Source organism: Lissotriton helveticus, chromosome 2_1 (assembly GCF_964261635.1).
Source record: "Lissotriton helveticus chromosome 2_1, aLisHel1.1, whole genome shotgun sequence".
Taxonomy (NCBI): Eukaryota; Metazoa; Chordata; class Amphibia; order Caudata; family Salamandridae; genus Lissotriton; species Lissotriton helveticus.
Genome location: NC_136059.1, coordinates 811,305,667 through 811,377,755, shown reverse-complemented (window position 1 = coordinate 811,377,755; position 72,089 = coordinate 811,305,667).

Genomic DNA, 72,089 nt, shown 5'->3' with positions numbered 1-72,089 from the left:
AACTTAGGAAACACAGGTGATGTAATTGAAAAAGGTGGAGTTTCTTTTCCTCATTTCACAATCACATCACCTGTGTTTCGTTTGCTTAGGTATCTCATAGTGCAGATGGACTCTAGCATATCAAAGAGTACACATAAGTTGAGCAGTGAATACAACAATTTTGACATTTAGAGAAGATTCAGCTTCTTATCTTGTTGGAGATGAAATGAGGCCTGTCTTGCAACATGGTGCATCTTTTGCATCACTGCTGCATCGGTTTCATGTGGCACGGGACTTTACAGCATGACACATCTGCCTAGATGCATCAAGTTGTAAATATGTCACCACATAGCAAATCTTTTGCACCGCCGCTGCGTCACAAAAGTGACGCACAGTGACGCAAAAGAGGCATACACCTATCATAAATCTGTCCCTAATATTTTAAATGATTGATTCAGGACGACGATAAGGTGTGGCCTATCCAGAGGTTTGTTTAAGGTGAGGCCTACTCAGGGTTGCAGATGAAATTTACGCTTGTTGAAGAATACAGAGGAGATAATACATGTGAAAGCCTACCAATGAAGTAAGTCATGTCCACTTCACTCTTGAACAAAGGCCAGACCTCTTCTGTGTCCGTGGACAGGCCTAAACCTCATCTGCACAATGTCATTCGTAAACTTAGGAAACACAGGTGATGTAATTGAAAAATGTGGAGTTTCTTTTCCTCATTTCACAATCACATCACCTGTGTTTCCTTTGCTTAGGTATCTCATAGTGCAGATGGACTCTAGCATATCAAAGAGTACACATAAGTTGAGCAGTGAATACAACAATTTTGACATTTAGAGAAGATTCAGCTTCTTATCTTGTTGGAGATGAAATGAGGCCTGTCTTGCAACATGGTGCATCTTTTGCATCACTGCTGCATCGGTTTCATGTGGCACGGGACTTTACAGCATGACACATCTGCCTAGATGCATCAAGTTGTAAATATGTCACCACATAGCAAATCTTTTGCACCGCCGCTGCGTCACAAAAGTGACGCACAGTGACGCAAAAGAGGCATACACCTATCATAAATCTGTCCCTAACATTTTAAATGATTGATTCAGGATGACGATAAGGTGTGGCCTATCCAGAGGTTTGTTTAAGGTGAGGCCTACTCAGGGTTGCAGATGAAATTTACGCTTGTTGAAGAGTACAGAGGAGATAATACATGTGAAAGCCTACCAATGGAGTAAGTCATGTCCACTTCACTCTTGAACAAAGGCCAGACCTCTTCTGTGTCCGTGGACAGACCTAAACCTCATCTGCACAATGTCATTCGTAAACTTAGGAAACACAGGTGATGTAATTGAAAAATGTGGAGTTTCTTTTCCTCATTTCACAATCACATCACCTGTGTTTTGTTTGCTTAGGTATCTCATAGTGCAGATGGACTCTAGCATATCAAAGAGTACACATAAGTTGAGCAGTGAATAAAACAATTTTGACATTTAGAGAAGATTCAGCTTCTTATCTTGTTGGAGATGAAATGAGGCCTGTCTTGCAACATGGTGCATCTTTTGCATCACTGCTGCATCGGTTTCATGTGGCACGGGACTTTACAGCATGACACATCTGCCTAGATGCATCAAGTTGTAAATATGTCACCACATAGCAAATCTTTTGCACCACCGCTGCGTCACAAAAGTGACGCACAGTGACGCAAAAGAGACATACACCTATCATAAATCTGTCCCTAACATTTTAAATGATTGATTCAAGATTACGATAAAGTGTGGCCTATCCAGAGGTTTGTTTGAGGTGAGGCCTACTCAGGGTTGCAGATGAAATTTACGCTTGTTGAAGAGTACAGAGGAGATAATACATGTGAAAGCCTACCAATGAAGTAAGTCATGTCCACTTCACTCTTGAACAAAGGCCAGACCTCTTCTGTGTCCGTGGACAGACCTAAACCTCATCTGCACAATGTCATTCGTAAACTTAGAAAACACAGGTGATGTAATTGAAAAATGTGGAGTTTCTTTTCCTCATTTCACAATCACATCACCTGTGTTTCCTTTGCTTAGGTATCTCATAGTGCAGATGGACTCTAGCATATCAAAGAGTACACATAAGTTGAGCAGTGTTTACAACAATTTTGACATTTACAGAAGATTCAGCTTCTTATCTTGTTGGAGATGAAATGAGGCCTGTCTTGCAACATGGTGCATCTTTTGCATCACTGCTGCATCGGTTTCATGTGGCACGGGACTTTACAGCATGACACATCTGCCTAGATGCATCAAGTTGTAAATATGTCACCAAATAGCAAATCTTTTGCACCGCCGCTGCGTCACAAAAGTGACGCACAGTGACGCAAAAGAGGCATACACCTATCATAAATCTGTCCCTAACATTTTAAATGATTGATTCAGGATGACGATAAGGTGTGGCCTATCCAGAGGTTTGTTTAAGGTGAGGCCTACTCAGGGTTGCAGATGAAATTTACACGCTTGTTGAAGAGTACAGAGGAGATAATACATGTGAAAGCCTACCAATGGAGTAAGTCATGTCCACTTCACTCTTGAACAAAGGCCAGACCTCTTCTGTGTCCGTGGACAGACCTAAACCTCATCTGCACAATGTCATTCGTAAACTTAGGAAACACAGGTGATGTAATTGAAAAATGTGGAGTTTCTTTTCCTCATTTCACAATCACATCACCTGTGTTTCGTTTGCTTAGGTATCTCATAGTGCAGATGGACTCTAGCATATCAAAGAGTACACATAAGTTGAGCAGTGAATACAACAATTTTGACATTTAGAGAAGATTCAGCTTCTTATCTTGTGGGAGATGAAATGAGGCCTGTCTTGCAACATGGTGCATCTTTTGCATCACTGCTGCATCGGTTTCATGTGGCACGGGACTTTACAGCATGACACATCTGCCTAGATGCATCAAGTTGTAAATATGTCACCACATAGCAAATCTTTTGCACCGCCGCTGCGTCACAAAAGTGACGCACAGTGACGCAAAAGAGGCATACACCTATCATAAATCTGTCCCTAATATTTTAAATGATTGATTCAGGATGACGATAAGGTGTGGCCTATCCAGAGGTTTGTTTAAGGTGAGGCCTACTCAGGGTTGCAGATGAAATTTACGCTTTTTGAAGAGTACAGAGGAGATAATACATGTGAAGGCCTACCAATGAAGTAAGTCATGTCCACTTCACTCTTGAACAAAGGCCAGACCTCTTCTGTGTCCGTGGACAGACCTAAACCTCATCTGCACAATGTCATTCGTAAACTTAGGAAACACAGGTGATGTAATTGAAAAAGGTGGAGTTTCTTTTCCTCATTTCACAATCACATCACCTGTGTTTCGTTTGCTTAGGTATCTCATAGTGCAGATGGACTCTAGCATATCAAAGAGTACACATAAGTTGAGCAGTGAATACAACAATTTTGACATTTAGAGAAGATTCAGCTTCTTATCTTGTTGGAGATGAAATGAGGCCTGTCTTGCAACATGGTGCATCTTTTGCATCACTGCTGCATCGGTTTCATGTGGCACGGGACTTTACAGCATGACACATCTGCCTAGATGCATCAAGTTGTAAATATGTCACCACATAGCAAATCTTTTGCACCGCCGCTGCGTCACAAAAGTGACGCACAGTGACGCAAAAGAGGCATACACCTATCATAAATCTGTCCCTAATATTTTAAATGATTGATTCAGGACGACGATAAGGTGTGGCCTATCCAGAGGTTTGTTTAAGGTGAGGCCTACTCAGGGTTGCAGATGAAATTTACGCTTGTTGAAGAATACAGAGGAGATAATACATGTGAAAGCCTACCAATGAAGTAAGTCATGTCCACTTCACTCTTGAACAAAGGCCAGACCTCTTCTGTGTCCGTGGACAGGCCTAAACCTCATCTGCACAATGTCATTCGTAAACTTAGGAAACACAGGTGATGTAATTGAAAAATGTGGAGTTTCTTTTCCTCATTTCACAATCACATCACCTGTGTTTCCTTTGCTTAGGTATCTCATAGTGCAGATGGACTCTAGCATATCAAAGAGTACACATAAGTTGAGCAGTGAATACAACAATTTTGACATTTAGAGAAGATTCAGCTTCTTATCTTGTTGGAGATGAAATGAGGCCTGTCTTGCAACATGGTGCATCTTTTGCATCACTGCTGCATCGGTTTCATGTGGCACGGGACTTTACAGCATGACACATCTGCCTAGATGCATCAAGTTGTAAATATGTCACCACATAGCAAATCTTTTGCACCGCCGCTGCGTCACAAAAGTGACGCACAGTGACGCAAAAGAGGCATACACCTATCATAAATCTGTCCCTAACATTTTAAATGATTGATTCAGGATGACGATAAGGTGTGGCCTATCCAGAGGTTTGTTTAAGGTGAGGCCTACTCAGGGTTGCAGATGAAATTTACGCTTGTTGAAGAGTACAGAGGAGATAATACATGTGAAAGCCTACCAATGGAGTAAGTCATGTCCACTTCACTCTTGAACAAAGGCCAGACCTCTTCTGTGTCCGTGGACAGACCTAAACCTCATCTGCACAATGTCATTCGTAAACTTAGGAAACACAGGTGATGTAATTGAAAAATGTGGAGTTTCTTTTCCTCATTTCACAATCACATCACCTGTGTTTTGTTTGCTTAGGTATCTCATAGTGCAGATGGACTCTAGCATATCAAAGAGTACACATAAGTTGAGCAGTGAATAAAACAATTTTGACATTTAGAGAAGATTCAGCTTCTTATCTTGTTGGAGATGAAATGAGGCCTGTCTTGCAACATGGTGCATCTTTTGCATCACTGCTGCATCGGTTTCATGTGGCACGGGACTTTACAGCATGACACATCTGCCTAGATGCATCAAGTTGTAAATATGTCACCACATAGCAAATCTTTTGCACCGCCGCTGCGTCACAAAAGTGACGCACAGTGACGCAAAAGAGGCATACACCTATCATAAATCTGTCCCTAACATTTTAAATGATTGATTCAGGATGACGATAAGGTGTGGCCTATCCAGAGGTTTGTTTAAGGTGAGGCCTACTCAGGGTTGCAGATGAAATTTACGCTTGTTGAAGAGTACAGAGGAGATAATACATGTGAAAGCCTACCAATAGAGTAAGTCATGTCCACTTCACTCTTGAACAAAGGCCAGACCTCTTCTGTGTCCGTGGCAGACCTAAACCTCATCTGCACAATGTCATTCGTAAACTTAGGAAACACAGGTGATGTAATTGAAAATGTGGAGTTTTTTTTCCTCATTTCACAATCACATCACCTGTGTTTCGTTTGCTTAGGTATCTCATAGTGCAGATGGACTCTAGCATATCAAAGAGTACACATAAGTTGAGCATTGAATACAACAATTTTGACATTTAGAGAAGATTCAGCTTCTTATCTTGTTGGAGATGAAATGAGGCCTGTCTTGCAACATGGTGCATCTTTTGCATCACTGCTGCATCGGTTTCATGTGGCACGGGACTTTACAGCATGACACATCTGCCTAGATGCATCAAGTTGTAAATATGTCACCACATAGCAAATCTTTTGCACCGCCGCTGCGTCACAAAAGTGACGCACAGTGACGCAAAAGAGGCATACACCTATCATAAATCTGTCCCTAACATTTTAAATGATTGATTCAGGATGACGATAAGGTGTGGCCTATCCAGAGGTTTGTTTAAGGTGAGGCCTACTCAGGGTTGCAGATGAAATTTACGCTTGTTGAAGAATACAGAGGAGATAATACATGTGAAAGCCTACCAATGAAGTAAGTCATGTCCACTTCACTCTTGAACAAAGGCCAGACCTCTTCTGTGTCCGTGGACAGGCCTAAACCTCATCTGCACAATGTCATTCGTAAACTTAGGAAACACAGGTGATGTAATTGAAAAATGTGGAGTTTCTTTTCCTCATTTCACAATCACATCACCTGTGTTTCCTTTGCTTAGGTATCTCATAGTGCAGATGGACTCTAGCATATCAAAGAGTACACATAAGTTGAGCAGTGTATACAACACTTTTCACATTTACAGAAGATTCAGCTTCTTATCTTGTTGGAGATGAAATGAGGCCTGTCTTGCAACATGGTGCATCTTTTGCATCACTGCTGCATCGGTTTCATGTGGCACGGGACTTTACAGCATGACACATCTGCCTAGATGCATCAAGTTGTAAATATGTCGCCACATAGCAAATCTTTTGCACCGCCGCTGCGTCACAAAAGTCACGCACAGTGACGCAAAATAAGCTTACACCTATCATAAATCTGTCCCTAACATTTTAAATGATTGCTCAGGATGACGATAAAGTGTGGCCTATCCAGAGGTTTGTTTGAGGTGAGGCCTACTCAGGGTTGCAGATGAAATTTACACTTTTTGAAGAGTACAGAGGAGATAATACATGTGAAGGCCTACCAATGAAGTAAGTCATGTCCACTTCACTCTTGAACAAAGGCCAGACCTTTTCTGTGTCCGTGGACAGACCTAAACCTCATCTGCACAATGTCATTCATAAACTTAGGAAACACATGTGATGTAATTGAAAAATGTGGAGTTTCTTTTCCTCATTTCACAATCACATCACCTGTGTTTCCTTTGCTTAGGTATCTCATAGTGCAGATGGAGTCTAGCATATCAAAGACTACGCAGAAGGTTACAACTGTATGGAACATGGCTATGTAAGTCAAAAAATCAAAATCTAAATTTGCCAAGCACACATGGGGGCGTATTTACAAGGACCTTGCACCACAGGGAAAGGTCTTAAATTAAAATGGGAAAAATAACATCAGAGAGACTCAAAGGCCTTATAAATATGCCCCAAGCAACCTATGAAGCTCTAGCATTACATATCAAGAAACCTAATTGATTTCAAAAATCGTTTTTAAACACATCATCTAAATAAATTATATACCTACATTCATCAGGAAGTGACTTAAAATGCCCTAAGACACATGAAAGCGTTTTTTTTAAGCCCTTGCTCCATTTTTAGATCACTTTTAACATGGCTATGTAAGTCAAATAATCAAGATCTAAATTTGCCAAGCACAGATGGGGGCGTATTTACAAGGACCTTGCACCACAGGGAAAGGTCTTAAATTAAAATGGGAAAAATAACATCAGAGAGACTCAAAGGCCTTATAAATATGCCCCAAGCACCCTATGAACCTCTAGCATTACATATCAAGAAACCTAATTGATTTCAGAAAAACGTTTTTAAACACAACTTGTAAAGCAATTATATTCATACATTCACGGGGAAGTTACTTAAAATACCCTAAGACACATGAAAGCGTTTTTTTTAAGCCCTTGCTCCATTTTTAGATCACTTTTAACATGGCTATGTAAGTCAAATAATCAAGATCTAAATTTGCCAAGCACAGATGGGGCGTATTTACAAGGACCTTGCACCACAGGGAAAGGTCTTAAATTAAAATGGGAAAAATAACATCAGAGAGACACAAAGGCCTTATAAATATGCCCCAAGCAACCTATGAAGCTCTAGCAGTACATATCAAGAAACCTAATTGTTTTCATAAATCGTTTTTAAACACATCAACTAAATCAATTAGATACCTACATTCAAGGGGAAATGACTTAAAATGGCCTAAGACACATGAAAGCGTTTTTTTAAGGCCCTTGCAACATTTTTGGGTCACTTTTAACATGGCTATATTAGTCAAAGAATTAAAATCTAAATTTGCCAAGCACAGATGGGGGCATATTTACAAGGACCTTGCACCACAGGGAAAGGTCTTAAATTAAAATGGGAAAAATTACATCAAAGGAAGTCAAAAGCCTTGAAAATATGCCCCAAGCAACCTATGAAACTCTAGCAGTACATATCAAGAAACCTAATTGATTTTTAAAAACGTTTTTAAACACATCTTGTAAAGCAATTATATTCATACATTCATGGGGAAGTGAGTTAAAATACCCTAAGACACATGAAAGCATTTTTGTAAGACCCTTGCACTTTTTTTGCATCACTTTTAACATGGCTATGTAACACAAAGAAACAAAATCTATTTGTAAAACACTTGACACAAAGCAACATTTTAAATACACAACTTTCTTCATAATTTTCTCCCTAAACCATACTATTCTCTACCTAAATTAAATGAATCTTTTCTCACCTTAGCAAATACTTTATGAGTTTCAAAACAGTCTCAGAAACACACCAAATTGTCTTTAGCAGAGCAAAAGGTATGCACTCCAGAGTCTGCAGCTATGAAAAGCACAGAAATGCTGTAACTCATCACACATATCTCTCATGTCACCCAATCAAAACTCTTCCCTCACTTTTTTCAAATCAACACCCTTCCCCCCTCTGGCCTTTCTGCCTTTTTTGCATAGCAACCACCTCCTGAAAGACCTCTCATGTTTGCAAGTTCACACAACAATGTTTCAATTGAACTCTGAACTCTCAGTGCACCTGCGTATCCAGTGCAATCTTTCATTAAATGATTTTTTCTTGACCATTCAAATTACACCTTTCAAACAACACATCCATGCACCCTAACTTTCTGTTTTCAGCAATCAAAATCCACCAATCACTGCTACTGCTTCCTTAACACAGAAACTCCACCGTTTTTTTCATTTTAAACTCTTATTTTTTCAACTCCCATTTCATTGCCACACTTCATCTGACTGCAGCAGAACCTCCTCTCACCATGTTCTTTGTCTGGATTGTTGGACATAGTTACATCTACTGGGCTCAAAGGTATGCTGAGAACAAAAATTTACCTAACCTCAATTTACAAGATGTGGAAATTAAGTGGTTTGGCCACAGAGGATTAAAATGTCACCAATTGATACCATTGGTGAAAACCTTTATGCATTTGCCTAAACCTGACCTGTTAATTGTGCACTGTGGAGGAAATGACTTGGGCACTTTGACTGGTGTAGGTCTGGAAATGCTTTTAAAGGACACCTTTGAGCAATTGATGGCACTTTTTCCTCAAACTGCCTTGGTATATTCAAATATATGCCAAAGACAGAAATGGAGGTGGTCGAACCAATTTTGTCCACAAATTGAGAAGTCGAGGAAGCATGTAAACAAATCTGTTTCAGCTTACATGAGAGACCATGGAATGGGCTCCATGTACAACAATAACTTGCGTTACTACATGCAAGATATCTACAGAGGAGATGGAGTTCACTTCTCAGATGAGGGCAACAGAGTTTTCATTTTGAATTTAAGACTGTGCATTGGTACCTACTTATAAGTACCTAAATGTACCATAAACCCAAAAGCTCTTCTCAGAGCTACCCTACATCTGATCACTCACAATTATTATTTTACTCTAACTTTTTTCACAAATTTTCAACAAAGTACGCTCCCGGAGCGCTACCCGGTACGCGAACCGGAAGCTAACCGCGCGAAATTTTAAAATTTTTTTTTTTTTTCCGCACATATGGGCCCCCTCAGCCACCCTCAGAAAACCTAGGGGGTCAAGATACGTCTACCGTGCCCCCTTCTACCCATTCTGAACATTATTTGCCCTCCATCTTGTATCTTAATTCGACCGAAACACAAAATGGTGGACTCCCGTAACGCTGCCGGTTCGCGTACCGGGGCGCTCACCGGGAAGCGCTCCATCAAAAATGGTGGGAAAGTAATTTACAGAAGAAACCCTGGAGACACTTTCACCAAATATAGATTAGCTCATACTACATACCAATCCCTATCATTTTCACAAATTGGGTTGGAATTCCATTTAGCCATTTAGCCTGTAGACCTCTCTAAATACCCTGAGGTAAATTACTTCACAAAACACATCTGAAGTGTTGGAATTGACAACCAATTAAAATGTTACTTTCATTTTCTATTTTTTTTTACCTGACATTTGATTGGTTATGTACCTGAATATATATAAAGGAAGAGAAGGAAACACAGCCATTTTGACTACTACTTCCTGGTGTACATTTCAATAGGATTTTCACTAATAACTTCAACTACTTTTTAAAGGTAAGTTGTTATTTTAAAAACTGAAGTATATTGTGCACTTTAAGTTAATATGGTAAACTTTTTCTGATAGTTATATACTATCCCTCTGTAGTAGTTATAGATTTAGATAGACTTCTCTGTTATAGTTATGGATGGACTTAGGCTTCTCTTGTATAATTATGAATTTACTTACGTTAAATCACATACACTTTTTTATATTCCTACTTCCACTCTGATACTATACACTGCCCAAAGATAAATTCACTGTTAAAAACTGCCTATCTAAAATTAATCCCAACAGTGCCCTATCTCTACTAATATATATTTTTTTTAATGCAAATTTCAGACAAAATGGAAGGCGAACAGAAAGTTTCATTTGAAATTGTCCTTGCAGAGACCAACCAAGAAATCATTGATCCAAATGACATTGAATTTATGGATGAAACCTGTGACCAAGAACTACTGCAATGTGTGCAATCAGTAGATGTCCTCCTTGAAAATGAGGACATTTTACACACTCAAACATTACAAGCTATGTTCAATGAAAATAACGACATTTCAGACAGTGAAATATTAGACATTTTATTAAATTTTGAAACACAATGACAGTAATAAATAATTGCTTAAAAAATAAAGAAATAAAAAAAAATCAACAAAACAAACAATCAATTAACATACAATATTTGAAAAGTCTATCATTCTTTTTTCCTTATAGTACGCTCCCCAGAGCGCTTCCCGGTGCGTGTACCGGGCGCTCTCCACGCAAAAAAAACAAAAAAAAAATTATGTTTTTTTGCCCCGCGGGGCCCTTTTAAAGCCTCCACATCAAACCTAGGGGATCAGGGAGGATCTACTATGCCCCCTTATGGTCATTTCCCCCTTTGTTTTTGCCTCCTCTTGTCTCTCGATCCTACCGAGAGACAAGATGGCGGCCGCTCCGGACTGTTTAGAATGTTGACAGACACCGGAGAGCCAATCAGCTTCGCTACGCGAAGTTCCGTTACGCGTCAGGTACGCGAACCGGAGCGCTGCCCGGAGCGCGCTTACAGATACATATCTTTTTTTGAACGTTAATTTCTCAAAATCCACTGGATCACATATATTGAGACCTAGTAAAGGCACATCGGGCTACCAGTCCCTACAATTTTGCCAAGTTTCGTGCAAATCCATTCAGCCGTTCGGGCTAAAAGTGAGGCCAACCGCCCTATGGAAATTAACATGGGAAAAACACGTTTTGGGACCCCCCTTTTTTCTCAGCCCCCCCTTGACAAACCCCCCCCAAATTTTCAGTGGCTGCTCAGAAACAAAATGTTCAATTTTCCTGAAAATTTCAGCCAATTCCGTCCACAAACGCCAAAGTTATTAGACATAGAATTTTCAAAAATCCCATAGAGAAAAAATCCTAACTATATATACCTACTGGCGACCGCCAGTAGGTAATATATATATATATATATATATATATATATATATATATATATATATATATATATATATATATATATATATATATATATATATATATATATATATATATATATATACACACACATACAAACACATATACTTATATACATACATTAAATTGACAGATGTGGTGCATGTAGTATACAGTGCAGTTGAAATTATAGAGATTATATGAATAGAGGTACTTATAAGAAGACCTGCATAACAGTCAAAATATTTAATTTATGATGGGGAGGTATAGTTTGTGCCTGGCTCTTTGAAGCACTCTGGTACTTCTCATGCGTCAGCTGAAAATACTGTCAATAATTGTGAGGTTCACTATTCTTTGACTCCACCAAGAGTGGAGTGGAAGGAAATAACTATTAGAGAAGAATGGCAAAGGATTTCCAGGGGCCCCTGATTTAATAAATCTTTGAAATTTTCATCAGAGAACACTGAATAATGGAATTTGCATATTAATTATTTCTGTTTCTTTTTACATGCAGACTTTCCATTTTGTATGCTTAAAGGCCTTCTTGTTTGTAACAAATCACTTGGGCCCACATGCATCAAAGTAGATTGCATTCGCAATCGTCATTTTTCTGAGAAAACGGGCGTTTGCGAATGCAATCTACTCGTTTGTGATGCATCATTTTTTCTGTGCATTTTCGGTGTTTTAGAAATCCTATTTCTGTTTGCGAGTCCTTAAATGACTCGCAACGGATGCGAATCGGTTTTGAAATGGAAAAATGGCTATGCATCAAACTTTAGAAGAAGCGAATTCTGTAGAACTCGCATTTAGCATTTCTAAAATTTAGAACAAGTGAGAGTTGGTGTAATTTTGTCGCAGGCTTTGAAATGTTTGTACTGTGGGCGGTATGGAAGTCGTGACAGCAATTAAAAGTGTCAGAGTGCATTCCCAAACTGTGTGAATGATGTAAATTGTCAGGGCATGGGCTGATGTACTGCGACCTATGACCTTTTGAGAATGTCAGATGCAATTTGTGTTTTTCTCCAAATAAGCCTGCATTTGCATAGGTTTTTGTAGTGTGTTTGTGTGGAAAATGAATACATTAAAAGGGTGAGAAATATTGCTGCTTGAAAAATATTTTTCACATTATGTACTGTGTTTGTCACTTTTAAATGTGTTTGTATTGCAACTTTAGATTGTCTTTCAATTTTTATCTCCTATATCTGCATGCACTGTTAAGGGTTGCAAACCAGCTCTTCTTATGGTCTTGCTGATTGGCAGCTCCCCTATATAAGGCAGGGTATGCCTGCATCCACTGTTGCTGTGTTTCAGAGAGCAAACAGGAGCCTTTCACAATGGCAGCACTTTTCTTCCTTGCACGCCGCCACAGATTGAGAATAGGAGCAGGTTTGAGGGGAAGGCAGATAGTTGATAGAATTTTTAGACTTAGGATTACTTTGCTTGGTCAAACTGAAGACCAAATATATGATAGGTACCGGCTTACTGGTGAATTAATAATTGATTTAATTAATGATTTGGATCCCTTGTTGCAAAGGGAGACACGCAGGACAAATGCTATCCCTACTCATGTTCAAGTCCTGTGTTGTCTACACCTGTTAGCGTCTGGTTCTTTTCAGGGGGTGGTAGCTATTGCTGGTGGTGTATCCCAGAGCTCTCTGTCCAGATTTTTCAACTCTTTTTTGGATGCAATGTTAAGTAGAATTGGTCATTACATAAAGTTTCCTTCTTCTCAACAAGATTTACAGAGAACTAAAGTGGATTTTTATGGTATGGCACAATTTCCTCATGTGATTGGATGTGTTGATGGGACTCATGTACCTATTTGTCCTCCATCTGAAAATGAGTACATATACCGTAATAGGAAAAATTTTCATTCTCTGAATATTCAAGTGATATGTAACTCCAAGACCATCATAACTGACATAGTGGCTAGTTACCCAGGGAGTGCCCATGATTCTTACATTTTCAAACATAGTGCAATACATGCCAGACTTCTAGCAGGACAGTTTGGAGATGGTTATTTGCTAGGTAAATGGTTTTCTCCTTTTCAAATTTATATCTTGTCCTTCTGTCACACTTACCAAGTAATACATATCTAAAGTAATTGTTGGTTTGTTTTGGTTATAGGTGATAGTGCCTATGGAGTCAGGTCATACATATTGACTCCATACCTGAACCCAGCAAGTAGAAAGGAGCAACATTACAACCAGTCACATAAGTCAACGCGTAATGTAATTGAGAGAACATTTGGTGTGCTTAAATCAAGATTTCGCATACTACATAAGACTGGTGGTAGTTTGCAGTATAATCCAAAAACATGCTGTAAAATTGTTGCAGTCTGCGCCATGCTGCACAACTTGGCAACTGAGAGAGGCATACCTTTGGAAGAAGAAGACATGTTACCACCAAATGACAATGATCCCCAGCAACCCCCAGCAAGACAACATGGACCAGAGGCTGCAGAAGGACGGATGAGGAGAGCAGAAATTACACAGAATTATTTCTGAAAAGGTAACATGCTTTATTTTCATTTCTTTACAAAGAAAGGAATTATGTACTATGTAACCAAAGACATGTACAGAATATACAAAGTAAATTTTTTTTATTTTTCAGGAAAAAAACACCAGGCCTCTGTCTATTCATGAGGACCTTCATTTCAGTCAATGAGTAAATGTGAAAAAAAATTAATTATGAAAAATGCCTTTAACAAAGAAGTTGCTTGTACACTACTTTTTACGCCCACGCACACCCAAAGCCTTTGCATTTTTATTTCCTTCATCCATCACCGTGTGGCATCCTTCCTTAGCAAATCTAATACTTCTTCTTGACCCACCAAAGGTACCTTCTGGTGGATTAACTTTTTTCCCACCCATAGCACTATCATCCTTTGGTTGAGTAATTACAGGTACATTATCACTGTTACAAGCATGCTCTAAGGAAACCTCTCTCTCCATTCCCCTTCTTATTGCCACAAATGAAGCATTAATTTTATCATGTATTTCTGCATTTTGCTTGCAAATTTTGAATAATGAATTGGAAATTCTTGATAACAGTCTGTTCTGGCCATGTAAGGTTGTCTGTTGTCTAAGGTGCCTATGAACACTTTCCTTATGTTGCAATGTCATTACAGTGCAAATAGATTCCAATGATTTTGCTATACTGTCCATTTTTTCAACAGTAGCCTCTTGGGTGTATTTGAAATCATCAGCCATCTTCTTCATTGTGCTGTGCATGCCTGCTATGTTTTTGCACATAAACTTCATGTTTCCTTTTATAATTCTAATGTCTTTTCCTTGCAGACGCTGTATTTTTAATATTTTATCCTCTACAAGACTTCCAGTGGTGGAACCCTCCTCAAACATGGACACTGTTGAGGTCCTTGGACGCCTTCTAAAAAATTGGCTTTGCCTCCTTCGCCTACTAGGCCTGGCATTGTTGGCTGTTGGTGTGGGGTCTGGTGTTGAGACTGCATTTCTTTGAGTACTTTCATCCTCTGATTCAGTTTGCATTAATTGGCGTACTCTATGCCTTTCATTTAATGTCTCCTGTGCTGTTGATGTACTTGGCATGTTGGCATCCTCATTTATTTGAATATCTAAGTTAGTGAAAGCTCTTAAATCTTGCTCTATCAATTCTTGTAGTAATTCTGTGAAGTAAAAACAGATATTTTGATTGGAAAGTGCTTTGCTGTGATTAATAAAGAAATTAATTGTACCTCATGGATGTTGTGTAAATAAATTTTTGATATTTACTAACATATCTGTTGTTATGTACTTTTGTATGAGATGTAAAACTTTTGCATGTCAAGCAGTGTTTTTAAAAAACTACATTAACCATGATGCATTACTCTGACCAATCTAAATTCCCTGTCAGAAAGGCAAGTAGACTTCTAAATGTAATGAACCAAGCATGTCAATGTTGCAACAGTCTTCCATCTACTGGCTTCACTATGGTACTTAAAAACTAAATCATTCATACACTTACATTATCAAACACATGTTAACTTACCTTCAGAGGGAGTGATGAGGTCTGAAGTGTCTATGTTTATGACACCAACAACTGCCTCAGTCAGAAGTGTCCCTTCCACGAGGTCATCCAAAGGGGTTGTTGGTGTGTCTTTGGGGGGGCCACCTCCAGTTTTGTTTGCTGATTTTATTCTTGCAGCTATCTTCTCCTTAGCGCGACTGCGCAAGTCATACCACCGCTTTTGTAAATTGCAGATTTCCCTGTGAGCCACTCCAACTGCATTCACCTTTGACTGAATGTTGAGCCACATATTCCTTTTTACAGCATCAGGCACTTTGTGAGACAGTTTCCCAAACAACTGTTCATGCCTGTCTGTCACCTCCTCAATCAGAATTTCAAGCTCTTTTTCAGAAAATTTGACTTTCCTTTTCCTGGAGGGCCCCTCTGCCTCTTGATTTTCCATGTCCTTCCTTCTCAAAAACACACACTGCAGCAATAACCAACCTTCCTCACCAAGCTCTGAGATCAACTGCCAGAGCTACATTCAAAGGGAACATCAGGTGTCCCTGATTGCCTCCTGTGGCTCTCAGGTAATCAGACTGCATCAATTCATCAACTGTGCTGTTTTCGCATTTTGCGAAATCGCAAAATGCGATTTCGCGTTATGCGATTTCGCAAAATGCGGAAAAAAGCGCGAATCGCATTTAATTGCGACATTTTGCGAAACGCAAAAAAAACGCGAAAAAGTTGATGCATACCATTTTGCGATTTCTTATTTGCAATTCCTTAAAAAATGCAAATAAGAAATCGCAATCTCCCACTTTGATGCATGTGGGCCTTTGTTCTCAGTGCAATATTGGTTTAAGTGTAGTTACTAATTGTAATTTGTGTTTTTGTTGTAATAAGAGATGAAATGACCAACGCCCACATGCATCAAGCATTTTTGTAGTCGCAAACGGTGCGATGACTTAAAATCGGCCGTTTGCGAATGCAAAAGTGCTTTTTGGGATGCATTAAGCAATTTTAGAATTCGTAACATTGTTGCGAGTTCTAAAATTGCGGGTGCTTTTAAGAAGTCGCAGATGTGCGATTTCTTAAAAGCAATGCATCATTACTTTCACAAGTGCAAAGTCGCAATTAAGGTGCCAAATTTACCGAGTGGTTGAACCACGCGGTAAATTTGGAAAAAGTGTTTAAAATGCTGCAAATGTTTTTTTTTCTACATTCATGTTTAACACACACATGTCCTTAGGACATGTGTGTGTGAAACATGATGCGAAAAATACATTTCAGGGGTGCATGGGGGGTCCTTTGGACCCCCCCCTGCACCCATGAAATTTTCAAAGTGCCACTGGCAATTCCCATTGACTCCTATGGGCCTTTTGGCCCATAGGAATCAATGGGAATTGCGAAAATTAACGTAAGAATTCGGTATTCATTTGGGATTCGGTAAAAATTGCGATTTTTACCGAATCACAAATGAATACCGAAAATAATGATGCATAGCATTTTGCACTTCTTAATTTTCGATTCCTTATTTTTCGCAAATTAGGAAGTGCAAAATGTCACAATGATGCATGTGGGCCCAAATGTGTTTTCGGCTCTCCCTCCCACCTTAACTACAGAAGAAAACTTTTTTTTCCAGTGTGAAAATGTAAAAGCAATGGCATATTCAATGCTTATTTCGTTTGCTCTCTTAGAATATTTCTTGTTGCAGAATCTCATTCCAAACCATAGAATTTCTCCAGCAAGGACTATTCATTTCCAGACAGGCTGTTTAGAGGGTGTTAACAGACGTATTTTATGAGCCATATTACGCCAAGCAGGCCGAGTTGTGCAATTTGTGTTTTTTTAGCTAAATTGTTGCCTTTGTGCTCCACCATGTATGTGTTAAATGTGTGCTGCTAATTAGCACTAAACCTTCCATGATTTTTACAGGTACAAGCTTGTAGCCAACTTCAACTCTGTGCAGTGTAATGCATTAAGTGCTTTTCTTCGGCATACAATTAGTCATTTGTGAGCCTGATGGCCGCTCTTTTAGCAATCCAGCTAGGCCTGGTTTTGATAGACTTGAAAATATGGAGCAGTGTTTGCAAATGTGGAGATAAAGGACCAAATTTATGTCAAACTCATGCAGCACAGCTAGTCACAGGGCAAGGACAGGAATGAGCTGTATTTAAAGAAGACGGCTCATTCCTGCCTTTGTTCCTGTGTCCATGTCTTTTTAGCTTCCTAGCGCCAACACAGGCAAAATAGCAGCATGGTGCTAGGGTGCCTGCGTTGTAAGGAGGATCAGTTTTGTGCAGGAAGGGACACCTTCCTGCACAAAACAATACCCTGAGGAAGTTTCCTCTTTATATGTGAGCTGCAGAACGCAACACACAAAAAAGTGCAAGAAATGAGGGGAAATAAAAATATTTCTTCTCGCTGCACCTCACCTGGGAGAGCGTAGCATTTTGGCGCATTCCCAGGCTTACCACTTTTCGTAAATCTGGGAAGGCGTCAAGATCCATGGAATGCCTCGCTGCTCCAGAGTAACGAACACAGTAATCGGTGCTGCGTTGCATTTCTCTGTGTTTAGGAAGGCACTCAAGGTCGCCTTGCGTGGCTTCAAAAAGTGCATTTTGGGCTTGCATTGCGCAAGCACCACATTGTGTGGACCAAGCGTGACACAACCTCATTCATAAATATGCTTTGGAGTCTTTTCACGTTTGCAGTCAGAATTGGTGCTTTTATTGCACCTCTTTTGGCAGTAATGACATCCTCTACCTGTGTTATAGTGTGTAGCATGGTAATCTAATTTGATGTCCATTGTGATCATCAATTTCAGTCACACGAATTTGGATTTTTCAACGGTGAATTCTGAGTATAGTTCACAACTGTTTTCTATTGCCACAGAGTAAAAATACATCAGCCACGGCCAGTGGTCGGTGTAACTGCAGGACGGTGACGTAGGGAGGGGGAGGGGCAGGGTAGGGGGTTGTAATGTATGGATTACGGACTTTAACAGGTAAGTAAACATATAAATAAATAAAACGAATTTCGTTGTGTGCACTGCATCACCAAATACGATGCAGTGCGCGCAACGAATTTCGTTTTATTAATTTATATGTTTACTTACCTGTTAAAGTCCGTAATCCATACATTACAACCCCCTACCCTGCCCCTCCCCCTCCCTACGTCACCACCCTGCAGTTACACCTACCACCGGCCGTGGCGAAAATACTCCAGGTAAAATATGGCAGCATTGGACTCTGAGAGAGCGGCTGGGTTTTGCTTTCCAGTTCAAAGCTCAAGGAATCGCGTCCGTGGTATATTTTGCAACAACATCTTAGTAGAAAATGCATTTTTCATTGTGCTCCTTTGTGAGTAAAGACTGTATTCTTCAGGGCTTCAGAGACTTTTGTCAATGGCGCCATCCCCGCCCAGGATCACGGATGTTTACACAAGTTAATGGGTGATGCTGAGGGCTGCAATTGACCATAATAACATGGCAGTGCAAGGCCAGAGAGAAAGGCTGCTTCATCGATTGCTGTTGGCTGGAGCAGCTCATTCGATATATCTAGACTTTTTTCAGAAAATGCTGCCGAAAACCAAACTTAAACTAGACACTGAAAGAATGTGAATGGGAAAAAAGTGTCAGCGATTCCTCCATACTACTGCCTGCGTGACTATCGTGACCGTAATACCATCAACTGCAGAATGTGCAGCGAGCATATTCAGGTCGGAAAGGACAGAAAATAGGCCCCAGGCACCAACATTAGGGGCCTATTTATGGAATTGTCACCTTGCTGCGCACCGCTGCACTGCATGACAGGCAAAGAGTAGGAATGTGCCACATTAACCCCTTCACTGCGGCGGCTATTCCGCCGCAGTGCTAAGGGGACAGGGTGGCCGCGCGGCAGGCGCATGCTGGTGATGGAACCGCTCCGTCACCAGCCGCGGTTGCGCTGTGCTCATGACGGAGCGGTTCCGTCACGGCCCGCCCGCTTAATGGAACGCTCAGCGCAGGAGCGGAATCCGCGCCCCCCAGGCGTGCCGAGCGGGCCGTGACAGAACCGCTCCGTCATCAGCACAGTGTGACCGCAGCTGATGACGGAGTGGTTCCGTCACCAGCAGGGGAGGGGTTAAAGGCAATTCAGCACATTCTTGCCTTTTACTCTGTGCTGGTGCCTTTTAGGTAGTTTAGCGCCACTGCAGGAAGCCTTGCACGTGCCTGCGTACAATGCAGGGTTGTTTTTGTGAAGGAAGGGACACCTTTTTACACAAAAACAATCCTAAGAGGCATATCGCTTTTTCTATGCATAGAAAGAAGAAGTTACAAGAAGACATACAGAACTTCTCTTTGTTCTGCCTCTTCTGGTAATGCATATCTTTTTGGCGCATTCCCAGGTTTAGCAATCCTGGTAAATCTGGGAATGAGTCATAAACCATGGCAGTTGCATGCGAACACCCATGCAATGCCCATTAAATGCCTTCCCAGGGCAGAGTAAAACAATGCAGTGGTTTACCCTGTGTTGCCTTACTCCAGATGCATGGAGCCACTCAGGGTCACACAAAGTGGCCTTGCATGGCTTCATAAATCATACTTAAGGTCTGCGTCGCTCTTGCACTACTTTGTGTGGTGCAAGAGCGACGCAAACCACCTTGTAAATAGGCCCCTAAAGGTGGCCCATATTAGCAAATCAGATGGGTAAAAAGTGGCACATTTCCAAATTGCAACAATTTAAAGTTGTAAAGTCACAATGTATAGTTGTTTTGCAAAGTGTGGGAAAGTGCATTGATTTGAGCTTGTGTTAAACAAAAGGGTTCAGGCAGATCAGGTCGATTATCCCTTTCAAGGTTTGCCCGGCGTTAGCCGCTTCTCACCCAACTCACAATTTATCAAATAAAGAGGCAGGCGCTGGAGACTGGAAGGCAGGAAACAGGAGTTTATTCCGACGGACAGAACACGTCAAATCAGACAACAGGGTATCTTCTCGAGGTGTTCTAACCGCATCTCTGAGGCCTGGCCTCTTATACACAGTTGTATGGCTTTATTACATTTGTGACATCCGTGGTATTGCTTTGAAGTACGGAAAAGGCATCTTTGGAATCCCCGGTTCAGGCCCGTTCCCACACATATCTACAGTAGGAGTCCCCACCCCTAATCTCAGCATGATGGCTATCGCGCAGCTGGACATTCCGCTGGGGACAGAAATGCGGGTGATCGGTCGGATCTAGGGTGTGAGGGCATTGATTAATCCCCGCTCCTTTGAAGTGAGGCGAGGTCCTACTGTTGGGGCAATAAACTGCATCTGTTGGGCTAAGTGATGGCCTGAGATCAGGCCGGACAATTGGGCAAGGAGGAAGGGGTTATCAACGGGTCTGTTCTAAGGGTGGGATGAAAGAGCGAGGGGGAAGGGGTTTCAGCACGGGATGTGGCTCTGAGACAGGGTCGTGTTTAGAGGTGCGTTTATGACCCAAGCAGGAGAGACCGGGGGCTGTCAGGGCGCGGGGGGGATACTTGCGAGGCTGGGGAGTGAGGGGGAGAGAGACGCGCAGGCTATTGGCAGTGGGCAGAGAGGTCATGACACACAAAATGGCTGCTGTCTATGTTCGCGATGGGGCCTAAAAAGGGGGCAAGATGGCGTGGCCACTGTTTCATGAATTTCGCTTACTTTCAACAGTGGCGAGGGTGAACATAAATGAACGCCGCTTATGTATATATACATTGTCATTTTCCACAGTCGCCGCTTTTTAACATAAGTCAGTTCATTTCTGTGTTTATCATAACTAACGGGGTGTACATATAGTCGTGTGTGGTCAATGAGATAGCGTTTGTCAGTACTGGCGGATTGCATATAACTATGTGTAGCCGATGCGACATACGAGGTGGAATTTTTGGGTAAGTATCAGGGACCCCCTGTTAAGGATCGACTCCTGGGTCAGGGAAACAATAGTTTTTTGAAAAAGTATACGCCCAGGCAGACTTTAGCTACAAGAAACTGGCTAATTCGCAACACATTTTGTGAACAACATATGATAAATAAACAAAGAATAAAACAACAATTAGTACAATAGACTGTTATGATATCAAAAACATATTTTTTAATCTCAATTTTTTTTAAAAAAGGTTAGTAAATATCACTGTGTGTATTTGATGTATACAATAGAATATTTGATACATTAATTATGAATGACAATTCCATGATACATTATTAAAACCAAAAGAGAAAAAGTGATTAAAAATTAATCTTTTCGTTTAAAAATATTTCTCCAAATATTGATAGACTTGGGCTGTGTCAACGCGTTTCGACAAATCTTTTGTCTTCATCAGGACTTTAGAATGTGCAGCCACTTTTTTTCTAGACAGAATGAAACAGAATTTTAGATAAATGTAAGGCCACAGCTTTACAGGTTAAAATCAGCAACTTTTGTTTTGACTAACCAACGGTGACCAACAAACAACAACAACAGTCCATTGCCTATTTTTGTATTCAGTTAAGAGTATCATGCGTTAACTCTTGAGACTAAGACGTCAATTAGGATTCATTTTCTTAGCCAGACTTGTATTTACACGTGAATGATGATACAGAATCGCAGAAACCACAGAGTGCATTCATTTTGGTAGTGGTAACATTCCTATATACATTTCCAGCAAAACCAGATAAGTGCATATTTTCTTAAAAGAGGGGGAGAAAAAGGTACATTTCCATCTACGAGAGTAACGTAGCACTAGGAAGCTTATTATTATTGGACAAGATTTAGACCTCATTGTGGTTACTTGTCATACTAATCCCTTATCTATCGTTTATATAATAAAGTATCTATTAAAAAAACATTAGTCATCTATTTTTTCCCTCTATTTCTCGTTCTAAAAGAGTGGGGACAGCATAACCGCTATAATCATTTACCGTTTTTGCTACAGCTATTCAGCACAATACCAACTCCCTATTTACTTTAGGTCCATTTTAACCATTCTCCTATTGTCTCTAATAATGTCTTACCTACAAGGAGAAGTTGATAACAACCTTCCACCAGAACCTTTTTGATGACTACGCGAAAGTGATGTTGGGAGTGAGGCACCTTCCTTCTATTAGGTGTGGACGGTATGTGATATCTGTTTTATAAAAAAGAAGAAACACATTGATATTTCAGTTTTTTGCTACAAGTTATTTGTTTGGGGCCAAGCTAATTTCTTCCCCTAACCCCTTCTTTCTACTCGTTGGAGATTTTACCTGAGAAAGCAGTATTCACTGCGTACTTCTCACTTCTACCTTCGTCTACTTCTCGTCAGTCCTCAACAGAACATGCGGCCAAGAGTCGATTTCTTTAACCGCCGGTAGAGAATCGTATTTCTTAATCGTTTTTAGCGGGTGAATTCCTATGTAGATAAATTGTAAATAAACTTAATTCTACTTGTTTGGTTGTCATTTAGCCATCTTTAGTAATTCTTTTTATCAGTCTTCTTTTCATTATTTACCTCGTGTAATGAACAGAGTTTTCCCCAGACCAAGAGGTGAGTGATGAAAAGCCGGGATCTGTGAGGAGCCGCGGTCTCTGAGGACGTTTTCGATTTTATTACCCTCAGCGTTTTACGATTAAGATGATGAAACACAGAATTGCTGGTAGTTTAACAATACACAAATACTCCTAAAATATAAAGAATATCAAGTATTTAGCGTCTGCTCCTATAATTGGTTTGATGGTTTGTCGGTTGCTTAAATTCATTGTACACGAGTCCCTTAACGTTTATTTACCTTTAGGATGCAATTGATTGGGAGACCGGAGACGGCGGCGTTTTTGCGCCTTTTTGCTTTTCAAAGGCTTATTTTAGTGCGGTACCTCCATATGGACATGGTTTCCGTTATGCGAGGTGTCCGTTAAGCGCTGTCTTGCCAAACAGTCTGGGGAAAATACAAGAAACAAACTACTCTTAGTGAAAAATCTAAAAGTCAATAATTACTAAGTTCCCAAACTGGAGCCTCACCGATACGGCTTCCAGCCAACTTCAGACAGAGTTGTCTTTAGGGATTCAAGCAGAGCACAGCACAGAGTTTGTTGGGCTCTTACCGTTTTTCAGTCAGCAATGTGCAGCGCGTCTCCTTCCGTCAGGGCTTCAGGTAAAGAGTGGAAGATCACGGGAAGTCCTTCTTCCATTGCTTTATATATTCAAAGAAGGAGGCGGAGCTAAGATTTAAGAAGGTATTACCTATTCTGCGATGTTACCTATTCCAGGAATAGGGCGGAGCTAAAATTTAAAAAGGTATTACTTATTTTTGTGACCAGTGATTTAAATTTTCAGAGTCACGTCATAAGGAGTGTATTCAATGATTGACGACTATGTACTTATATTATTGCATTCTCCCAGGGTAGATCTTGATTCAGCCCCTGGTCGAATGTTCCAAGGGTGAAGATCCAAAAGACCTCGCGTTTCTTACGTATTTCATTGCCACCTTGGTTTTCTTGTACATGAATTTTCTCTAGGATGCGCCACCTTATGTCTTCCGGTTTATGTTTATATTCCAAGAAGTGATTCACAAGTGGGGCTGTTAATCGTCTTGTTTTAATTGCTGACCTGTGTTCTGTCAGTCTTGTTTTGATCATACGCGATGTCTCTCCGACATATCCCAAATTGCAGGGGCATATGATCAAATATACCACGTTCTTCGTATTGCAATTCCATAGCTCCTTCGCTCGAATAGTTATCGTTTTGAATTGCATACTTTCGCCAGTCAAAATACTGTCACATGAGCGGCATGACCCACAGCGTGAGGTGCCTCTGACCGCGTTTGTTCCAGTGATTGATTTCTGGATAAAAGGGATACTTTCTGTCTTGGGTTTGTGGCGGGAATGAACTATTTGATCCTTTAGATTTCTGTTTCGTCTATGTGCGAACATGGGTTTTTGTAATTTTTCTTGGTCATCAGGGATATTCAGCAAATGCCAATTAGAATTAATTATTTGTCTTATTGTTGAATCCATTGTTGAGTGTTTTGTTATGCACACTAGTTTAGGGTCAGCTTTCTGTTTTTGGGCGTTTAACAGCGTGTCTCGATCATAGAAGCGGGCTCTTTTGTAAGCTGTTCTTACCAGACGGTGTGGGTACCCTCTTTGGATGAACTTTTGTTTCATTTTTACCGCTTGGGCATCAAAATCTTTGATATTTGTGCAGTTCCGTCTTACTCTCAAGAATTGAGAGAACGGTATACTATCTTTCTGACACCGCGGGTGGTAACTGCTAAAGTGTAAAAGTGTATTGCGGGCAGTTGGCTTCGAGTACAAGTCCACCTCGAGGGAGCCCTCATTGTTTTGTATGTTGATATCTAAGAATTCAACTTTTGATTTATTAATATGCGCGGTGAAACGCAGGTTGTTATCAGTAAGATTTAGCCAAAGTAAGAATTCCTCCAGAGTCTGTTCCCCATCGGTCCATACAAAAAAGATGTCGTCTATGTAACGGTACCAATGGGAAACAGACTCGAAGAACGGTGCCATTTCGTTGTATATGAACTTGCTTTCAAAGAAGATCATATAAATATTGGCTATTGAGGGCGCCATGGAAGCACCCATGCTTACGCCCTTGATTTGCAAAAATAGATCACTGCCAAATTCAAAGAAATTTTCCTTTAAAACCATAGTCAGACAGTCTTTAATGAACGTTTTACAGCAAGGGATCTGATGTAGGTCAATAAACCATGAAGTAGCTTCAATGGCTTCTGTTTGAGGTATATTGCTATACAATGACTCGATGTCCAGGGTCACAAGTATATCCCGGCCCTCATTGAATGACAAATTTTCTACTTTTTTAATGATATCGCCTGTATCTTTCACATACGATGGTGACAATGAGATGTATGGCCGTAGAACTTGATCTAAGAACTTCGAAATTGCTTCCAAAGGAGTCCCAATAGTGGAAACAATTGGACGGTAGGGTGGATTTTTTTGATCCTTGTGGATCTTGGGTAATCCGTATATGCAAGATGTCTTTCTTTCCGATTTATTCAGATATTCGAATTCTTTTTTATTTATGACTCCCTCATTCAAAGCTTTTGTCGTTAGTCTATTTATAGTTTTAACTATTCTTTCTGTAGGGTTCGAGTGGATCCTTTTATAAAACGTTGAGTCGTTTAGCATCTTTTGCATATTTTCTTCATATGTAGTGCAGTCCAAAAGGACTATACCCCCACCTTTGTCACTACTCTTGACTACAATCGTATTGTCATTCTTTAGTTTCTCAAGGGATTCATGCTCATCTTTAGATATATTGTACTTTGGTTTAGGAATAAATCTGAGGGCCTGTTCCAGCTTTTTTATGATAACTTTCTCGAAGACAGCTACTTCGGGACCCAATTGTTGTAAGGATGGGGTGAAGGTGGAGGGTAGGGCTACAATATTGTTGCTTATGTTATCCAGTTCCAATGAATCATTTAGAATGAAAAACTTTTTTAGCCTGATTTTTCGTAAAAAGGAGTGAATGTCACGATAAAGTTCAAAGATGTTCACTTGTGCATGAGGGACAAAAGTTAACCCCTTAGTTAGGAGGGACACATCTGAGGGTTCAAGGATATGGGAGGATAAATTAAAAATCGGGATCACATCCCGTTCCTCCAGTATTGCTTGTTCCTTGTCTCCAGGTATCTCTGAGGTTCCGGGGCATATTGAGTCGACTGATAGTTGCCTCTCGTGTGATTTTGGAACCTGACTCTCTGGCGGTTCCCCCTCCCCCCTCGGTGACCTAAAAAAGGACGACGATTATTCCTTTGCCCATTTCTGGGGTCAAATGGTCTGTCATCCTGGTAACCCATATTTCCTTCTCCTTCTGAGTCTGTATCTGACCCTGAAGAATTTGAGAAATTGTGGACCTTATGTTGATAAGTATGCGTCTGAGCACCTAATGCTGGATCACAGTTGAAAAAACCTTCCACAATATAGGGATATGTTTTTTCAACCGAGTAAAATCTTTTATCCTTTATGAATTTGTCTTCCTTTCTTTTTTTAAATAATCAGAAAAAGACAATATATCTTTTTTGATGGAGTCCAGTTGTTTTTCGGCCTCATCTAAGGTGGTTGACTTTTTTAATTTATCCTCAAGTGCCTCTATCTCCTTCTTTATATCCGCTGCCAATTCTTTTGATGTGGAGATGATTAATATCATGAGATCTCTCGAGCATCGGCTCGCTATCATACTCCACTTTATCAAAAAGGACTTAATATCTACAAAAAGGCCTGGGATAATTCGAATTCTTAACCCCATGGGGATTATGCCGTTCTTTAGGTAATTCAGCATAAATTCCCCATGTGCTTCTATCCTGATTAATTTTTTTCGAAGATCTAGTAGTTTACTATAGTCACTACTGTTTTGTTGGTTACCTGTTTGATTTTCACCGAAATTGACATTGGTCCCTACTAATGTTGCAAAGTCCTCGTCCGAGAACCCGAAGGTTTGAAGGTTTGCCATTCTATGTATGGGGGTATAATATTACTTAAGTCTTACGTTAGTCTCTTGGGAAGATGGATTGGCTAGACTTTTACTATTCTTGATTGAGACGAAATTATATTTAGGTATAATCAATATAATACTCTCTAGTAAGTTTTTCCGATTCTGTACATAAGGGAGGATAAAATGAGAGGCAGCCCCACACGGATCAACCGTGGGTAATCTTGGGTAAGTATCAGGGACCCCCTGTTAAGGATCGACTCCTGGGTCAGGGAAACAATAGTTTTTTGAAAAAGTATACGCCCAGGCAGACTTTAGCTACAAGAAACTGGCTAATTCGCAACACATTTTGTGAACAACATATGATAAATAAACAAAGAATAAAACAACAATTAGTACAATAGACTGTTATGATATCAAAAACATATTTTTTAATCTCAATTTTTTTTTTTAAAAAGGTTAGTAAATATCACTGTGTGTATTTGATGTATACAATAGAATATTTGATACATTAATTATGAATGACAATTCCATGATACATTATTAAAACCAAAAGAGAAAAAGTGATTAAAAATTAATCTTTTCGTTTAAAAATATTTCTCCAAATATTGATAGACTTGGGCTGTGTCAACGCGTTTCGACAAATCTTTTGTCTTCATCAGGACTTTAGAATGTGCAGCCACTTTTTTTCTAGACAGAATGAAACAGAATTTTAGATAAATGTAAGGCCACAGCTTTACAGGTTAAAATCAGCAACTTTTGTTTTGACTAACCAACGGTGACCAACAAACAACAACAACAGTCCATTGCCTATTTTTGTATTCAGTTAAGAGTATCATGCGTTAACTCTTGAGACTAAGACGTCAATTAGGATTCATTTTCTTAGCCAGACTTGTATTTACACGTGAATGATGATACAGAATCGCAGAAACCACAGAGTGCATTCATTTTACGAGGTGGAATACATATGAATTTACATTTGTCGTGTTTAAAAGTGACCGATGAAACATTTTGAAGGCAACAAAATTGGTTGAGGGAGGGATTTAGTCCAATACAAGCAATTAGTCAGAAAGGGGGGGGTAGAAAGTTCAGGAAAAAAGGGGGGGGGTCTTCGCCACAGTGTCTTTTTAGTAGTGAGCCATCACTGGTAGGCTCTGGTAGTTCGTTTTCTTCCGTTGGCGCTGTTGAGCACCGGCGGTGGAGCTATAGGTCCAGCTCGGATCCTTCTTTACACGTCGCAGGGTGTGATCTGTCCTCTGCTGTTAGACCACAGTCCTGTTTCTTAACTAATCTTTTTAAGGGTGCCTCATGCTGGGCACCTGCATTTCTTTCTCCTTCCGCGGCAAACCCTACTCTACCTAAATGCTGTCCTTCCTCTCTCAGTCAAAATCCACGTGAAAAGAAACAGGGGGGAGGTTGGTCGGAGAATCGAGGGAAGAGAGGGAGGAGTAGGACCAGATCTTCGAGACAAACCAAGGGAGCAAAGGGTGATGAGCAGGCAGGTCCATCAATCGGGCTCAAAGGGGGCGGAGACTTCTGGCACGCGTGGGTCAACAAGCAGAGGGCTTCAGGGCAGCCCTCCATCCTTTCATTTTCCGCATTTGAGAGTGGTGCCTCGTCCCGCGTCCCGTTGCTCTGCGGCTCCACCTTAGGTCGTGGTCACACGTGCCTCATGATCTGCGGCCAGGTTGTGCGTCACGTTCGGTCCCTCTCCTCCGGAGACTGTGTATCTTTGAATGAGTACAAAACATGTTTTAGAGAATTGGCAGGAGAGGACATTTATACATTTCAATTCTGCCCCAAATCTAAGCAGTTGGGGGTACGTTCATCGGTCACGGTCAGAAGTTATCACTGTGGAGCATGTATACAGGCATGTCTACTGAGTTTGTACTAATTCTATTTGGCGTTCATTCATGACATATAGGGAGAGAGGTCAGACTCCTATCAACTGTGTATTCCTTCAAACTCGAAATCGGATCCTTCGATAGAGACTCGTCTCTCTAACCCAAGCCCTGGCAGTCGTCCATCATCATGAGAGAGGGGTAGGGGCTAAACATTCTTTTCTCTGGGAGCAACAGTTAGTCAGGGTCATCAGTTATACTTCGGGATATGGAGCTGGGGTCAATCGGGAGGAACGGGGACGTTTTGGACATCCTTACTTGGGTGCAGAGAGGTGGGGCAATCTGGGCATTGGAGATTGTATTTCTAACGAGCTGAGAACAGAAGGCCATTGACATATAGTCCTCCTATAAAAGGCCAGATTAGGGGACATCAGTCGTCTTACCTGTCCTTTCCTTCATAGCCAATTCAAGTTCCATCATTTTACAGAAAGGAGAGGTAGTAATATGGCAAATTACAATTGTTTTAGTTTCTGTCAATTTGCCAAACACTTTTGTGTTCGAATACCAATTAGGCTCGTGCCGGCGGGGCACGACGTTACCACACAAAGGAAGAGGGAACAGGGGGACCCTCGGAGGGAGAGTCGTCCACATTTTAAATGACCTATTCGGTACACGTACGACATGGAGAGAGAGAGAAAGAGAGAGAGAGAGAGAGAGAGAGAGAGAGAGAGCAAGAGAGAGACGTGTACAATAATAGGCCATTTAGTGCGCACACAACACAAAACAGTAGGGGTCAGGTTATATAGGAACACACACTGAGGGACGACGTAAATCCATACACTACGTACACATGAATTCGGGCGGGTAGTACATGTATTATATACAAAAACCCAAGACAAAACATAGAACGGTACTTGGCCAAAAAGAGATTTCCTCCTGCATGCTGCGCATCCTTAGTATCCTATTTAATTCACCTGGCTGCCTTTTGCTGTTGGCCTTGGTTGCAAATACTTACACCTTTGTCAATTGTTCGGGAACTAACCTGGTCGGGCTAATACTCACGGTGGGATCTTCGAATCGTTTTTAGCAAATGGGTATTCAGGCTGAGGCAACGGAGGGTGTCAGTCGGGAGAGCAATGGGCAGCTTTGAGTTTCATGTCTATGAGGGTGCAAGAAGGAGGTGGTAAATCTTAAACATCGACAATATTCCTAGTTTTCCAGGAGGAGGGTACTTGGGTAAACCTCACCCTGGAATATTCCTGAACCTTCCCCTATTTAGTTACCGTATGAATCTACTCTTAGGTGCACGTCATTCTTGGTTGCATTATCTGGGGTGCCGGTAGGAGTCATATTTTTGTCATACTGCAATAACCCGCCAAGTTTCTGCTTCAGGCCACCCTTCCAGTCGCTGGGTTCAGAGAGAGAGACAGCCGTTTCTAAGTAAGGGAGTGTTATATTTTTGTTTGTTCGTCGTGTATAGGCATCATGTTCAGACCCCTTTTTCCCCATTCCATCGGCCGTTCGATCATCACTCAAGTCATACATAAAACATCTTTCTTATCAAGTCAAACGTGTGCGACGTGTATCCAGTCGAGTTATACACATCCGGGCATACACGCGTGCATTCATATCACACAAATTCGTCACGTTCTCAGGGGCAGTCTCCATAGATATTATATAATTTTTCCCCCGCTGAACCATGGCGTGTTGCTTAGGTCTTCTCCATTCTTTAATCGATGTCCCGATGTGACCTGCAGAAAGAAGGGGAAAAGAAGGGGTGGGGGCAGCGTTTTAAAACACATCCGCACGCATAAACCCGAAAAGGCTTTTACTTACCACATATTCGACCTATCTCCGCGGGATGCAGTCCCTTTCATCTCGGTGTTTTAATCCCAGAGGGACTGGTAGTGCGGGAGAGATAATCATTGATGGACTGTATATTGTATAGATCGCCCACGTGTGGTATTGCGGATCGTGTGTAGGGGAGGGTCAAAACAAAAGGGTAGTCAGGGTAAAGTGGGGGGTGAACTCGTGCTCTCCTTCGAGGAGGAGGGATGGTCTACAGTGGTACGGGGTCTTTTTTGTTCATCAGGCACGGAAACTAGAGGGGCTAGGTGGCATTCCTTCGGAGTGGCTTAGGGGCATCTGAAACAGCTTCCCTGATATATGTGACATATACAGTAAAGGCTAAATACCGGGACCTTTATCGATTGCTTTACGTTGCACAAAAGTAAAAACACCCGCAACAGACCTGGACCATTCACATTTGCAATATTTCTGTGTACTCTGCTTTTTAACCTTTAAGTAATCGAATTGCTTTATTTCACCTGTATTTTTACGTATATCGGAAACAATGGCCATTTATGTCGAAACTTACCAATCCAAGTGCTACAACTATGTTTGCTTTTCACAAAGACTTTTATTAAAAGAAATGTTGGCGTACACATGCGGGCCTACAACCACGTGGGCCGGCCACGGTGCAGACTGGAACTGTACATGAGGGCATATTTATTTGAGGAAAACGTAACGGAGTCGGTGGTCGTTGATTACATAAAGGTACGATAAGTGCAATAAAATCATATCGAAAAATTCATTGTGGGCAAGTACCATAAGTGTCGAAAATTCGAACTTTCATCAATACTGTAATCAATGACGCGTCAGAACTTAACATAAATTCATTGTCCGAATGTTCAATCAGTACCCATCCCCTCCCGCCATGCGCTTCAAAAAAAAACTGCATACATTTCTCATGATATCAAGGCTGAACATCCGGAACACAACAGGGAGTTGCGAGTTTCGTTTGTACCGGCGCCATTTTGGGTGGGGTCAGGCAGGTCCATGTATAGTCAAAATGTCTTCACCAACTCATGGTTGGACCAGAGCCTCTTTCGGCAGTCCAAAAGTTTCGTTAAAGGGCAACAGAAGGGACCGGTGACATGAACCATCAATCAAAAAAAAGGGGGGGGGGCAACAATCTTTCCTACCGGGTCATACTGGTGTTCCACCGGAACTGATCAAATCGGTAGTCTGCAGTATTTTTGGTCATTCAAACTGAGGCTGGCGTCAGCATGAGGGCGCCAACGTCTCGTGGCTACGTCTTGGTCGTTCTGTGGACAATCATGGCAGTCGTTCCCCATCGGGGGCCTGGGGCCCCTGCAGTTCTCATAGAATCTTCAAGGCTGAGGAGAACGCTTCTGGACGGGGGCCCATTTTCTGGTTGATAGGCGACCAGGCCATCTTTTCACACCAGGCCCATTCCTGCAGAGTCGACCACCATTTTTAGGAGTTCTGCAGCTACCGGCAGTCACTGGGTCGCAAGAGCAGATGGACTCCAGCCTGTCGGGCGGAACGTTGTTGCACCGCCACAGTGGACGAGACCCTGCTGGGTGAGTGGAGCGTCGCTGCACTGCAAGAGTGGACGAACCCTTGTCGGGTGAGTGGAGCGTTGGTGCACCGCAAGAGTGGACGAACCCTTGTCGGGTGAGTGGAGCGTTGGGGGTGCAGCTGAGGGGCCTCCACCTGGGGAGGCAGGAGAGGCTCGTCCGCGCCGCCTCTTCCTCCCAGTGCACCCCACGCCGTCTCGCTGATATTCGTTATGGCTGGACCAGGCGATGAAAAAGAGGGGGGGGTCGGAGGCATAAGCAAGACATCCCCCCCCGTGGCCTGCAAGGTGCCGGGAGAAGAAGGGAATGGGAGGACCAGTACATTCCGGGCCGGGCCATTCACCCCACGACTTCTCCGGCCGATGGCGGCCAGCCGCTCTTTGCCACGGCCACAGGAGCGGGTCCCCCGGTCAGCCAACCGCAGGGCTCGTCGAGCGGAACAATGATACATCCTGGGGGCAGGCCTCGGCGCGTGGTGTCGCCTCCGGGCTATTTGCGCAATGGTCCTCCACCCCAGGCCACCACCGACGCTACCTCGCCAGCTGATGGCTTTTGAAGACTTTCTAACGCCCAAAAACCTACTAAAAAGTAGCCCAAAGTAGCCCAACATTGCTACTTTGAGGAAGGAGGGACAGGAACGGCGTCAAGCAGACGGCGAAATGCATTGTGGGTTTGTTGTTGCAGCCGTTTTCCATGTAAATAGTTGCTTAATATATATAGTTGTACAATAAAACGTTTTAACATGTCACTTTGCTGGAGTGTTGTATATTTATAATATTTGCGTAGGGTTTGTCGTTATTTGGGCGGGGTGGGCGGTGGAGCCGGGCTGTCTTGCAGTCATCATGGCGTTGAGTTCGGCTCTTCTCACTAGTTTCATATTTCTCCTGAGGGGTTGTTCCTAATGTTTTTATTTTATTAGGGGTGTCCTCCGATGGAGCCAGATGATCTATCTCTAATAAATGGTCCGGGCTGAACCAACTACTGAACAATGGGGGGAAGATAGGCATGACGGGTTACAACGGGGACAAAAGTCTGCACTACCTATCCTTCACTACTTTGCGGAGACTAGATAGAATATTTCTATTCTACAGTATTCGCAAATAGGGAATACCCAAAGAGAGAACCAATTCCAAACAGTCAGTGTTCGGACAAACAAACAATCAATCAAATGAGGAATAAAATAGGCGCGACGGGTTACAACGGGGGCAAAAGCCTGCGCTACCTACCCTTCACTATCTGCAAAGAGAGAGATCTTCCTGTTCCTCCCTGTTTGTAGGCAGAGAAGATCCTTTCAGAGAACCAATTCCGAACGATTAATGTCCGGTCAAACAATCAATCAATGAGGGATAAAAATAGGCACGACGGATTACAACGGGGGCAAAAGCCTGCGTTACCTATCCTTCACTATCTGCAAAGACTAAACAGAGTATTGCGACTCTGTGCTTGTTTGCAAATAGAGAATGATCCAAAGAGAACCAATTCCAAAACAATAAATGCTTGGATAACAATCAATCAAAGGGAGAGGGAAGTAGGCGCGACGGGTTACAACGGGGGCAAAAGCCTGCGCTACCCACCCTTCACTATCTGCAAAGGGAGAATACTCCTATCCTTCCCCGTTTGTAGACAGAGAATCTCTCAGGACAAAACAATCAAATGCGTAATACTAGTATTTTCCAATGACAATCAAACAATCAATTCGCAATTCGTCGTGTTACACGACCTTACCCGGACCGTATGGACAGTTTCTCGTCTTCCGCTTCCAGCGCCCGATTGTCCTCTATTCTCCGTAATTGTTGTGGCACTCCTGATGGTTCCCAGTCAGGACCGTAGATCACTCGAGAGAGGTCTGCTCGGAACCAGTGAAGTTCGGATGATCGGCTGCCAGACAAGGGTCTATCGGGCAGGAGCTCTTTCCGATCGTTGCAGTCGTTCACTCTGTCGTTGGGACCTCTCCCACTGGATCCACGTGTCGCTGATGGGCCCCACGTTTGGGACGCCAATTGTTAAACAAAAGGGTTCAGGCAGATCAGGTCGATTATCCCTTTCAAGGTTTGCCCGGCGTTAGCCGCTTCTCACCCAACTCACAATTTATCAAATAAAGAGGCAGGCGCTGGAGACTGGAAGGCAGGAAACAGGAGTTTATTCCGACGGAGCAGAACACGTCAAATCAGACAACAGGGTATCTTCTCGAGGTGCTCTAACCGCATCTCTGAGGCCTGGCCTCTTATACACAGTTTTATGGCTTTATTACATTTGTGACATCCGTGGTATTGCTTTGAAGTACGGAAAAGGCATCTTTGGAATCCCCGGTTCAGGCCCGTTCCCACACATATCTACAGTAGGAGTCCCCACCCCTAATCTCAGCATGATGGCTATCGCGCAGCTGGACATTCCGCTGGGAACAGAAATGCGGGTGATCGGTCGGATCTAAGGGTGTGAGGGCATTGATTAATCCCCGCTCCTTTGAAGTGAGGCGAGGTCCTACTGTTGGGGCAATAAACTGCATCTGTTGGGCTAAGTGATGGCCTGAGATCAGGCCGGACAATTGGGCAAGGAGGAAGGGGTTATCAAAGGGTCTGTTCTAAGGGTGGGATGAAAGAGCGAGGGGGCAGGGGTTTCAGCACGGGATGTGGCTCTGAGACAGGGTCGTGTTTAGAGGTGCGTTTATGACCCAAGCAGGAGAGACCGGGGGCTGTCAGGGCGCGGGGGGGATACTTGCGAGGCTGGGGAGTGAGGGGGAGAGAGACGCGCAGGCTATTGGCAGTGGGCAGAGAGGTCATGACACACAAAATGGCTGCTGTCTATGTTCGCGATGGGGCCTAAAAAGGGGGCAAGATGGCGTGGCCACTGTTTCGTGAATTTCGCTTACTTTCAACAGTGGCGAGGGTGAACATAAATGAACGCCGCTTATGTATATATACATTGTCATTTTCCACACTTGCTGCAGGCAATGTTTGTTTTAATACCTGGGAAATCAACAGTAAAATCCGACCAGCGACCATCTATCAGACCCACAAAACAGCTAAAAACACAGGCCCACAAACAAACATGTCAGACCTGCTTGTCGGACACTGCCTGAATACCCTATAGGTCAGTCCGACCCTGAGCCTATTAGGGATTCATGTCAAACAGAAGCACACAAAATGGTCTCACATGGCAACAAAGCAAAATACTTTTTTATACTTATTTTTTGGTGGTTAGTTCGGCAGAACAGTTGTGTTTTGGCATACAAATAACAAATTGTATGCCAAAATATACCTATTTTAAAGAATTACAAGGTAAAATGCTGCATTTAGCTAGCAATACATACTTTAAACATAATTGCAGATGTAGTGCTAATTAGAAACTCGAATTAAAAACCTTATTTATTAAATCACAAATGTGACTAGGAAAATGGACACAATTGGTGCAGCTTATATAACTGCGCCCAGAACATGATACAAAAAAACCTGAAATCTCCATAGGCATGCCTGTGCTGCCAGCTACCCTAGATGGAGAAGACACAAGTGGGACACTGCTTCTTGCATTATGGTATTCCCACCCCTACACTTCACTGAGTCAGGTCCAGTGCTTAGTTCCCAAAAATAAGCACCAGGGCCAATGAATCGCCTAGGATGCAACTGCAGCTTGCATCAGTCACTGCCCCTGCCGAAAAATGCCTGGACATTGAGCTATTCTTATAATTTGGTGCATATTAAATTGCTAAACTAACGTGTTCTGCTGGAAATAGGAATAGAGTGCTACCATACGATTGACTGTCATAAAAAAGAGCTAGTTTTAAGAATTAAGTGCTGGGGCTGAGTGTTGGCAGACACCAGCACCAATTAAGCACTCATTGAGCCTATTCACAAACTGCAATTTGTAGCATACTTAGTAGTACTACTCATATACTACAAAATGTTACTCATATCTACTTGCTCTGTCTCACCTATCTTTTATGAGCAGATAGTTTTGCCTGACTGTGGACGTCTCCAAGAACATTGGTCTAAATTTTAGTAGTAAATGTGAGAGGGATGAGGGCAGTAGCTGAAAAACGGGGAACACTTAATTGTAAATGAGAGGGGTCTACGCAGGGGTAAGGAGAGGTTCCAGGGAGTTAAGGATGGGCACATTCACCCACCCCAAAGAGTAAGCCCATTGCTATTTACCAACTGCACTTCTGCATTTCCTACAGCCAAAAACGACCCAAACAGTTGCAAATGAAACTTAGACCTGGAGAAAGAGCAGAATCACACATGACCAACCACAGATACTGAAGCATCCTCCCATAGAGAAGAATGGAGGCAGGGATTTAAATATGATGCCAGAGGAAATATTGGTAAAATAGGTTAACTTGTTAGGCTTTTTAAAATGAAATATACATTTAATTTCATGTTTTATAAAAAGGAAATGTATATATAATTAATATTTATTATAAATTAATGTAATACCCTTTTTAATATCAAACACATGTTACTATTCTACCTTATATAAATTGTTTCTTTTAAATGAGTTCTATACTTCATATTTAGGGCTTTTTTATGAATACGCCGGTCCAAAGGACCGCCGTACTCGCGGTGGGAGTTAGACCATCACCACACTGCCGGTCTGCCCGCAGTATTACGAGTGTGGTTGTCAGACTGCGACAGGACCGCTGTGGCAGCCGGGGATCTAGTATCCCATGGCAGTCGCGCAGTAGTCAAGAGCAACAATATGCAGCACCACCAAGCATATTATGAGTTCGCTTTCCACTGCCCCTTTAATGGCAGTGAGCCTGGCCTGAAAAGGGTGGCAGAGAGGCAACTAAGGGGGCTGCTCTTGGACCCGGGTGTACATTCAGAGTGGCACATGTTGTGCCCCCCTGGATTTGCAACTCCGTCCTGCACAGTGTGGCATGCATGCCACACCATGCAGAAACATGCAGTCGCTGCTCTCACGGTGGTGATCTGCATGTTAGGCTCTCCCATGAGCCTAACAGACCCCCACCATCAGATCGCTGGTGCACCACCTGCCAACCATGGATTACAATCGTAATTAGAGAGTGGGTGCCCCTATGGCCTCGCCGGTCTTCCGGCAGATGGTGCGGTGGCAGCACCGCTGGAGGACTGCCATAGTCATAATGAGTCTCCTATTATTTATTTTTAGATCTATTTATTGTGCATATATCAAGACCATGAAAACAAAGAGAAAAAAACATTCTCATCCTAACTCCCCAGGTGCTACAGAGTATATCAATACGAATCCACTTTGATGTCATTTGTAGACATGGAGTACAAGAAATCTACCAAAACACAGGAATAGCAGTCTCCCTCATCAGTCCCCAATCATCGCTCGTTATTGGTAGTTCCAAAATCAGTGATTTTTAAAGCATAAATAAATATAAATATTTTATTTTACGTGGAATTTTTTCAAAACACGTTTAACATTTTTAATTTAATGTATTTAAATTGATTACATAATTAATTCAAAATGAAGTTAATAGTGCTGAAGTATTTTTTGTTCTACATTTTAAAAAATGTATTTACAATACCATTTAATATAACATATTTTAACTATTTAAGTTTACTAAACCTTTGTGCTTTTCCCTATACTTTACTATTGGGAAATATTTGCCCTACTGGCAGGAACCTCCTCCTATGCCTTAGAATTACTTATAGTAACTCTACACACATAAGTTAGGCTCCTTCCCCTGAATTCAAGGGGTGAGACATGTACTCCTACACTACGCAGTAACTCTGAACTTGGCAATGGGGAATAGTCAAACATAGTAGTGTTACTACAAAGTGTAAGAGTAATTTGCACGTGCAGATTTACTTTTATGATTAGGCCCCAGTATTTTTCTTGTTCCCCTCAATCAATATACCCATCTGAAGAAAAGAGATACTAGGGTGAAGTAAGAACGCGGATAGTGTAGACAAGCTATGAAGCTCAGCCTAGAATTTAAGACTAAAATGATGCAAATAAAACCTGAACTGTAACTGGCCAAGATGTGTTTTTGAACTCTGGAACGTGTAAAATATGACTAATTTTAGAACATTTGGAGTAACGAATTCTCTGCTCTCTCTAGAACTTCAGAAATTAGCTTCTTTTATTGTCTAATTGAGCTTTTTCCAATGCGCTAGCATTCGTAAAGGGGACCTTATGTGTAGGATTGGAGCACCTCAATGCGAATTCTGCAGAACTTAATCTAAGTGGCCTGTTAGCCCCGATTAACCATAAATGAGTAACATGCTGAGTGCATCATCAATTTAAATGTGTTTTGTTACCGCTGTTTCCCTGTTGATGGGTGCTACAAACCTGCACCAAATTTCAACATCTGCCGCTTGGATTGTCCAGGAAAGAATTTGTAAAACAATGACTCTGGCTTTCATCCAGTCCTTAAGTGTAGTGCGTGATAACACATCAGTTCTCACTTGCTACTGCCAAGTTAAATTGTGCCCTTAATTGCAGGAAAGAGATAGTTGGCCTTTTTAGAACCCGATATATATTGTCTAATGGATTAGTTGTGAAAAAAGCACCCCGTGAAATCTCTAAGCATTGTCCATTTCGCATGGTGTTATATTATAGGAATACTCAACTGCTGTTTTAAAACACAGGTTTGTAGTTTCCAACATGTGCTTCTGATCAAAGCTGGACAGTAGCAGCAGGAGTACTTCTTGTTCAGAGGCTGGGAACTAAAGACCTGGAATCAATGTGGCATTGAACAGATGAACTTTGGGTAAAAATATCAGAGGGTAAACATTAAGTTGAATAACTGGGTAGGAGATCTGTTTTTTAATATATTGTATCTAATTGGGTATTGTAAGCTAAAGGATTTTTGATAACTTTCCTCACCTCCTAGGATTACCAATTCTGTCATCTTTCACATAAGGATCCTCTACATGGAAGTTAGAGGCTCGTTGATAGAATGAGCTGTATGTCAAAATCTTTGTTGGAATCACTCCAGCAAAATGACACTGAATATATGCAAATGTACACATCACTTTCCTGTGAGTTTTAGAATAGGAGCAAACAAAAATTGAAAAAGTCAATAGGTCTGGCTATTTTATGAGTCGATTAGCATCTTCAATGACAAGCAAATATAATCACGAGTCAACAGCTGATGGCTTGCTAATCGAGTGCATGAATGAATGTGTGCATATATGAATGGTTGGATAGTTGAGTGTATGGATGGATGGATGGGTGAATGAGTCAGTACATGGATGAATGCAGACAGATTATACCAATTATATAGGGTGAAGACTCATATATCTGTAGTTATAATGCTATAAAACTTCAAAAAATTAGATGGTTAATGCCTGTGCAAGCATTATATCATGGCCAGAAACATTGTATCAATAGTTTCTACAGTAGATCAAGAATTTATCACCATTGTGCCAGTGCATTCTTACCCTTAAAGCATTGATTACTGATGATCCAGTGTCTGAGTGATCTTCTCGAAGACCAGAGCGGAGAATGGACTTTCAACAGAAGATTCCCTTCTAGCAGGGGCGGCTCTAGGCTCATGGTGGCCCTGGGCAGGGTAAGTAGGTAGGGGGCCCCGGAAGAGGGGGGGTCAGGGTGTTTGGACGTGAAACAGAGCCGGAGGCTGCCAAATCCCTGCCAGGGGCCGCCACGCAAATATGTATTCATCCTCAGAGGATTATTATATTAAGGATATATATATTGGTGTTGCGGCCCCTGGGGTTTGGCGGCTCTGTGCAGGTGCACAGCTTGCACATGCCTAAGGCCTCCCCTGCTTCTAGCATAGCTATAATAGGTATGAACAACAGCCCCCATATCTTGGCACACGAGTAGCTAACACAGATATACAACCCCCACTTTCAAGAAGCTCTAGATCAAGAGGCGAGGAAACTAGAGAAGCAGGAGCCCTAGAAATAAAGACTATTGGCAGCCCCAGGTGCATCACTGCCTGGATATCCCTGACCCACCAACACTCCCCCAATATTGTATATGTTCAAGTCTCTGATTCGAATGCCAGGATGCAGAAGGCGCCATCAGTGCCCTAAGCACTCCTTGAAGAGTAGCAAAGGCTAAGAGCAGCCCAAGTGCATCACAGTTTGCATAGCCCGCTGATCTTAAACCCATAAGCAAATTATTGTACATGTGTGTTGCTGAAAGGTTTTAAGGTAAGATGTAGGTGGCACCAGAAGCTACAGACATACCCCATGCCGAGGCATCGATGATTAGGCACTATACGTCCCTTAGTGGGTAACAGGTGCATCACTCTCGCCTCTGCAACGTACTGATGTGTACATTATTATTCTGAAGGTCTGGGGGCAAACCCTAGTATAGCATTAATGGCAATGCAATTCTCCTTGCTGCATGCAGTGTCCAGAGATCTGTGTACATCCCAACCTGCTCTGCTCCCACGCCCCTATGTACTTACCTTCTTTCACACCCAGCGTGCCTTTGTGTAGACATACCAGGAGCTGAACTGTACAGTCGCACTGCCGGAGAGGGTTGTGGTCTGCAGGGATCATGTACAAGTTACACATAAATGAAAATTGCAGACTACTGGGATACACAACGTTAGAAAACGTGCTCACCATCCAAATAATGCATGTAAATACATGTGCACTAAGGTTATGGCTTTGATTAACTCAAATTGCAAGAGAGGCCATACGAACGACTGACAGTATGTACACCACTATCTCCCACACACATTGTAATGTTGTAGCTTTCTTGAAACTCGTTTGTTTATAAATACATCTCTGGGCAGTTCTAGATGAACCTAAAAATGAAATGCAATCAAAAAAGTCAATTTTATGAGCCTATCAAGTTTTTAAATATTTTACAAAATATCCAAAATAGTTTTCTGCTTAAACTATTCCAATGATTCTTGATTCATCTTTTCTCAAAATAAAATCCACGTATATTTGCCAAATAATACCAATTCTTCACTTCTTTGAAAGCATTTCACGTTTACCCCCTTTTTTCAGAAAAAAGGGTTGCACACTATTGAAACATATGTCTTTCAGGATATCTGACACACTTGTGCATCAGTGCTGTAATTTCAGTTCACTGCCCATGGGTTACCGGCCCTCTGTATGTGCATTCCATACACCCACAGTACTATTTTCTTCACCCAAAAGCATTTTCGTTTTCCTTTCACTTTATTTCATTACAGATTTCAGATGTCCCATATAAGTTGAACTGATGCCTGGTTACTCACCGGTAAACTTTGTTACTCCGAGTCCAGGTCTTCTCATTCCAATCCTTACGCATGAGCAGTTCACTTGCTCCACAGAACTTATTAACTAGTTGAGGTCAAATAACTTCCCCGAATATGGTGCTGCCTACCCAGCATGCAGAAAGGGGGAAGCATGTCACTAGGACAGCCTGAGAATACCAAAGAAACTCATAACAAAGAAAACAAGAACAATCACCATAGACAGAACCAGGGAGGTATGGGCTCAGGAATGGAACGGGAAGTGAAGTCCTGGACTTGGGATAATAAAGATTACGGATCAGTAACCAGGCTTTTCCTCCTCGTAGTCTTCTTCATCCATTCCTTATGCATGAGCCCATACCAAAGTGCGTGGTGATTGATTCACACAGAAACCAAGGATGATGCAACACACATGATATATATTTTAAAAAATAGAACAAATCACAGATCATGTACAGCCGATAAAACATGAGTGCCAAATGCTGTGGATGAAGCCATCCCCAACTGAAGACAGTAGTGGGAAACAAAGGTGTGGGGAGAGGCCCATGTAGCAGCATTACAAATATCATGCAGTGATGCACCCATAAACATGGCCCAGGACTAATAAACACCCGAGTTGACCACCCTTTGACACATGAGGGGAGAGGATGGGGAGCAACCTTGTATGACAAGACAACAGCACACTTCACCCACCAAGTCAGAGTTAACAAGGAAGTCTTGAGACCCTTTCCAGAGAAACCATTAGTTTCAAACAAGGAATCCACTTGTCTAAATGTACTGGTGCAGTACACTTAGAGGCGAAGGGCTCTCATCACATCCAGAGAATGGAGAACCTCCTCCTCCAGAGAACACTGAACAGGATAAAATACAGGAAGGATAATATCCTCCTGACAGTGGAAGTCAGACAATAACTTGGGCAGAAAAAACTTACCAGAGCGCAAAATCACCTTGTCAGGAAAGAAACGCAAAAAAGGGGGAGAAGAAAGCAAAGCCCCAATCTCAGCAACCCTGTGACCAGAAGACACCACTATCAAAAAAAGAACAGTAGCAGGAAGAAGCTGCAAGCCAACAGAAACCAGGGGTTCTAATGGAGGACCAGTCAATGGCTGAAGCTCCAAAGGAAGATCCCACAAGAGGACTGAAGAACAGGAGACAGCATTTGTAGCAAAAAACTCTGCAAATGGCGTGCCACCAAGGGAGAGATAGAGGACATAGCTGAGCTTCTAATGGCCAGAATGGCATCTCTCTGGACACGGAGAGTAAAGACAGCTAGACACAACATAAAACAATCACGTAAAAACTTCAAAATCCTGACAGGATCACAGGAAACAAGACACTGACCCTTCCTCTCACACACCTAGAGTCAAAGTTCTTCCAAATTGGACTGTAAGACTTTAGGGTTAAAGGCCTGTGAGACAGCTGGATTTTCAGAGCCATCTCATGCAAACAACCCGGAGCCAACAAGGTCAACCTCTCAAGTGCCATACTCCCAGACAGAGGCACAGGAGAGATGATTTGCTGAGAAGAGGAGCAATCAGTGGAGAAGGGTTCACAGGAAACCTCCAATGGAGACACACAACCAACCCTAAAGAATGGGAAACCAAGGTCTCCAAAACGATTCCGGAACAACCAGAAGAACCTCTGCCCGATCCACCTGGATTTTTTCAAAGACCTGGGAATTCAAGGAAAACAGGGGAAAGCAAACATGTGCCCCTGGGGCCATGTGATTGACACACAGCATCTATCACCAAGGCCAACCTCAAAGGAAACAGACTATAAAACTGAAGTAGAAGGGCCATCTCCTCCGAGGCAAACAGATCCAGCAAGTGAAGGCAAAACCCCAATAGAATCAGCTGAAAGAGAAGGGGTGAAAGACACATGTCACAGATAATGGAAACACCCTGCTCAAAAAATCCGCAAGCTTATTCTCCTTCCCTGGAAGATAGACTGTCGAGAGAGAGAGAAGATTCCATGAATCTCTAGCGTAAGGAGAAACAGAGACTGTCGCATCCCCCCTTGCCGATTGATATAGGCCCGAATTACCTGATTGTGTGTCTGAACACAGATGGTGCCGAAAGAGAGGAGTGAAAAAAAGAGGTGCCCCCCACACTGCCAACAATTCCCTTCAGTTCAAGGACTGCCGAGCCACGAAACGGGACCATCTACCTTGGACTTTGGATTCCCGCAGAACCACCCCAACCCCTCTGTGCTTGCATTGGTCATCAAGACCATTGAGGGAGGAGGACTGAGACTGAAACCTTTGGAGAGATTCAGAGGCAACAACCTCCGCTGGAGAGACTCTCCAATCTAAGCTGTCACAGGAATGATAGCTTCGTATTCATGAGAAGCTGGATTCCAGTGGCATAGAAGGTGATGCTTGAGAGGATACAAATGGAGATGGGCCCAGGGGAGCACTTGCAGTGTGGAGGCCTTTCACTAAACTCCGCAGCCAGAGGTGGGCAAACAACTGAGGTTGGCATAGAACCCAGGAGAGATGTTGGAACACAGTCAATCGTCTTTCAGGAGACATGAACACCATCCCTAGATTCATCTGGAAGAGGGCCTGATGAACTTCACAGACTGAGTGGGGTGCAGGATGACTTTGTGTGGTGGTTGATCAGAAACCCAAAAGATTCCAGATGATGACAGAATTGATTTATCTCCACTGTTGCCTTAGAGAAAGAATGGGAGACAATTAGCCAAGTATCAAGGTAAAAGTAGACTTGAATACCTTGAGAATGGCAAAATCCTATCAAGGAAGCCACATTTTTTGTAAAAACCCCTGGCGCCAATGAAAAGCTGAAAGGTAGCACAGGGAACAGGCATTATCTCGATCCCACAGCAAAGCAAAGAAACTGCTGATCCACCAGATGGATGGCAACATGTAGGTAGATTGGGGGTTGCGAGGAAGCAACCCAGATGCATCAGCTGAAGGATGGACTGCAAAGTCACCATTTTGAAGCAATGATGAGGAACGTGCAAATTCGTGCCTTTGAGATCCAGAACTAGACGGCAGTCGCTGCTGGACTTCTGACCAAGAAACAGGATGGAATAATATCCCAGCCCCCGCTCCAAGGGTGGAACCTCAACAATTGCTGCCTTCTCCAAAGGAAGCCAAGCACCCTCCAGCAAAGCCACCCACTTCATGGGATTCCAAGGCAGAGGAGTCTCTTTGAATACCTGAGCCGGACAAGATGAAAATTCAATCTGCTAAACGGAAGCCACTGTCGAAACCGCCGAGGCATTGGAAATTCCCATTGGCTGGTGACAAAAGAAGCAAAGTCGACCACCAACGAGAAGGGGTGGATAGTCATGGCTTTGGAGAATGAGGAGGCATCAGCAGACTGAGACCAGGACTTTCAATCTCAAGCAATGGTGAGGACAATACTGGGTATGCACTGGTGAGATTGTTCAGATAAAAAGTTCAAAGAAGTCCTTATTATTTCGGGCGCTCCTCTTCCTTAGGTCCACCGTTCAGACCAGACAAATCCAAAAATAGAATAAAATGCACAGCGGATTTATCAGGACCTGTTGCGGCCGAGAGGGAATACCCTGCGTTCACACACGATTAATAAAGATTTTTCAATTGAAGTTTATTTCAATGAAAACTCCCAAAGGGCCAGGAATATGTATTTAAAGGATATTAATGGCCCCGCAGCTATGGGACAATGATGAAGAACTTGTCTTGCTCATACGAAGTTTTGATTCAGCTCTCAGCATATTTTAGCTGTTCATATTGATGAGCCCTGATGATGTCCTAGGAGGACGAAACGCATAGGCTGTTTTTGAGTTTGATTATTCATCTGTAAGAAATCACTGACTTCGTGAGTGACATATTCTCAGAGTGGATTGTTGGATTAGATTGAACATTTTTTTTTGGAACATTAATTTTGGGAAACCTATTTGAAAAATAAAAAAAACACGGATTGCAACATGGATTGTTGACCTTTTACTTTGTGAACTTGATGCTCCTGCCATTGACTATCATATTTTTGAGACCAGGACTTGTCACCTCCAGGGGCCCCCTGGCCATGACCCTGCCTCAAAAGGGCTGATTAGCACTCTTGTCCTGAGGAAAAACCAAATTGCGGCATACCCAAAACTGGGAGGGAGGGGGAATGGGAGACACCAGCTTCCATCTCTTGGCTGACTACTTCACCATCTCCTCAAGCTGTGGACCAAAGACCTTCAAACCTCCAAATGGTAACTTCAAAAGGACAGGCTTCTGTGAGGACTCCTCCTTCCATGCATGTATTCATATACGGCAACAAATCACAATGGAAGCCCCTGAAACTGCAGCAGCTGCACACAAATTATTGAAGGAGATGTCGGACAAGTAGTGAGTCTGGTATTCAATCAGAGCCAACAGAGAGAAATCATCCCCACCCTCACTGATCTGCAAAGGCAGGGGCCTGGCAATCCTTCAAAAGGGACTGAACCATATTGTTGGTATGAGCTGTGACTCTGATGGAAAAATTGGAGGCTAAGTAAGACCTCTACTGCTTCTTCCAACTTCTTATCCACTGGGTCGGAAGGAAGGGCGTCATCGGAAAGTACCATGCCCTGGGAAGACAAGCCAATCATCAGGTATTCCTCTGAAAACCCCTACAAAGTATAATGTTTGCCCAGAAACTGAGGGAATTCAGTTGTATCAATGTCTCACCATTCATAGGCAAGCACTTTGCGGGTTGAACCATGCAAAGGCAAAGCTTCTGGATCACAATGGTGGTACTGGGCAAAAAGTCATCCCAGATTGCCATGACATGGGTAAAGAGATCAGAGAGCTCATCCCCCTGCACATCTCGACCCCAACTTCCTTCCTCCTCATCTGGGTCATCCATGTCCACCATGGGAGTAGGCCTTGGCAACTTAGCAGAAGGTCCGTCAGTCTCCATGGCTCTGAATGCTGCCTCTACAGCCTCATTGATCAAGAGGCACAGAGTATCTGCCATAGGAACCCGGCAGAACCACAGGGGGCAGCTGTCTCCATTTTGCAACAAACACGGGTACGTCCTGCATCAGACCCGTTTCTGAGGCAACAAAATCTTGGAGCCCCCAAGATCTCTTGGGAGCTGCTTGCATGCAGGAAGCGCCAGTGAATTTGAATTTTGAATTTGAATTTGAATTTTGAGGTGTTTGTAAAGCGTACGTTCGCTGGCAGCTTCTTGGCGCTATAGGATTTCAGATGAGTGAGAAGGGAGAATTATAGACTAAATGCTTGTTGAAACAGAAATGTTTTAAGGTGACTACGGAATTCTATGTAGGAAGACAGGGATCTGAGGGAGGATGGAAGGGAATTCCAAAAGAGAGGGGCGAGTACTGAGAATTTCTGGCCACCGGAGCGCTTCTTTCTGAAACGAGGGATGACTAAGAGGGATTCAGAGGAGGAACGCAGATCTCTGGCAGGGACATAGTTGGTGATGGCTGTATTAATGAAGGCAGGGGCGGTGCCAGCCCGAGCCTGGAAAGTAAGGCAGCCAAGTTTAAAAAGGGCTCTTTGCTTTATTGGGAGCCAATGAAGGGCGAGGAGAAGAGGGGACGAATGATGGAATTTTGGCAGGCCATGTACCAGGCGGGCTGCCTGGTTCTGCACCAGCTGGAGACGATGGAGTGCATAGGCCGGTGCGCCGTTATAGATGATGTTACCATAATCGATTTTGGATAAAATCATGGCCATAACAATCAGTTTCAAAGCAGAGGGAGAAAAAAAGCGGGAGACTTTCCTGATGATACGTAAAGTGAAAAAGGAAGAAGAAACAACAGAACTAATGTGGGTATGGAGTGTCAACAGAGGATTAAGCCAAATCCCTAAAGTTTTAACCGAGAGAGAGGGGGTGGGGGGGGGACCAAAAGAGACGGGCCAAAAGGAAGGTGACCAAGGGTTACCGCTGCCCCCAGTCAAGATCAGTTCTGTCTTATCCGGGTTGAGTTTGAGATGGTTTGCATTCATCCAACCACGGATAAACAGAAGGACCGACTGGAAGCTAGACGGGGCAAATGAAGAAGGGGAAAAATTAAAAATAAGCTGGAGGTCATCAGCATAATTATAAACTGTGACCTCCATTTGTTGGAGTGCAGAAATAAGGGGAAAAATATATAAGTTGAACAGGAGGGGAGAGAGGGAAGAGCCCTGAGGAACCCCGCAGTTCACTTTGCTGGGTGGGGCGGAAAATTCGCCCAAGTGGACCGCCTGTGTGCGTCCCTCCAGAAAAGAGCCTATCCAGGCAAGAGCTTGGCCACCAATGCCCGCCGCCTTGACACGGGACAAGAGAATGGTATGGTCCACCGTGTCAAAGGTGGCCGATAAGTCCAGAAGGACCAGGGCTTGAGGGATGTTAGTATCAAGGCCCTCCCTGAGTTGGTCCATTACTGAGATGACTACCTTCTCTGTGGAGTGCTGGGGGCGAAAGCCTGCCTGGCAGGGGGAAAGATAGCTGGAGCTTTCGATGAAGGAGCTAAGCACCTGAGTGGCATGGGACTCTGCAATTTTTCCAAGGTAGGGAAGAAGGGATATGGGGCGATAATTTGAAGGGGAGGAGGGGTCCGCTCCGGGTTTCTTCAATATTGGAAGAATAGTAGCTGCCTTGAACGAAGCCGGGACCAGGCCCGAAGCAAAGCAATTGTTCAGGAGGGACAAAACAGGGAAGGGGATCGCCTGAAAAAGCTGGCTTAAAATGCATGCAGGGGCAATGTCGGCCGGGGAGCCCGATTTAACTCGATTAAGTAGGGGGGACAGCAACTCTCTTGTAAGTGGGGGTATGGAAGTGATGGTGCAACGGTTTTCAGAAGGTTGGGGGGATGTGAAAGAAGGGGGGGGAATATTAGATTTGATGAGAATTATTTTGTCAGTGACCACAAAAACAGCTGCAAACGTGAGGGCGCTCATACTGAGCAAAAAAAAAACAACGCTCAATCTAACAGGAGCCATGCAGTAAGGGAGCCCATAACCAGTGGGGGATGAAAATGAGCAAAAGGATGCTCAGCGTCACAGCCCACAACATGGACCAACATCTGCTGCGCAGGGTGGCCTGATCCCCTAAACACCAACTTCTAAAGCGAGTCTCATGGTAGGAAAACACAAAATAAATACTAAAATAAAAGCATAATTAACATACCTGACCTTGCTAGGCAACAGATCTGCAGCGCAGACAGAAAAGAACAGGCTGTCCTAGTGACATGTTTTCCCCTTTATGCATGCTGGGTAGGCAGTGTCACATTGGGGATCCCTCGTACCTACTCGCAGGCCAGGTCGCTCACCACGCCGCACGGCTCCTTCTGTGCACTCGTGACTCCCCCGTGCTGCCTTCCACTGCTGTGAGTTCGCCGCTGGTGTACTCTCCCTGACTCTGTCCTGTTTTGCTGCCTAATTGCTAATTGTTCTTTTCTGCCCATAATTGTTTTTCCTGTTTTCCCCCAGCGCCCCCTTTCTCCTGTACCCCACCGCTCTATTCCCGTCCCCGCTGCTGCTCCCCTGTGGCCCCGCCCTTTTACCTTCTGCGACCCGTTCCCGCCGCCATTCGCCGCCCCGCTCCTGCCTCCCGGGCTGCTCCTCCCTCCCACTTCACCTTATATGGAGGACGCCACGCGGAAGCGCAGCGGATGTGAGCAGCGGGCGTGCCGCAGGCGTGCCAAAGGCAAACCCGTCTGCGCCCTTCCGTGCCTGGACCGCGCCCAGCGCCAGAACCCCTGGACCCCGACGCCGCCACACGACCAGACTGCACTACGACTCCGGCACCCTCCACTCACTCAACCCCGGACGAGATCACTCCTGCTACCGGGCCACCCCGAGCGCACCCAAGGACCCTTCACCTGCCGGAACTGCAGCTTCACCAGCATCCGGCCCGCCAAACCATCAACCTGAGATCCCAACCACCTCCGATGCATCCTCCTCAACACCCGCTCCGCTCGCAAGCACACCATCGAACTCTGGGACCTTCTAGACTCAACCACCCCCGATGTCGCCTTCCTGACGGAGACCTGGCTGAACACCACCTCGGCACCAGACATCGCTATAGCCATCCCAGAAGGCTACAAGATCTCCCACGGACACCTCACCAACAGAGTGGGAGGGGGAATCGCCATCATTCACAAGGACACCCTCAGAGTCTCAACCAACACCGACGACACCCTCACGACCGCCGAGCATATGCACTTCAAGATCCACACCGACCCCAACACCACCCTCAGAGGAAGACTCGTCTACAGACCACCCAGACCCCGACCACAGTTCAGCGACTCCATTGCTGACCTCATCAGCACCCACGTCCTCACCTCCACGGACTACATCCTCCTCGGGGACCTGAACTTCCACCTTGAGAACAACAACAACGCCAACTCCACTGCCCTGATCGACAACCTCGCCAACCTCGGACTCAAACAGCTCGTGACGACACCCACCCACGCCGCTGGACAAACACTGGAGCCCATCTTCTCCGCAAGTCCCCATGTCTCCTTCAACCACACCTCCAAACCCCACTGGACAGACCACAGATGCGTCCACTTCACCTTCAGGAAACCCACCACACACCACCGCACCCAACAGATGCCACGCCACTGCTGGGGAAAGGTCACCGAGGACCAACTGACCACCACCCGCCGACCCCACCGACCCCGACACCGCCGCCATCAACCTCAAAAAGTGGATCAACGATTGCGCCAACACCCTCGCCCCACTCAAGACCTCTGCCACCAATCACATCAATAAGAAAGCCGCATGGTTCACCGAAGACCTCCGGACCTCCAAGCGCACCTGTCGGAAGCTGGAGAAGAGCTGGCTCCACGACCGAACACCAGACAGCTACACAGCCCACAAGAACACCACCCGCAGACACCACCAACTCATCAGGACCGCTAAGAGGACCGCCTTCAAGGACCGCCTAGACAGCAACGCACACAACAGCAAAAAACTCTTCAACATTGTGAAAGAACTCGGGAGCGTGGCTTGGCACGCAATGGCGGCGGGCGCAACGGGGTAGAGCTCCGGTCTGAGCTCCCCTTCCCGAGGCCGATTCTCCGCCAATGTTATCCTGATTTGGCCAAAACTTCAGGCGGAACACGAGGAGCCTGCCCTTCGCTCATCCACCAACTCCGGCACCGATTGCAGACCCGCTCCCGCTCCGGCACCAACTGCCGGGTCCCTGCCGCGCCGGAAGCCACTGGCCCGATGAGAGCAATCACGAGAGAGCGAGGTCTCCGCCCAGACACTAGGCCAGATGACGCGACCTGGGTGGTGAGGCCCCGAGCTACCCAGCGACCTGCACCCGGATCGAGACTGCACCTCCACAACACCAGATCGGGGCTGGTGCAGGGACCCGCTGTGCCACGGTGGTGCCTGAGAGGAACGACCGCCCCAAGCGCCCTCAACAGATACGGCTGCAGCCGGTGAGGCGGCGCTGCACAACCGATCACATCGATGCGGAGGTGAGGCATGCCAAGCACCACGCCGCCAGAGGGGGCCCACGACTGGGCAGACACACCGCAATGCCCTTTCTCCCGGTCCGGGTCTAGAGACCTTGCCCGGAGGGCAGGACTACAGACGACTGGGGGTCCCGCGGGGAGACTGAGCCTGGCGGCGGATTCTCACGGCCAGTGGCGCTGGAACCAGCCTACAGACAAGGAACAGAGGCAGAACACACGCCATTGGCCTGCGCAGGCCTGACCGCAGCCGTGACACGCTGCTGCCCTGGCGCTGCCGCCGGGCACTTGAAGAGACCCCCTGGAACGCGTGACCCCACGGGAAAGTTACTGAGGGCGACGACTGGAGAGAGCAGATGCTCTCCTGTGAGACGAGGGCTACGGACCCGGGGCTAAGTAATCACGATGGGGAGAGTCTGAAAAACGCCGAACGCGTCATTGGCTGCGCCGCTGAGAGACGGCACCGAAATATAAGCCACGTGTCCTGCCCGATAAGCAAATCCAGGGATCGATGAACACACACCTACTTCCCCTGATAGCTGGGATAATTGTGGACAGAGGAGGGGACAACTAGCGGTGCCCACACAGGACACACTACAAACCACGGCCGTCTTTCGGCGAAGCCAAGCATTGTTGCCCCGGCAACCGGATCCGCACACCGGAGCGGTCCCTGCTGCGGAGAACCCCCCCGACCACGACAGGCACTATCGCACGCCGCTCCGCCCATGTCTGGGGGTGTAAAGACACGCACTGGCACTGGAGGTGCGTTACCGAAGGGAAGGACAGATAAACAAATGCAGAAAATGAACGCCGACCACGTGGCGTCGAAACTGGACAATGTACTACCGGTCGTGGAAAGACTGGAGGAGTCACTCCAACAGACACGTACCTCCCTGGAGACCAAAAAAGACGGCGTAGCGATTGACCTCAATCACCTCAGAGCCGACCACAAGAAACTGGCGGACCGCACCAAATCCTTGGAAGGCACGGTAGCCGATCTGGAGCCCCGAGTCAACCAGGCAGACAAGCAACTACAAGATCTTCTAAATAGAATCGAATTTTTGGAGGACTGCGCCGAGGATGCGGAAGGGCTGGCCCGGAGAAATAACATCAGACTCGTGGGTGTACCGGAGAAATGGGAAGGGAAAGACCCCACACAGTGAGTGGAAGGCTGGCTGAGAGCCATATTACCAGAGGGCGCACTGTCGCCACACTTCGTGGTGGAGCGTGCACATCGTGTGCCGACAGGCTCTAACCCCAGACCGCTGCTCTTACGTGTTCTGAACTACAGAGACCGTGATGCAATTTTGAATGAAACCAGGAAGCTCGGGGAGGTACAGATTGACAACACCAAAGTGATGTTTTTCCCCGACTACACAGTCCAAGTACAGCGCCAGAGACACTCCTTCCTGGCCGTGAAGCGGAGGCTACGGCAGGCCGATCTCAAATATTCCCTCCTCTTCCCCGCCAAGTTAAGAGTGGTGGTGCAGGACAAGACACACTTTACCAACCCGGAGGAAGTTGAAGCTTGGCTGGACAGCGGAGTGGACACAGTACCCAGACGGACGCAGGGGACCACCACAGTTTCGCGCACATGCGGACCAAGACGACGCCGCAGGCACAGATCACCAACGAAGCACAAGACACAGGAGAAGACGCCCCGCTCCCCACCCGCGGAATTGATTCTCTCGGAACAACAGGATGCACTCCGCAAGGTCACGGAAATAAGTAGTTCTCCAACAACGATCTCCGCTCCGAATGCCAGCCCACACACTTTTCCGAGTGACGATGAGGCGATCTATGGTAATCCAGACTCACAACTATCCACGGACCCACCGGAGGTTACTGTTGTAAATGAGGCAAGGAGGTCAATATAGGAATATAAGGCATTTATTATGCAGCAACCAATTTGGTACCGGCTGGACGCCCTCTCATGATACTAAAAGGGATCGTACCGGTCACACTATTTTCAGTAGTTCTGTAGGCCCAAACCAGGTCATTAACCAACCTTTTCACATCTGTTCTAGAAGAGATTGCCATCTGAATTGCTCCTTTAACCATCCGGTTCGCCCTCTCAACTATTCCATTCCCCTGGGGATTGTAAAGTGAGGTCCTTGAATGTGTAATACCACACTTCCCTAAAAAATTAGCCATCTCTAGGGAGGTTAATTGCGTCCCATTATCAGTGATAATCTTTGTTGGAAAGCCTTCTTCTTTAAATATGTCGCTTAACACAGTAATAGTGCTGTTCGTGGTGATTTCTTTCATGAATTTAACTATCAACCACTTCGACGAAACATCAACTACTACTAACCCAAACTTCATATCCTGACCTAACTGATAAAACGGGCCAATGAAATCCAAACAAATGGTGTGCCATGGACTTCCTGGGTCTACTATTGATCCACAACCAGCTTGAGTGCCTACTTTAAGCCTCTTCTCGCTCTCTAAGCAGTCAGTGCATTTCTCTACCCACTGAGAGATTTCCAAGTCCATCCCGGGCCACCAAAAATTTTCTCTAACTCTCCTTTTAGTGAGGGACTGTCCTAGGTGACCTTCGTGGGCTAACTTGAATATAGTAAACCTTACCTCTTGTGGGGGGATAAATTTATCTGTCATCAAAATCAAGAAACCATCCTTATCTAAGACAGACAATTGTTCTAAGACTTTCAAATAAGGTCGAAGTGCGGGGGATAAGCAACTTTCTCTCCTTGCACCCTTCACAATCATATCTTTGACTTCACTTAATACTACATCTTTAGTCATGGAGGCATTCCACCAACTCTTACTAATTGCTCCAGCACACATATCCACTATCTCATCCACTGCAGCCACAGACCCTTCTGAATTGAGAGATTCCACCCCTAATTTGTCTACTGTTTCCCACGGTAGTGGGAGTCTAGAAAGTCCATCAGCTTGGCAGTTCTTCCAACCTGGAATATACTCAACAGTGTACAAATACTCTTGGATTCTGGCAGCGAGTCTGGCTAGTCTCGCTGAACCCTTGCCAGCTCCGCCAGGAGAAAGGATCTTGATTAAGGGTTTGTGGTCTGTCAATAATGTGAACTTGAATCCCCACAAGTACATTCTGTAATATTCGCAACCCCATGCTGCAGCTAATGCTTCTCGCTCAATTATAGAGTAGTTCCTCTCAGTCGTTGTGAGTGTCCTTGAAGCAAAAGCCACGGTCTTGAGTCCAGATTCATGTACTTGAGCTAACACTGCACCGACTCCCACAGCACTCGCGTCTACTGTTAAAACTGACTTACGTTTGGTGTCAAACGGTGTCAGGATGCTTGCTTCACAAATTTCTGCTTTTATCTTTTTAAAACACTCTTCCTGTTCTACGCCCCACATAAACTTGCATCCTTTCCTCAGTAATATTTTAATCTTTTCAGTTTTCTCTGCAAAATCTCTTACAAATTTGGCATAGTACTCAATGAGGCCAAGAAAAGACCTTAACTGATCCTTGTCACTTGGTGCAGGTGCATTCCTGATAGAATCCAATAAGTCTCTCTTGGGTTTGACTCCATCAACAGACAAAGTATACCCAAGGTATTCAACTTCCTCTACTGCAAATTTACATTTCTCTTTCTTTAGAGTCAATCCGGACTGTTCCATCCTTTCTAAAACAGTCTTTAAGATCAAATTGTGTTCTTCAATAGACTCTCCGAATATCAAAACATCGTCCTGGAAATACACTACATTGTCTATACCTTTCAGAACAGCTCCCATCATCCTTTGAAAAACTCCAGCTGCCGAAGCAAGACCAAAAGGCATGCGTGTGAATTGATATACTCCTTCAGTTGTTATAAATGCTGTTAGTGCTTTTGAGTCTTGATGAAGTTTTATTTGGTGATAAGCGCTGCGGAGGTCTAGCTTAGAAAAGTACTTTCCTCCTTTCAATGACAAGACTAACTCGTTGATATTCGGTAACGGATAGTTGTCTACTATGATATTATGGTTTAAGGTGCGAAGGTCCACACAAAAACGAAATTTTCCATCCGATTTGGTCGTAATAACTACGGGAGAAACCCAGGGTGAAGTTTCAATTTGTTCTATCACCCCTTGATCAAGCATTTCCTTCAACATTTTCTTCACTTCTTCACGTGCTATGAATGGAACTTTCCTTACTTTGTGTTGTGTGGGTACGGCATTATCACGTAGTACTATTTTATGCACATAACCCTTCAACTCTCTAATGTGCTCATTAAACAAACTATTCATCCCATCAACAATTGAATCTGTGGTTATATTATCTACGACCATCACCTGTTGTGCTGCCCTTGGATTGATGATTATACCGAGGTCGTATTGTTGTCCCCATCCTAAAATTGCAGGACCTGATCTGGCTACATATACTTTCCCTTTAGTGGAACGGTCTTTAAATGATATAACACATATCATAAATCCAATCACTTCTATACTCTCACCCTGATATCCACAGGGACTAATGTCGCTAGTTAATAGTTGCACATCTTTCCAATATTCTAAGTACATATCTTTGGGGATAATTGTCCATAGTGACCCTGGATCAACCATCAACTGGACTTCAATTTTATTGATGTGAAATTGGGCTTTGGGTCTGTTCCTTCTACCAGGTACACTTCCTCCCACACTATCTTCGCCCAAACATAATATTTTGTTGATACCTTCAACACCAATTATGTCTTTTACTGCTTCTCTGTTTTCTACTACAGCCACTTTATCAGTATTCATACTCCTACACATTTTAGCGAAGTGTCCTTTCTTTCCACACTTCTTACACGCCTGGTCAATGGCGAAGCACTTCCTGTAGTCTGAGTTGTGGAAAGTACTCCCGCATCTACTGCACATTCTCCCGTGGAATCTATTCCTGTCGTTTTTTGAAAACTCACTGTTAAACCTTTTCGGACCTTTGTCGTTGAAATCTATACTTTTCTTGTTCACAGCAGCCACTTCAACATGTTCAACACAAGACACTCCATTCCCTTGTACGTTTTCCTTTGTGTTATCTTTCTTCTCCATCTCTTTCATGCATGCGTTTGACTCTTCAACTACTTTCGCAATATCAATGGCCATTTGCAAGGTGGGATTTTTTGCTGCCCACAGTTTTTCTTGCATTTTTTTATTCCTGCATTGAACTATTAACTGATCGCGTATCATTTCGTCTCTTATTTCTCCAAAGTTACATTTAATGGATAACTCACGTAGTCTAGCCACAAATTGATCTACTGATTCATCATTTCTTTGGGGTTGAGTATAAAATTTGTGTCTTGCCATGACAATATTTACTTCTTTTGCATACTGTTTCTTCATGCGAGCTTTTGCCTCAGTGTATACGTTGGTTATTGCCCTCCCATCTTGGCTCAGTCCTACTGGAAGATATTTGAACGAACGTTGACCTTCTTTGCCTAAAGCGCTCAATAAAAGTGCTTTTTTCCTAGTTGCGCTGAAATCTTTCCCATCTAGTGCTTCTATATAGTTCTCAAAAATGTCTATCCATTCATCCCACTCGATGGGTGGTTCTCCAGTATTTTGTAGGAACATAGGAGGTACAATTATATTCAAGTTCTCCATTTCGAATGTTGCTATATATATATAACTTGTAAAATGTAGTAACTATTCTCTTTCTCTTTTTTTTTTTTTTATACAGGTGGCTGTTTTCCTAAGTGTTGCTGCACTAAGCACTGATATATAGAAGTGTTGCTGCACTAAGCACACTGATATATAGTTATTAATTTTTTTTTTTTTTGTATTAAACCATCCATTCATTCAATAATATAAGTAATATGGATTATATCAAAGACTATCTGACATTGGTGTACTTCTGATTATATCTAATTTGTTTCTCACCGTTCTCATGACTTCCTTCGTTGTGCCCTGCTATTCATTTGCGGATTGAATCACTGGAGAGCGTGTCTGGTTGCTGCGATGCTCTAGTTGCACGTTGTAGGTGTGGCGCTTGTGTGTTTACAATGCGCAAATTATTCGTTCGGTGTGCGCGATGGGTTGCTAGGTTACAAGGCAAACAAAATGGCGCTTACGTTGCGTCTACACGTAATGCCGCCCGACGTTGCTTGTCAATGATGTCGTCTGCTCGTCTGTTTAGACCCTCGCGTGTGACGTCTCTGGTGCGAATGGCCGGTCTGGCAGTGACTCGAGGAGAGAAACGGTAGGCTTGTTTGCGTGGGCTGCTCGCGCTTGTGTTTTCAAAAGGCGCCGTTGATTCAAATGATGCAGGAGGCCGATATTATAAAATTGGTGTACAAATGGAATAAAAATTGTGTATTTCCTTTTTAAGTGAGGAATTGATCCTCGGAAAGCAAAAGGGGAGCGTAACAGTCTTTTTTGAGTAGATGTCTTGTTATGAAGACGATTTTCTATTACTCTCAAGGCGCACAGTTAAATTCAAAGTTGAAGTAAAAGAAAAAAAATGTCTTTCAAACTCACCGATGATTTGTTTAAACAGTTGGAGTCACTTGTCTGTTTCTTCTGATGATGGCACAAGTTGATTTCGCTTTATTCTTTTGAAGTACGTCTTTCTATTTGAAAGCAGGTGTAGTTATCTTCCTGGTACTTCTCAAAGAGAGTGAAGTATTTCCCTTCATGGTGGTTTGAATTAATCCTTGAGTAATTCTCTTCCGGTGGTATTTTCTTTAACTCTTTTTGTCAAATCTTTTATCTGTCCATATATATATATATATTCTTGTTGCGTGGTTCTTCTCTCACCAGTGGAGTTCTTCTCCCTCTGTAGTTATCTAGCTCGCTCTGCTCATCGTCGCCATGTGTTGTAAATGAGGCAAGGAGGTCAATATAGGAATATAAGGCATTTATTATGCACTACAGAGAATAACTGGTGGTCCCATCAGAAAGCAGGGAGCTAACTGACTGATGAGAACATTGTGGATAATGACATCAGGAATATGGAATGTATGACTTAAAGGGATACTGTAATATAAAAGTGCAGAGAATACAACAGTTACACCACAGACAGCAGACCTATTCAACTAAAGGTCATTGCAGAGTCTTCCTGCAAGACACACAGTCAGCGGCGCCTAAACTGTGGCGTTGTCAGCCGCCTCGATGGGGCCGGAGCCCTGGGACGATGGGTGTGAAGCTTCCTCGTCGCTGGGTGACAGCAGCGGCGAGGCGCAGTGAGTACCACTCCTCAACACTACACGTCACTGGTGAGTCGCATTAATGCTTCCCTCCCCTCACCTCTGTTAGCTGCGCTCTGGTCACACAGGACACGGGTGCACCTGAAACGCATGACCCTATATAGTCTTTTCCTTAAGGACTTGCTTGGGAGCGACGCTCATATACGGAGCCGAGCTGTGGTGCCCTCTGCGACGCCTGCTCACCATGGCCTGTTGCCTCAGGCCCGGGATGGGCAGACACCCATGCCGCCAACTGCACTGCAGTAACACTATAACTGTGCCCAGCACTCACCACCCCCAGAACTGTGAGGTTTATTGTCTCTATTGAGAGGTTGGACGGTGGCATGTTCAGCAACCAACCTTTTGACATTCTTTACTGTTATGACCTTTCCTGGTCTGTTATGTTTACATATTCCCCTCCCTTTTGCTTTGCTTTTCTGAGGACTACATTTCACTGCTCCTACAATTGTTTCTGGATGCGGGAAGAGAGGAGATGCGGGAGGTACAGGGGAGGCTACATGCGGAAACTGGGGAGGGGACGCGGGAACTGGGAGACACTTAACAAAACGGAATGGCTGAGATAAAAATATGTACCTGGAACATTAGGGGCATGCACACATCGTCACGCAGGTATCAGATATACTCCTACCTAAAGCGGCATCGGATAAATATCGCACTCCTGCAAGAGACGCACTTAAACAAAACAGAAATACAATCGCTACACCGCAGATGGCGTGGACAGCTTTACGCCACGGAATACTCCTCATACGCCCGCGGTGCACTACTATGGGTTAGACCTAGCACCCCTTTGCCAGTACTACATTCACACATCGACCCAGATGGCAGATTTGTAATAGTCCAGGGCCGACTGGACGGACAGCCAGTGGTTCTGGCCTCCTTGTACTCTCCTAACACAGATCAAGGAGATTTCTTAACGCGACTCTCCACAAAACTGGCGCCATGGCATGGCATCCCATGGATCTTGAAGGGAGATTATAACTGTATCTTAGACGCGACACTGGATCGCTCCTCCCCCCCTCAAGCCGGTACATAAGCACACGGGCCATGAAAGCGCTGACCAGCTGGGCAATGCAATGGGACTTACATGATGCTTGGCGCGCACACAATCCCAGCACTAAGATGTATTCCTACTACTCGGGAGCACATGCCTTACATGTACGACTGGATCGATACATGGTGTCAGCTGAACTTCTGACCCATATTGTAGACACATGCTACATGGGATGTACCCACTCTGACCACAACCCACATATATTAGACATAGCATGGGAACGACCACACCCACCCATTCCCACCTGGAGGCTACAACCAGCCTTACTCCAAGATGCACCTTTCCGTGATTCCCTTCTCACGCAAACAGCGCAGTATTTCGAAGATAATTCCGAAACGGCCTCCTCCCCACAGATTGAATGGGACGCTTTCAAGGTTGTGATTAGGGGACACTGCCTGGGCACACAGGGACGCATGCAGAGACAGATAGAGAGAGAATTGGCACAGGTGGAGACTGACCTGCTAGCACGGGAACAGGGCGCGATAGGAGGCACAGACAAACCTCTGTTGGCAGCGCGCGCAGAAGACACGCGGCTATTGGAACGGCTATGTAACCTTAATTACGCAGCACATTCAGCGCACACACATCACCTCAGCGACAAACCAGGCAGGCTGCTAGCCTGGCTAATTAAACAGGAAGACCGTAGAGCGCCAGTGTCAGCGATAAACACTGATAGGGATGGGGTAGTCTACACGCAGAACAAGATACACGAAGCCTTCACAGGACACTACAAAGCACTGTACCGCTCCCGACTATGAGTCCCCCATGTTGACATCAAGGAATATCTATTGGACATATACGTACCAAGATTAACTGTCGCACAGCAGGGAGAACTCGGAGCACCGCTCACATCTGAAGAACCACGCACGGCCATTTTCGCTTTATCTAATGGCAAAACCCCGGGCCCAGATGGGCTGCCCGCTGAATTTTATAAGGCCTGCTCAGACATCCTAGTTCCCAGACTCCTAAAGATGTACGCTGAAGAAGACTCCTCGCTCCCTCCCACGCTTAATGAAGCCAACCTCATTTCCATCTTAAATCCTGACAGAGAAGGCACACATATGGGCTCCTACCGCCCATTAGCCCTTCTAAATACGGATTACAAAATACTTGCTTCCACTCTAGCCCAGCGGCTGGCCCCTTTAGTCCCGACACTAATACACCATGACCAAAATGGCTTTGTACCCACGCGTAGTACATCTCATAACATCCGCAGGCTATTTCGGAAACAAGAATATGCCACTCATCAATGGCCGAGATCGGGGTGCCTAGTATTGGACCTCGAAAAGGCATTTGATTAAGTGGAATGGCCTTACCTAGCGGCGGTGATGGAAGCATACTACACAGGGGACGGTTACACAGATATGGTTGACTTACTATATCAAAGACCTACTGTGCGAGTACGCACGGGCAGGCTCCTCTCAGACGCCATTAGAGTGCAAAGGGGCACTAGACAGGGCTGCCCTCTGTCCTCCTTGCTGTTCTCTATGGCCATAGAGCCCCTTGCCATTATATTATGAACGCGGGGAGAAGAGTGGGGAATCTCAATGGCGGATGGTATACACACAGTCTCGCTTTACGCGGATGACCTAAAGCGACATATTCCGGACCTTTGAGGCCATATCGGGCCTTAGAGTCAACTGGGCCAAATCTAGAGCATATCCCTTTAGCCAGGATACGCCTGAGAGTGATGTCCGCATTGAAGATGAAAAACTTACTTGGCACCACACTACGTTCAGGTACCTGGGAATACATATATATAGGAACCCGCCAGACATACTGGAAGGGAACCTGATGAGAGCGATCTCCTCTTTGCGCGCTCTCAAATGACCTTCTGGAAATCCCTACCCCTGAATGTACCAAGTCACGTAGCACTGACGAAAATGATAGTCCTACTGCGACTTTTATACTACTATGCCAATATCCCATGCTACGTCCCCACCAGAGTGTTTCGCGAACTGGAAACCCTAATTCGAAACCTAATCTGGAACACGGGACGACCCCGTGTGGCATTAGCAAAACTGTACACGCCCACTGAAGCGGGTGGCCTTGCGGTCCCCAACCTGGAGCTGTATTATCTGGCAGCACAGCTGCAATGGGTGTCGGGATGGCTGTGCGGCAGGCATTCGGGAGATACTGCCACAGATACCACCATTTGGACCCACACAAAAATGTGCACATTGTTCCATCCCCTGACTAAAGCACCGTGCCCTCCACAAATACACTTAATGGTAGCGTGCAGGTGTTTCATGCGCAGCTTAAAACTAACTCGGGTAGTGAGACCATACGCCCCGGTACTCCCACTGCTGGGTACTCCCATAGAAGTCGGCATGGTAACGGAGGCCATGCTGGAGAGCTGGACGCAAGCGGGAGTGGAGACACTAGGAGACCTATATGCCGACGGAGCTCTGCTCCCTTTTGAAGAGCTCACAGAGAACACGGGCCTACCGGCTGGGCAGTTTCTCTTACATGCGTCACTGACACGCACAATGACAGATACCTGGGGAGACATGTCTGAGGAACCACAAATGCATCACTTCATGCAGTACCTACATGTCATGGGTAATGGCTCCCACATAATACACTGGTTAGCGCAGGCCCTCCTGGTGCATACACAACACCCAACCACACAATTACGAGACAAGTGGGCGGGAGACAGGGGAAGGGACTGGACGGACAAAGAATGGACAATGGTATTGAATAGCCCCGTTAATATCCCTCGCAATGCCCGCTTCAAGATCATACAATTTTACATCCTGCATCGTGCATACCTATCGCCTGATAAGGTTAACAGATATTTCTCGATCACCACCACTGCATGTCCGCGATGCTCCCTGGTTGGAGCGGAGCTCTTACACATGATCTGGTCGTGCCCTAGGATCCAAACGTACTGGGATGCAGTTAGAACGCTGCTGACGCACAGCACTGACGAGGACATACCACGCACGTGGGAAGCCTGCATCCTGGGACTATACAAGAGAACAAAACTAAATAAAGTACCGGCTAGGTTCTGGGACCTGGGACTTGTTACGGCCAAACGACTACTCACCAAACGCTGGAAAAAAGCGAACCTCCACAAGCTAGGCACTGGTATGCCTCTTTCACTAATTGGGCGAGAGCGGAAGGCACAATATTGCAACGGGAGGAAACAGCAGGGTTGAGAAAACTCCCTATTGCACGGCTCTGGGACACTACCCTGAAGGCCTTCCAGCAGGCAAGCATGGAACAGGGACTCACTTGAAACGCGCCCCCCTTTCAGAACTGACCATAGTAGTGAAATGTGGCAGACGGCCCCAGACGTCCACCGTCCCCTACCCTGCTAGTGCCAGAACGCAAGGCGCACCACATGAGCTTGCAATGAGGCAACGCAGCGGAGACATAATACGGAGTTCGCAGAGAGCCCCCACGCCCCGTAGCACTAACATGAACACTGACACGTTAAAGCGCGCTGGACGCAGATACAATATTTTTCCCCTCCCCTGAAACAGATCCTCCCCCACAAAACAGTCATTGACCGGAGTCCTCATCACGGCCCACAAGACCTGCCCCCTCGACCACGCACGGGCATTCCTCATACCTCATTAGCACCTACACCTTATTTCAATTGTCCTCCAACCCTATTTTTCTTTATGACCCTCCCCCCCACCTGCTTGAGAGCCTGAAGGGGTTTCTCTCTGCTTATCTCCCTATTCATTTCCTGGTTTTATTATACCCCCTGCTTCTACCATAGTTACGTTACGAAGACAGGGTTTTTTCACAGTTGATATGACTTTCTTAAGTTTGCATGTATAACATTGGTTGCTGTACTCCATTTTGCGCTCAGCACTCTTCATGCGTGGCACTATCACATGACACATCGCAAAATGACTGTAGGGAACGGCAAGGGTCTAATGTGCCCTAGCGGAAGCATGCCGCCCCACGCTACAACACATCGTCATGTTCTTCACCATAATATCATCAATGCCAGAAGGCACTACACTCATCAGGCCTTACACTCCAACACACATTACTGCGACACTTTCCCTGGAAGAACAATGCTGGGAATACACTGTCTTATCCTGTGTCATCACTACACCATGTTGTAACCATAATAACGTGTGAACTGTAAGTGATGTTCCTCCATCCTATCGTATGCTGTAATGATGTGTACTGAATATTGATGTTATAAACAAGAAATGTTAATAAAATACATTCAAACAAAAGAAAACATTGTGAAAGAACTCTCAAACCCCAGCTCCAACACCAATGACATTCCACCATCATATGACCTGTGCAACTCCCTGGCCACCTTCTTTCACCGCAAGATCACCGACATCCACGACAGCTTCAACACTGCCACCCCCACATCCACCGCCGAGACCACCACCCCTGCGACCACCACCCGCACCAGTCGCCTGACCGCCTGGCCCAACGTCAGCGACGAAGACACCATCAAGACCATGAACTCTATCCACTCCGGATCCCCATCTGACCCATGCCCTCACCACATTTTCAACAAAGCCAGCACCATCATCGCACCCCATCTCCGGAAAACAATCAACATCTCCTTCGAGACAGCAACCTTCCCAGAGAGCTGGAAGCACGCTGAGATCAATGCCATACTAAAGAAACCCAAGAGGGACCCCAACGACCTCATGAACTTCCGGCCCATCTCCCTGCTCCCTTTCCCGGCGAAAGTAACAGAGAAGATTGTCAACAGACAGCTGACCCGATACCTCGAAGCAACAACATCCTGGAACCATCCCATTCCGGCTTTCGCAGCAACCACAGCACCGAGACCGCCCTCAACGCTGCCACCGACGACATCACGATCCTTATGGACAAAGGAGAAACAGCCGCCCTCTTCCTTCAGGACCTATCGGCAGCCTTCGACACCGTCTGCCACCGCACCCTAACAGCACGTCTCCATGACGCCGGAAACCAAAAAAAGGCCCTGTCCTGGACCCCATCCTTCCTCTCCGACAGAAGCCAGAGCGTCCGCCTCCCACCCTTCCTCTCCAAGACCACCAAGATCATCTGCGGCGTTCCACAGGGCTCATCCCTCAGCCCGACGCTGTTCAATATCTACATGGCACCACTCGCCCACGTCGCACGACAACACAGCCTCAACATCATCTCCTACGCCGACGACACCCAGCTGATCATATCCCTCACCGAAGACCCCCACACCGACAAAGCTAATCTCCACAGAGGAATGAAGGCCGTCGCCGAATGGATGAAAGACAGCAGGCTGATGCTGAACTCAGACAAGACGGAGGTCCTCATCTTCGGCCCCACCCCCTCAGCCTGGGACGACTCCTGGTGGCCAACATCGCTAGGGACAGCCCCAGAACCCACCGACAACGCACGCAACTTGGGGGTCATCCTCGACTCCGCCCTCTCCATGACCAAGCAGGTCATCGCCGTCTCCACTTCCTGCTTCCACACCCTCCGAATGCTCCACAGGATCTTCAAATGGATCCCCTCCAACACAAGAAAAACCGTCACCCAGGCCCTCATCACCAGCAGACTGGACTACGGAAACACCCTCTACGCACGAATAACAACCAAGCTCCTGAGATGGCTGCAACGCATCCAGAACGCCTCGGCACGACTGATCCTCGAAGTCCCCCGGCGCAGCCACATCACACCCCACCTGAGAGGCCTGCATTGGCTCCCCGTCAACAACAGGATCACCTTCAAACTCCTCATCCACGCACAAAAAGCCCTACACAACGCTGGACCAGCATACCTCAACAACCGACTCAGCTTCGACATGCCCACCCGCAGCCCCCGCTCTGCCGCCCTCGCCACAGTTCCACGCTTCCGGAAAACCACTGCCGGCGGCAGATCTTTCTCCTACCTTCGCCGCCAAGACCTGGAACACTCTCCCTACCGGCCTACGACAGACCCAGGACCTGCTGGCCTTCAGAAGACTTCTCAAGACCTGGCTTTTCGATCAGGAGCAGCTCCCCCCCCTCCTTTCCCCCCCAACGCCTTGAAACACTCATGGGTATGTAGCGTGCTTTACAAATGGAATGATTGATTGATTGATTGATTGAAGTCTTCCGACTTCAGCTTGCTAATAGGTTCTGCTTAGAAGGCAAACTGCCCGTGCGTAAGGAATGGAATGGGAGGATGGACGAGAAGGGAATGACCATTCACTTAAGTCACCATTTTATTTTAGCAATGAGTGTTAAGGGAACAGCAATACATAACCTAAAGCTTTGTAGCAAAGAACAAAGCAGTCAGTTGCATTCACACAAGTCTGTCTTTGAGCAGGGTGCAGAGATATTTATTGCCCTTTGAAATATTCCCCCTTGACCCTGCTGTATGCAGGTCAAAGTGAGCTTTTCTGAAAAGGAGTGCTGCAAAGGCTCCAAATAGACCATTTACTCAATTGCCCTTCTAATATTATACTTCAAGTATGTTCTGGATACATATGAAAATGAACTGTATAACTATATAATACTTGTTAGATTTTTTCTTTCAATAAATTAATTTGTTTTGTACTTTTAATTTAGTTTTCTTTTATATAAAAAACCAATATTGAAAAGTAACATGGTAAGTACAGTGCATCTACATGTTTAATTACTTTAAACTTTAGATAAGTGTTTATCAATTGGAATGCATGGTTATTATTGCAGAGAGCTGCCTTTTCAAGATAGCTTCTGCAGTGTAGCAAAAAATCACTGTCAGCTACAATTTCTTCTGAGAACCATGCAACTTATGCTCTACAATGGACAGCTCTCTCTCTACTGGTGCAGTTAGACATCTATTATCCAATCAAGTAGTAGCAGCATGCCAGTGAGAAAGAAATGCTCCTCTGGTTTGATCCAAAATTTGAATGTCACTTAATTGAAGTATCATCTAAAGTGTACTGCCCAAAAGTAATCAGTGGCTAAAAGAACTGACCTAAAGCCCTTTCTGTGCAATTTTGATCATCTGGCTCGACAACGCAGCTGTCGCCAGACAATTATGTAAGAATTACCAAGAGAGTGGCTTTGGCTCCGCTCACATGTTGGGCACCAGAATTACATGTTTTAATTGGGCAAAAGTTTTGTTCTTCCACAAAAAAGTGTTTGCCCTCCACACAGCTGTGACAATTTTGTTTATTTTTATTCAGCTGCTGAGCTTGAATATTCAGTGGCACGCAATTAACACTGAAATGCTATTAATGTGGAACGCAGGAACAAAAACCAAGCTCCTGAGATGGCTGCAACGCATCCAGAACGCCTCGGCACGACTGATCCTCGACGTCCCCTGACGCAGCCACATCACACCCCTCCTGAGAGGCCTGCATTGGCTCCCCGTCAACAACAGGATCACCTTCAAACTCCTCATCCACGCGCACAAAGCCCTACCCAATGCCGGACCAGATACCTCAACAACCGACTCAGCTTCGACACCCCCACCCGCAGCCTCCGCTCTGCCAACCTTGCCCTAGCCACAGTTCCACGCTTCCGGAAAACCACTGCCGGAGGCAGATCCTTCTCCTACCTCGCCGCCAAGACCTGGAACACTCTCCCTACCGGCCTACGACAGACCCAGGACCTGCTGGCCTTCAGAAGACTTCTCAAGACCTAGCTTTTCGATCAGTAGCGGCCCCCCTCGTCCCCCCCTCACCGCCTTAAAACACTCACGGGTCTGTAGCGCGCTTTACAAATGGAATGATTGATTGATTGATTGATTGAAGTTTTCCGACTTCAGCTTGCTAATAGGTTCTGCTTAGAAGGCAAACTGCTCAAACATAAGGAATGGAATGGGAGGATGGACGAGAAGAGAATGACCATTCACTTAAGTCACCATTCTATTTTAGCAATGAGTGTTAAGGGAACAGCAATACATAACCTAAAGCTTTGTAGCAAAGAAAAAAGCAGTCAGTTGCATTCACACAAGCCTGTCTTTGAGCAGGGTGCAGAGATATTTATTGCCCTTTGAAATATTCCCCCTTGACCCTGCTGTATGCAGGTCAAAGTGAGCTTTTCTGAAAAGGAGTGCTGCAAAGGCTCCAAATAGACCATGTACTCAATTGCCCTTCTAATATTATACTTCAAGTATGTTCTGGATACTTATGAAAATGCACTGTATAACTATATAATACTTGTTAGATTTTTTCTTTCAATAAATTAATTTGTTTTGTACTTTTAATTTAGTTTTCTTTTATATAAAAATACAATATTGAAAAATAACATGGTAAGTACAGTGCATCTACTTGTTTAATTACTTTAAAACTTTAGCTGTTTATCAATTGGAATGCATGGTTATTATTGTGGAGAGCTGCCTTTTCAAGATAGCTTCTGCAGTGTAGCAAAAAATCACTGCCAGCTACAATTTCTTCGGAGAGCCGTGCAACTCATGCCCTATAATGGACAGCTCTCTCTCTACTGGTGAAGTTAGACATCTATTATCCAATCAAGTATTACCAGCATACCAGTGAGAAAGAAATGCTCCTCTGGTTTGATCCAAAATTTGAATGTCACTTAATTGAAGTATCATCTAAAGTGTACTGCCCAAAAGTAATCAGTGGCTAAAAGAACTGACCTAAAGCCCTTTCTGTGCAATTTTGATCATCTGGCTCGACAACGCAGCTGTCGCCAGACAATTATGTAAGAATTACCAAGAGAGCGGCTTTGGCTCCGCTCACATGTTGGACACCAGAATTACATGTTTTAATTGGGCAAAAGTTTTGTTCTTCCACAAAAAAGCATTTGCCCTCCACACAGCTGTGACCATTTTGTTTATTTTTATCCAGCTGCTGAGCTTGAATATTCAGTGGCACGCAATTAACACTGAAATGCTATTAATGTGTTAGAGATAATAGACAATTTACTGTGTTTGTCTTTCTGTGGCAACAGTACATATGGGAGGAGGGCATCCATGAGGAATGTGTTGCAGTCCCAGCACCCTCACTTCCATCATTAACTTTAGATATTGAAGTGCGGATTTGTGCTCGAGAGCAGTATGGGGAGTCCAGGGTCATACTTATCTACAGGGATCTTTAGGTCTGGCTTGACAGTGCAGCTGTTTCCTGAATATATGTGATCAACAAAAAAGAACTTTCAGGGTACAACTGAGAGAGGAGATTAGACTCCATCTATATATTGGTTCCTCCGAGTACAGGATTTGAGTGGGCTGAATTTGTATGTTTTCGCTAAAAAGACTGCTTGTATTGCCCTTTTTGGCTTGTGATAAAGCTTAGATTTGATACACTAGAACTGAGTTGGTTGTGGTGGCATGCCAACGATCATGGCTATAAGTCTGAACTGTTTATTAATACATGTACAAGGCTCTAGGTCTGACACGTTTCACTGATTGTCGTAGTAGGCAAGGATTCAGCATTGGCCTCCCACTCACACAAACTATAGGAATACTTCACTATTAATGATTCATTCTAGGCCCTGTTGAGTGAGTTTGTATATTATTTTGCAAGCTGTATTTTTGTAATTTTGTAAATGTATGCATGATGATTGCCGGCTTATGTGCACTTGAATAGGCCAGTTTTGGGTCACATATATAGCCATAGTAAATGATATAGGCATCATCGGTTCATTGGGAAAAGTCCATCTACCTGTTGTACTCAGCCTTGATAAAATCCAAGAGGTGGATCAAGTGTCGGCTGCCCTGACTGCTCTTTGTAATCAGCTGTTCATTTTTAGCAATTCACAATCACAACTACTGTTAGAAATGAGGGTCTCTCGTTGGTAGAGGTAGATACCTTTGTCTAAATAGGGATCCTTGCTTCTAGTCAGGGAAAGGGCAGTGGTATGCACCCTGTCCAAGTAGGGATCCTTCCTTTTAATCATGGCAAGGGAGTTACACGCCAAGATAACCCCTGCTCACTCCTTGGTAGCTTGGCGTGAGCAGACAGGCTTATCCCAAAGACAATTTGAAAAGTATTTGTACTCAAAACCACAAATGGACACCACACCAATTTAGAAAAATAAAGTATCTTTGTATAAACGTAACAAGACCAAAACGACAAAAATCTAACATACAAGTATTAAGAAAAATGACTTTCAACAGGATTTAGCAACTGAGCCCATAGAAAACTATGGATGCATGATTTCTTGCTAAGTACCTGTAGTTGCGACAAAATTCACCAAACCAAACAGCCGCAGTAAGGAGAATCGTCAAAAAACAAAGAGATGCGTCGATTGCTGAGACCTTCGTAGATGCGATGCAACAGTTCCACTGGGCGCAGGGGAGCAGTGCATCGGGTCCAGTCGGTAGGGGAAGCAATGTGTTGATTCTGAAATGGATCTGAACTGCGGATCAGGGAAAACTTGCCACACAGGGACGATGCGTGGAAATCCGGGATGCGTTGGTGAACGATGTGGGGGCGTCGAGCAGCGATGTGTCGAATTCTTCAGCCACGATCCGTCGATGCATCAATTCTTGCAGCGGCAACAGGCGCTGCGTCCATTTCAGCAGTGGCGCGGCGGTGTGGGGAGATTCTTCTTGCAGCGAGTAGTGTATGCAATAATTGCGAATACATCCCCTGTCGAGGCACACCGGGCGTGATCAATAACGTGATTCACAATCAATGAAGTTTCATGATTTATTTGTTATAGTTCATTGTATGTTACTTTAAACACCTGATATTATTGTCATATCAGTCGTGTGACAATTATTTCATTTTACTGGCACATGAACTTTTCTCCAATGCATTTCGGACCAAAAGGCCCTTTATCACGGAGTGCTGCGGAGGAAAACAGAAAAAAGCGGCGGTGAGGCGCTGATGACCAGGGGGTGCTTTGAAAGGAATTAACCGTGTTTATGTGTGAGGGGGTAAAATGACTAGTAAATCGGCGTGACTAGGGGGCGTGTACAGCGGGAGGTGAGGTGGAATTTTACCGCGTGGGGTGAAGTGAGAATGACTGGAGGCGTGAATTTAAACAAGGTCGGGTGACTTACTTCGTGCTCAAGCGTAGCGGAGTCCGCTGGCAAACGGCTGCAAAATCTGTGTCAATGATATTCGTGGGAGGAGACTATAAGGACGTGTGGCTAAACAGGGAGAGTGACGCAGGTGGGTGGTAGACATAGAAAACGGTGCTAAGGGGAAAAGAAGTGAGGTGGCCATCTTGTAACGGTTACTGAACGTGAGGGAATGAGTCAGTGGGGGCAAGGGGCAAAGTCATCAAGGTACAATGTACAAGATACAGTAAATATGCTTTACAGGTAACAACTATATTCGATGCGGTCATTAAGGCCGTACGGCTTCTGAGTCTGTAACAGGTAGATCCACTCAAGTTCACGTTTTAACAACTGTTTATGGTTGTCAGTTCCTTCCCTTTTGCTGACAATTTCCAAAACAATGAATTTCAGTTGTGCGATGGTATGGCGTGATTCAGCAAAATGCATAGCAATGTTGGATTTTTCTTGTTTCACCCGTATGTTGGATTTATGTTCATTTAAACGTGTTTTTATTTTTCGTTCTGTTTTCCCAACATAGAGCTTCCCACAGGGACATTTCAAGGCATAAATTAAGTTCATTGAGTCGCATGTGGCATCAACTTGTAATCTGATGGTGTGACCCTTCATGGGGTGTTGAATAGTGCTACCCTTGATTATACAGTTACAGTGACTGCAGTTAAGACAAGGTTGAGTTCCTCGGTGTTGCTTGGTTGTTGGAGTGGGTTTAGACAAAATTTCTTTAAGGTTCTTGCTTCTTGTGTAAGCGAACAAAGGAGGTTTTTCAAAAATTCCCCGGAGGTCGGGTTCAGCCTGTAAGATGGGCCAGTGCTTAAGTATGATTTTCCTGTATGTCGAACTTGCTGTAGAAAAGTTGGATACAAGCACCATACGAGATTCCTTATCTTTCTTGGTTTTTTTTTAGACAGTCTTGTCTGGACATCTTGGCTACGCGATTCTGCGCGTTGAGAAGAACATCCTCTGGGTAACCACGGTCTGTGAATCGTTCATGCATTTCTTTGATGCGTGTTGTTAATAAATGGTCATCTGACACTATGCGCTTTACGCGTACCATTTGGGAGAATGGTAAATGCTTTTTCAAGGAGCCTTGATGGAAGCTGGAATAGTGCAGGGTGTTGTTCCAGTCTGTGGATTTTCGGTGAAGGTCAGTGATGAACCCTTGGGGGGTGATTTTTATGTTAACATCCAAGAAGGATATAGCTGTGTCACTGATTTGCCATGTGAGATTAATGCGTGGATCCTTGGTGTTTACTTCTGTAAGTACTTGATTCAATGTCTCCTTAGTATCTGACCACATTATGAAAAGATCATCTATGTACTGTGCGTACATTTTGGATTTGTTTTGGAATGTTGCGTTGCTGTATATATACTGATTTTCAAAGTTCTCCATGTATATATTAGCATACGTGGGAGCAGCGCAGTTTCCCATAGCCATTCCGGATAGTTGTAGGTACCACTGGTCATTTTGTTGAAAGTAGCTATGGTAAAGAGTGAAGGTCATAAGCTCCATTAGAAAAGACTGCATTTGTGTGTTGATGTTGCTGTTAAGGAGAGCGTGTTCAAAAGCTTCAATGCCCCTAAGATGGGGTATCGAGGTGTACAAGGAGCTAACGTCTGCTGTACATAAGATGAGAGGTTCTTTTTCGCTGATTTGGATTCCTGCTAATTTGTCTAAAAAGTCAGCGGTATCTCTGATGTAGCTAGTTGTGTTGGTGACAAAGGGTTGAAGATACTTATCTATGAACTTTCCAGTCGGTTCGTGTATGGATCCTTTCGTGGACACGATGGGTCTGAACGGGGGGTCCAGAAGGTTCTTATGTATCTTGGGACACATATGGATGGTAGGACTCTTCGGGTAATCTAGCAATAGATACTTTTTTGTGCGGTCTTCTATGGTACCTGCTAGGTGAGCAGTGGTGACAATGTCTTTAAGGGTGCTCTGGAATTCCTTGGTTGGATTGTAGTCAAGTATCATGTACGTCGAAGTATCTTGTATATGCTCGTTAAGTTTGTCGGTATACATGGTGGAGTTGAGTATTACTAAAGCTCCTCCTTTGTCAGCTTTAACACATCGGATTCGTGTATTGTTAGCTAGCGATTTCAGGGTGTCTCGATCTTTGTTGGTTAGATTTTGTAGTTTGGAAGTTTTCTTGAAATTGATTTTCTGAACATCATTATGTACTAACGTTTCAAAAAGATCAATGCTCTTATGACTTTGAGGTGCTTGGTAAGTGCTCGGAGGACGTAAACCTCGGAGTTCATCATCTTTGTCAGCAGTTTTAGCGGGTAGGATGTTGTCAAAGAAGTGTCGAAGTTTCATTTTCCTTGTGAATTTGAACGTACTCACTTCTAGTTCAAGAAGATTGGTTGATGCTGT